Source organism: Bidens hawaiensis, unplaced genomic scaffold (assembly GCF_021521415.1).
Source record: "Bidens hawaiensis isolate Kalapana, Puna unplaced genomic scaffold, B.hawaiensis_p1.1 tig00016869_1, whole genome shotgun sequence".
Taxonomy (NCBI): Eukaryota; Viridiplantae; Streptophyta; class Magnoliopsida; order Asterales; family Asteraceae; genus Bidens; species Bidens hawaiensis.
In genome coordinates, this window is record NW_027492559.1 from 353,678 (window position 1) to 425,766 (window position 72,089).

The 72,089-nt window shown below is 34.7% G+C and overlaps 2 protein-coding genes, 1 long non-coding RNA gene and 1 pseudogene across 3 annotated transcripts; 1 reads left to right on the forward strand and 3 right to left on the reverse strand.

Moving 5' to 3' along the window:
• Positions 1 to 3,291: 3,291 nt before the first annotated feature.
• Positions 3,292 to 4,353, reverse strand: LOC143552438 (arabinogalactan O-methyltransferase 1-like). The gene is made up of 2 exons (XM_077042660.1): positions 4,329 to 4,353; positions 3,292 to 4,134 (listed from the first exon to the last, which is right to left on the reverse strand). The coding sequence occupies exons 1-2, from the start codon at positions 4,351 to 4,353 to the stop codon at positions 3,569 to 3,571; spliced, it is 591 nt and encodes a 196-aa protein (XP_076898775.1). The 3' UTR covers positions 3,292 to 3,568.
• Positions 4,354 to 7,698: 3,345 nt separating this feature from the next.
• On the reverse strand, positions 7,699 to 8,828 carry LOC143552429 (uncharacterized). Its single transcript, XR_013138651.1, has 3 exons — positions 8,648 to 8,828; positions 8,472 to 8,545; positions 7,699 to 7,729 (listed from the first exon to the last, which is right to left on the reverse strand). It is a non-coding gene; the product is annotated as an uncharacterized LOC143552429 (long non-coding RNA).
• A 5,171-nt stretch (positions 8,829 to 13,999) lies between these two features.
• On the reverse strand, positions 14,000 to 52,741 carry LOC143552439 (uncharacterized). Its single transcript, XM_077042661.1, has 7 exons — positions 52,572 to 52,741; positions 39,335 to 39,392; positions 39,005 to 39,097; positions 37,718 to 38,434; positions 15,222 to 16,142; positions 14,961 to 15,047; positions 14,000 to 14,608 (listed from the first exon to the last, which is right to left on the reverse strand). The coding sequence occupies exons 1-7, from the start codon at positions 52,739 to 52,741 to the stop codon at positions 14,072 to 14,074; spliced, it is 2,583 nt and encodes an 860-aa protein (XP_076898776.1). The 3' UTR covers positions 14,000 to 14,071.
• Positions 52,742 to 71,504: 18,763 nt separating this feature from the next.
• LOC143552441 (secreted RxLR effector protein 161 pseudogene) lies at positions 71,505 to 72,062 on the forward strand (annotated as a pseudogene).
• Positions 72,063 to 72,089: the final 27 nt, after the last annotated feature.

Consider the following 72,089-nt stretch of genomic DNA (forward strand, 5'->3'; position numbering starts at 1 on the left):
CATGTGGAGCGAGTTGTCAATGTTTCCCAAATGGGCGCTAAAGCAAAACGTTTCAATGCATGTGCTGCACGCCATAGCACAATGTTAAGCGGCAAGTATCTAACTTTCAAAATGTTCGGGGGATTACGGTCCGAATCGTTAGACCGATAAAAAGAAAAAGGAAAAAAGTATTGTTTAAAAGGAAATAAAAGAAAACTAAGGATGTGGTTTGAAACATGTAACATAAATTGTTTAAAAAGAAAATTTATTTAAGTTCAGGGATGCATGATAACTTTATTGAAATAAAAGGGTAGAACGTAAGTTGGTTAAAACTAAATTTGGTTTACAACATGTTTAAGATGTTTTACAAACACCTAAATAAGTGAATTCTAAATATTTTATCCTAACAAAAGAGCTGAAATTTGGTTTTCATTTTAGATGGCTTTAAGCTTTTGTAGATGTGATGGTTCGTGTTGTTTTTATCCAAACGTAGTAGCTAGAACTTGGATTCTAGATACATGTACACAAATGGGGCATGATGAACAATAATAATATATAATCACAATACATAATTTTATGATTTAAACTAAGGACATCAATTGATTATATGTGAATTCTCAAGCCCTGGAACCAATTCAACTCCTAAAAAGTGTTAGAATTCATAGTGCAAGTAAATAAACAAATATGTCTTCTGATTAAATACTATTGTTCATTATGTTAGTTTTGTTAACATATTTTGAGAAAAAACTTTGTATAATTTCTGCTTTGAAGTACCTTTGTGTTCTCTTGCATAGGATAGGGTGTTAACGATTCGTTTTGATCAGTTTTGACGGAAAGAAAAAACGACCAATCCAATAACTATGATTTGAGAAATGACATACCAATTCGGCTATTTAAGAAAGTGGCCACTTTAGTTCAATCAAAACAACATTGATAAATAGGTATACCTAATGGTTGGTGGGTCATACCATGACGGGTTTGGGCGGACGACAAAGACGTTTTGTAAACTTCTTCGTATTTACTTTTTTTTGTCATTTTGGTTAGCGTCGAAACGAATTTTCAATAACAAATTGTTTTAGTATCATACAAATTTTAATCATATATACATATTATACAAAGATTTATGTAACCATATATGAGCATTAACTATTAAACAATATACAACAAAGGTGTTTGTAAGTCAACACGCTACATTGACTCGTAGTAAAAGCAACTCGTTTCGACTCAACCCCATCTGACAATTACCACTACTATGAAAAACCATGTTTAACCTTTAAACTCAAAGTCTGAATCACTCACAACATGAGAGTCATATCGACCGACTCATTATTTAAAATGCAACATACTTTTATATCAATTAATAATTATAAAAGGAATGATACCTCCTTAGAAAACACGCCAATGAGATTTTGTCCATTAGATACAATAGTACATTAGTACCACATAAAAATAACGTCTTTGAAATGCTTTTTTTGTTGAAAACAATCTTATACATCCACACAATTGATTGAGCTCTTTTAAATAATAAGAGTTGGAGAAGATACTACAACACAACCAAGAGGCAACCTTATAGTTTTTTTTACCATAAATCGTTATACTAACCTATTTCCAGTGTCATATTACGTCAACTAAGCTGGCACCACACTGACCCGGAAAAATTCGGTGCAAAATCAATCACAAAATGTAAGTTGGTTTCTAATTTTGCATGGAATTTGAAGATAAAATAGTTCAAGAGGTCGTATGTTAGTATAGTCCACCAATTTTCAACCCGGTCCTTTTTTAACTAAACCTATCTAGGATAAAAGGCAACCGGAAATATTTTTGGGTCGATATTGACGCGTCAATGTTGCACTATTCTTGGCATGTGGGTCTCATATTTTCTTAATCTTTTATTTAGCATTTTACTATATGTGATAGATGCTGGATAGATATGAACAACATACTCTGAAAACTTTCACTTTCTTTCAAAACGAACATGCTAACTTTCTTGATGACCCGTTTCAACATTCACTTCCAACCACGAACATGTTAACTTTTTTTAGTAATTGATCATGTGATGATTGTATTTGCTAATTTATCTGTAGGTCGTATATAATTAAAGACCTCAATGCATGGGAATCCTAAAACTAATGGTAAATCATGTGTTAGGTATTGTTTTGGTTAAAGGCTTTTAAATACGGGAATAGGTGGCGGAGGTAAATATCAACTTTAATAATCAGTTTGAAGTCTCAATAATCAATTTGAATCTAGTGATCCATTTATCTTGTTGACAACCAATTTTCAGCTAGCACCCAAATGTTTGTTGATCTTCCACTTCTTCAATTTCAGAGTAATTTGGGCAAATTTGATTTTTTAGTCTGGTAGGGACTATCGTTATAAAATTCACAACGCAAGAGGACTATTAACACTATTAACAAGCATACTCATATTAATAAATATCAATTACACAAAAATTGACTTGCAACATGCGTCCCTAAAACGGCTTCAAAATCACTTGTAATTATTTGAAATAGAATTGCAATTAACCTTTTCAATAGTCACTTAAAACGAATAGCGGTTGTCTTATGTTGAGCATTTGATATAACTTCAAAAAAATGAATGATTAACGGATTGTATGTGACTAAGCCAGATTTAGATAATTAATTAATTCTATCCCTTACATACGTTGAAAATGTGTTGAGACATTAGTATTAAGATACAAAAATAAATAATAAAAATAAAAAAATAAAAAAATAATGAGCCACCACTAACAAAACTAAAAAACTTTGAGGATGCCAGATCGGTGTACTCATTCGTAACAAATGTATCTAAACCAAGCATCCCCAACAGATATAATATCCATCGGCAATAATAATAAGGATTTCAGAATATATTATAAATATATGACAAATATGACAACAAAATATATATACACGTACCTCAATCATGTGTAAGAATGCTATATTAACACAGGTTGATGTTGAATATAGTACTCTAATAATCAATATTACAATGTGAAAATTGTTAGTTTGGTACCTCATGTTAGCATCAAAAATAAATCAGAGCAAAAGAATCTAGTATCTATAATGTGAACAAAAGGTTTTATAACCGAAAGGGCAGCAATACATGCACAAAGAATTGAAGAAGTAACAAATTCGAGTTCGAATAAAAAACCAAAAAACCTTAGCCATTCCCAGTAAATAAATTTGAGTTCTAATACAAAAGGTTTTATAACCTTAACCTAAATAAACCAATTTGTTGGCGATTGTGTAATCTCCACACCCAAATCACCTTAAACAATTGTTTTCCATGACTCCATCAGACACACATAATCATTTGGTAAAGTTAATTGTATTTAATTTTACCAAATCAAATCTCCCACCCGGAGCTCCAAGCTGAAGCATTTGTGTTGGTATACTCGACCAAACCAATGAAACTGCAAAGCCAAGAGCGCCCCAAATACCCTAAGTTTTTTTTATCCGAATAACTATAAAACAAAATTGAAAATAATCCGAAACTGTAACTCCTGATTATCATATATAACATACAAACTCTAGCTATATAATTCAAAAAACATCAAAACTAAACCCAAAAAACACCAGTTCCTCATCTAACAAAACCTATCCGCAGTCGTACCATTCCCGGCCGGCGGTATCTCAAAATGCCACAACCTTCCAGTCCCATCCTTCAAATACTTTTTACACAAAAACTCCTCCGCATACATCTTCTCCACCCTCCGATCAACATCGTGCAAAAACACATGCGTCACACCGGATCCTTTCCTGTTTCTCGCCATGACCCCAGCCGAATATATCTCACCCATCCTACATGGTGCTTCCGCATAATAACCTTTAGGGGCATCAATCATTATCATATCCCACTCCTTAGCATACACCACATCCGGCAACCCGGTCAAAGCTAGCCTACGGCGCGTGTTCCCTCTAACATACGCCTTACTCGCCCCACACACCGGCTCAACCCGGTATGTTGTCAACAACTCGACGGCCTGTTGAAGCTGTGCACGGTACTTTACATGAACCGCTTTTAAAACCGGTGCGGTGTTTAAAACCGTTTGGATCCATTTCGGGTCTTCTTCGAGGAATAGGGTTAAGCCGTTGGGGTTAAACGTGGCCCACATTAAGGAGTGGTGGCCGAGACCGAAGAAGGAAGTTGTAACTTGAACAGGAGGGTTGATGAGGTTGAAATTGAAACGTCATGAAGGAGCACTTTTACCCATAAACTTATTACTTCATCTCCGTCTCCGTATCATCCCTTCCATCAACCATAAAAACCTTAGCTACATCCTGATCGGAATCACATATTATGTCTATATATACAGGGTGAGGGATGGGAGTCTAATGATTGCTAACATTCAATTTTGTCCTTCAATGCCATTGTCCGTTCAGTTGATGTTTTCATATGAAACATCACATTCAGTTTATGGGCATTCCAATACCATCAATGCGACTGTCCATGCAATTGATGTGTTAATGTAAACCATCACATTCAATTTCCAACATTCAATGTTAAAGTGCTTTTTTCATCCTTCAAAGGATAGAAGACTTCATTATACAAAACGTGAAGCTTCATGTACTTGTACGATACCCTTGAGGAACGAAATAAGGTAATGGCAAATTATTTTTTCTGTCATGTAATTATGAAATTACTTTGTTGCCCATCACTCTTTCTTTATATATAATATAGATATAGATATAGATATAGATATAGATAATAATAATATCAAGTGGTCATCACTCTAAATGAGCAGTGTTTTGAAACCCGGCCCGGTCCGATCGTGACCTTGTCCCTATACCGATCCGGGTGTTTGGGCTGTTTTCTAAAAACTCGGCCGGGTTTTGCGGGTGGTGGTCAGCCCGGACCCGGTGACGCGGCGGGTGAACCAGTAAAACCCATTTTTTCATTAAATCCAAAATGAAATGTGCATGTCGGACTTGGGTCATTTCTAAGATAGAAGCTTTAATAATTACCCCATGAGTCAACCAACGAAGCTTTAATGATGTTTTTATTGATCAAACATATATCATATATATTTAAAAAGCAATGTATAAAACATAAATAAACATTAAAGTTTGTTATTATATTATTTTTTATATGTATATAAATTACATATATATACATACATATATATATATATATATATATATATATATATATATACTAGCGTAAATGCATGCGCTTCGCGGCGGGGACGTACAAAAGATTCAGTCGGTTATGGTTTGGTTAGTTATGGTACCCGCATTTGCTACACCAAAATTTATGTTCGATATAGTTTACGATACAATACGAAAATAAAATAAATTAATATAACAATATTAACAAAAAAATAAATTAATCAAGCTTTAAGGTACAAACAACAACGGCTGACTAATTGAGTTTCGAAATTACCCTTCACTCCTTCAGCTTGATAACAATCATCATATGCTAAACTAAGCATTTAGGATGATTTAGTTGAATGGAGTTTCAATTCTTTAATTAAAAATGATAACGACGAAGATGATATTATATTATGTTCGGAAACCCAAGATAACATTCTTATTTTAATTTGACTTTCTATAGTCAAAACCAGGATTTTACTTTCAAAATTTAGTTCAAAATTCAAAAGTCGAAAAACCGAATTAGAATTAAAAAAAAGGAAAATTACAAGTGCCCAGTGGCACATGACATGTGCATCCTGTGAAATAACTTGAGTAGTTCCTTAACTTGGAATTTATGAACCTTAAAAGATGCTTCTGATTCGTGCATGGAAATTGCTATTTAGAAGATTTAAATCTTGACACCCACACCATTAATCATTCACATAGTAAATCAAAATTTACCACATATTTAGATAATTTCATTCTACAATGAACTGATCCGAATAAATATTGTCAAACCCAGATAGACAAATGATCCCAATATTCATTTTTGAACAAAAAGTCAAAATTGAGAAGCAACTCGACTTTTAGAATATGATTTCCATGTTCAACTCTCACCATATATAGAGAAAAATGCCCTTTTTACACTTTAAAATTTTCTTGGACTCCTTGAACTACTTCTAAATTACTAAATTGTCCCTAATAAAGTAATTAAGCATTGTAGACAACATAGGGGCTAATTAGTTAACTAAATCTTGTGTATTTTTTTGTTGTTTGAGAAGTTTCCATACGACATAGGGTTTATTTCAGATTATGTTCATATATAAATAATCAGAACAATGACATGTAATCTAACGTTTAGAACATGATGTTCTAGCATGCTCATGCTCGCACCTTCGTTGAATGCATTAAAAGTTAAAACACATCTAAAAGACAACATTATAATTGCAATTATGATTAGAACATTTAAAAGACGGTGCGTGTATAAAATCTAAATGACAAAAAGGCCCTCACCATGTTACATTTCACAAGTAAACATGCACAACAGATTGCTGTCACGTAACCAACCTGCATAGTTATACAATACGAGTCAATTTGGGTTGACCCGAACACGTATTGACCAATCAACAAACCCACCATATTTCCACCTCTAATCCTATTTGGGTCAAAATTAAATTTAACTGTTATACAAATTTACACACATACATCACGAAACTTCTTTCGACGGTGTATTGATTCCACATAAACCATTGCAACATTAGATATAGTCTGCATAAATATGTGAAAAAAAAGTGATTAGTTTGTTGCAAATTTTCTCTTTATTTTGTTTTTAAGTTTGTTTACCAATAAGAAAAGTAGAATGATAAAAAAAATACCTTCCCCTATAAAAAAGAATGCCCAAGATGCAAAAAAAGAGACCATTGGAATAGAAATATAAGCATATTTAGCAACAAAGGAAAGAAAAGAGTGTACCTTAAATTCAATTAATTTGTAGAAAATGAAACGGACAGCTATTAATTGGATGATGAATTCATTAGTGAGTTAATGTATGTGTTAAAAGGATGATATTGGGCTCTTATTAATCCATTAATTAGACCCCTTAAATTCAATTAATTAGTTGAAGATGAATTCATTGTGAGTTGATGTATTGTTAAAAGGATGATAGTGGGCTCTTAATATATTTTCCCTATTTTTGCCCTCCAAAAATTTGCATATGAGGTTATACAACATGCATATATGATATAACGTCATATAAAACTCTAACATGGCCCTCCTTCATGATTTATAATATAATAATGGCAAGTTAGCCCGCGCTTCGCGACATGTATATATTTTTAAAACACGAACACCGTTATCCTTCATCAAGATGACTTATATATGTACTCACCTCTTGCATTTGGTCATAGAGCATATCAAGCTAGCAACGTATACCGTTTTACAGATGCTTATTTTCCCAATGACCCATGACCCAATAATATACGACATCAAATCAACCATTTATGTTTTATTAAACTACCTGTTTAAAATTAAACCATAAGAAACATTACCAAGATTTGACAAAATGTAGGTTGGTCTAAATCCCTCCACTTGAATCTTCTCGTCAAACATTAATTTTTTATAAGCAAAGTTGTAAAAGGGATGATCTTGCAGAATTGCTAAATCATAAGGGCTGCCAGCAGGGGCATACTCGGTATTTTATAATGCTGATCTTGTCTTATCAAGTATCATAATCCCAATGTTATTATAAAGTAACATGCGTTCTATACTCAAACGTATATAATCCTAAAATCTAAACATCAATGCAAGTAAAAACCGCCAAAATATTTAAAGGATTTGTTGCAGTGGGTAGCACATCCAGCTACGAGTGAGATTTTTGCTTAACAGTTTCTGCAAAACTGTAAAAAAGAGAGTTACAAACAATTTCAAAATTCATCTAAAGATTTGCATGATAAGACATAAGCACATGATCAAATCATAACAAATATAAGAGTCAACATTTGACTTATAAATCTCAAAATCAATGGCAAAAAAACTTATATGAAAAACATATTACGTCTATGCCAACAACTTTAGACGTAAATCTCTAATACAAATAAGCACTTTTTGAGTATCAAATCATAAAAGTTTGACCTTTTGAGTATCAAAACCGCACACCATTTGACTGAACATTAATAACAACAAGCAATAAACACTAACCTCTAATTACTCCAAGCAACAAAAAGAAAGATTTTAAATTAACTCCAAACAATAAATATGAAACTTTCGGCCTTATTTTTTTTATTAACCAATTATTTAGGAACTTAGCCTTGAAAGTTTTGACCCAATAATATATTTTAGGCCGTAAAGCCAGTAACAATGTTGAAACAAGTACGGCGTGATACCCAGATCACACTTGATTTGATTGCCATGTTCGTTAAGTTCGATGTGGTTTGGTTTTAGAACAAGGTATAACCAAAACCGAATCGTAAAAGACAAACCAAAATTTTAGTTTTATAAATTAAATTTTAACATTTAACTGTGATGACTATCTTTTATAAGAATGTAAAATTACCGGTGAGAAAAAGTACATGTGTTATTAACTCTTCATTATGATATGTAGTAACTTTTATGCAATATTTTCAGACCCGGACGCCTTACCGAGTCAGAGGTCGGACCGGACATTGACCCGGACGGCGGCATAAAAGTTTTATGATATCCTTTGTTTTCACCCGCTGAAACGTATGCATTTAACTTAAATCAATCCAAGATGCAACAATAGTTAGGTGGCACAAATATAATAAATAACAAAATAAACTAATATATGTAAAAGTAACCTGCTTCGAACTTCACTGTGGGTGCAAAATTGTGGCCTCTTCCTTCAAGATTCCTTGCTACCAAAGCTCTCATTTTATCATCAAAACCTCTACAAAACTAATATTGAAAAAAAAAACCTTAAAACCTTTTTTACTAAATACGTCAATTTATTCATGAAGATGAAGTCAATTTTTTATATAATAAAAAGATTATAACCTTATGAAAGTTCTTTAAAAGAAACTAAATAAAGAAAACTAACTTACTTATCTCTTCAAATTTTCATTTTTCATCAATATACACACAATGAAGAGCAAGCAGATTATTGTAATCCAGTTTTGAAGTCCTTTTACACAAAATGAATCCTGCAATAAAAAGAGAACGACCAGATCACTCTTTTGTATAAATAAGTTCAAACTATAAATAAACGTCAAATGTCTAAAAGCTTGCCATTTCCAGCTTGGCTAGAACTACTTGAAACCATCTTTATAAATTCAGTCTCCTCTAAATGCATCATACAACTTAATCAAAACCAAAAAAACACAAACATTTGAACAACTATTCAAGTATTCAAAACTGGACCAAATTCAGCTATAGGTAATAACACAAATCATGAAAGCATGTAAGAATTCAATTCATCAAATTAAGACAATGGTAGCAAAAAAACGTGAATCAGTTGTATCTAAAGCCTAACCTAAACAAAATCATTACGATGAACAAAAGTAGTTGTTTCATGCGATGGTGGAGGCAGAGTGAAGAAAATTCATTAACAATCAGAAGTTAAGACCTCTAAAGGCTTTAGTTGAGAGCCTTAACAGATGAAGTCGGAACTGTAAAGCACTGTGTCAATTATCAATCAAACGAAATAGACGAAGAAGGCGATTTGGAATTGGTAAGGGTGTGTTGGTTGAATGGAGAACACGAATTGAATAGCAATTAATGATGAAAAAGAAACAGAAACTGATTCAGAGTATTCAATTAGACGGATTGATGGGGGCGGTCGAGATGCTTCGTATACATGAACTTAATATTAATTAACTAATTATAAACCTCTTATATCCTCAAAGGATAAAAGAGTAATTTCTTAAAAGGTGAAGCTTTATAAAGTTGTACCGAACGCTTTAAGAAAGAATTGAGGGATTGCCAAATTACTTTTTCTGCCCTATTATGAAATGTCCGTTTTGTCCTCGTCCTTTAATTGTGAAATTACCATCTTGTCCATAACTCCTCCTTAATAATATATATATATATATATATATATATATATATATATATATATATATATATATATATATATATGACGAGTATTGTTACAGAGGGTCAAGTTATTGGTAAGGACGAGGACAAAACGGACAAAACGGATTGAATGGAGAACACGAATTGAATAGCAATTAATGATGAAAAAGAAACAGAAACTGATTCAGAGTATATATATATATATATATATATATATATATATATATTATATTATTAAGGAGGAGTTATGGACAAGATGGTAATTTCACAATTAAAGGACGAGGACAAAACGAACATTTCATAATAGGGCAGAAAAAGTAATTTGGCAATCCCTCAATTCTTTCTTAAAGCGTTCGGTACAACTTTATAAAGCTTCACCTTTTAAGAAATTACTCTTTTATCCTTTGAGGATATAAGAGGTTTATAATTAGTTAATTAATATTAAGTTCATGTATACGAAGCACTTCGACCGCCCCCATCAATCCGTCTAATTGAATACTCTGAATCAGTTTCTGTTTCTTTTTCATCATTAATTGCTATTCAATTCCTTACCAATTAAAGGACGAGGACAAAACGGACATTTCATAATAGGGCAGAAAAAGTAATTTGGCAATCCCTCAATTCTTTCTTAAAGCGTTCGGTACAACTTTATAAAGCTTCACCTTTTAAGAAATTACTCTTTTATCCTTTGAGGATATAAGAGGTTTATAATTAGTTAATTAATATTAAGTTCATGTATACGAAGCATCTCGACCGCCCCCATCAATCCGTCTAATTGAATACTCTGAATCAGTTTCTGTTTCTTTTTCATCATTAATTGCTATTCAATTCGTGTTCTCCATTCAACCAACACACCCTTTATATATATATATATATATATATATGACGAGTATTGTTACAGAGGGTCAAGTTATTCTATAAAGACTAACAAAAATGAGAAGTGTGAGAAGCCATAAATAAATAATTGACATGTGTCAAGTGGGGGACCAAAAGAAAAAGGGTATAAAAGTGATAGTACATATTTTTCTCTCCACATGCAAGTCACATGTTAATACCTCCATCATATTAGAACGTCTATAACTTTGTCGTATGATATTTAAAAAAAAAATTTCGTCATAATAACAAGCGTTTTTTTATCTTTAATATGAGTTTGATTTTATTATATAAAATTTAAAACAAAAATTACGTCATTGTGTCTTTTCGCACGTTATTGTGTATTTTCACTTATCATTGTGTCTTTTTTCGTCATTGTGTCTTTTCGCACGTTATTGTGTATTTTCACTTATCATTGTGTCTTTTTTCGTCATTGTGTTTTTTTCGTCATTGTGTTTTTCAACTCATCATTATGTTTTGTGTAATAATAATATGTAAAAATAATGATAAAATAACAACAAATTATCTAATACATAAAACACAATGATGAATACATGTTATGCAATAACTTGCAATGTAAAACACAATGGTGAATACGTATAACACAATGACCTAAAACGTAAGACACAATGATGAATACATATAACACAATTACTTGAAACGTAAAGTACAATGGAAACGCATATTACACAATGACTTGAACGTAATATACAATAAACGTAATACTATTTTTCTCAAATTAAGTGAATGTCATATGTCAATCCGAATAAAAGACAATGAACGTATTACACAATGACTAAAACATAGTGACGAACAAAAAGATACAATGATGTAATCTTTGTTTTAATTTATGTTTTTAATATGAGTATCAATTAAACAACACAATGATCAAAATCTATAATACGGAGTACAATGCATATGAAAACTCAATTAAAGGATACAATGAACAACAAAAAAACATAATTAAAAAAACCCATTAATTTTTTTATTTTTATATATCAATATGATACTCATATTAAAGATAGAAAAACGGTTGTTATTATGGTAAAAAGAAAATTAAAAATGTCTTATAAAAAAGTTATAGACGTTTTAAAATGATGAGATAATTGACATGTGCATTGCATTTGGGGAGAGAAAATCAACAAAGGTGAGTTATTACCTTCATGTCATTCCCATCAATTTTTATTATTAAATTAATCTTAACCATTTAAATATAAGATCAATGGATTAGATTTCTTCTCACCATTCTCATTTTTGTTGTCATTTGTATTTTAACTTTATCACCTTTAAATTATTTAAGAACTTGAAGGAACCCTTGAAAAGTATGGTTTTTATATAATTTTTTTGTATGATAGTGTTACTTGAGTGTAGTTTTATAATTTTTAAATATATATTTATGATTACAATTTTGAAAATTAGTTATTATACATATCTATGTTTTTTTACACATATGTAAATTTGTTAATACATAAATTTTACAGATATGTAAACTTATGATTAATATACGTAATAAAAATTTTATATAAAAAATATGATAAAACTAGTCTTAAATAATGTTAATATATAAAAAAATTAAAAAAATGTTTGGTTGTCAAGAGTTGCTAAGAGTTCTTAACTTTTATAGAGTTCTTAAATGATACTAACCCTTATATATTTAAATTATTTATGATGTCATCCGGGTCAAACACCGGTCCGACCTTTGACCTGGTAAGGCGTCCGGGCCGGTCTGAAAACATTGTAAATGAGACCATAATCTTGTGATCTTTAACCTGTCAACAGCCTATGGAAAGGGTGGTTGTTCCAATGAGTCTAGTCTAGTATAGCTTTACATTTGAAGATCTTGTCATCCCACTAGACCTATTTTCGTGCAGCAGCGACCTCTGCATCCGTCTCTTTTAAATCCATTCGGGCCACTCTCAGTCAAAAATGTCTCTTTTGTTGTTTTCTTAACCAAATTTGACCCTTCCAAAGGCCAAAGCCTCCGTTGACCGCCTCTGCATCGCTCTGTTTCTTCCATTTTATCAAGAACCGAATTGGTTTGAATTCGCTTGACAACTTCGTAAAGAACCTCAATAATTGATGATGCCATAGAAGTTGTTTTGAATATATAGTTAGCTGATATTTCCCCATGTTTCTTGAAAATGGCTAAAAAGAATTTGTGCAATGCTTTGCTTCACTTGATAGCCTTTAACACAAATTTTGCCATCATCCACAGTAAAATAAGATTATCCTTTTCCTGATCATATATACTTATAAACATTAACCAACTCGCCCGTTTTTTCCACCTCTATCTAGAATAGATTCTAGAAGCAGATGACATTACCTGTTTTTCCAAAGGACCGTTGTCCTTTTGGGTTTTCCCTTCACCTCTGTTACATATTTTGGTGGATCATACAAGAAATGTTGGCAATGCCCTGCAATCTAGACACTCGATTTTTATATTGTGACTTTCTGGGCAATGTAGTTTAAACTGAGCAGCAAAGTTCATGAGAACTGTTTCCCCTGGTTGCCAACAATCATATGAAACAATCTGCAAGAGGAACAAACACTTGGTATATTAATATTAGTGTTTAATGGAAGATTAAAAAAAGTCCTTAACTTATTTTTGTTTTTTTAAAAACTTAACTTGACTATCTACAGGCTCGAGTTTGAGTTCCACACTTTCCTTACGAACATGCTCATAATTTCTCCATCTCGAGTACAATTGCAGCAGGATTGGAGCTTAAAAGTAAAAAAGAAAAGGGATCTCATTTGAGCTTAGAGGTTTTCAACTTTCATAACAGCAGCCCCAGTCATATTATTGTAGATGTTTTACTAACATAGCAGGTACCTTATTATAGGGGTTAACCGAACCAAAATCGAAAACAGTTACTAATCAATTGTAAACGATTGTTAGGAACCCGTTATACATTTATGAACTCCAACCTATAACTAACCAGTTAATCAGAACCAGTTATTTTAATATTTTAATAGGTTTAAGAAAAATCCAAAAGCTAAAATTGACAAGACTGAAACAAGAGTGCGCTGCAGATCTAGAACTTTGTTCTTTTTTTAAAAAAAAATAAACATAATGGCAATGACAAAAACAATATCCTGATCGATTCATGATACAGTTTAGATCAACCTGTACCCCATCCCATAAATCACAATTTTCTTTTCTTTTAGCTCACAATGGGTTCTCAAAAAAGGATTAACCCCTCTTTAAGGTTCATAACACTTGTCTCTATGAGGGTTTAAACATTCAACCTCTTGGTTAATAACCCCTCTTAAGTCTTAACCAAAATACATTATAATTCTAAGCAATCTTCTAATAATTACACACCAAACCATGGCATGACCTATACAATCAGGTCCATTACCCATGAGTCTATTTTTGCTTTAGATTCAAAGAAGTTGTCGGCTTGATTCTTCCCAACAAGACGTAGTGCCTCCACACGCCTTTTAGCATCTCTAGACCGTTCTTCTGCAGCCTCCAACTCTGCACGTCTCTTTCTCAGATTGACTTCGGCAGCATTTATATCCGAAAGGTGGTTTGCTTTCATTTTCATAAGGAAATTGTACATTTCACTGGCCTCCTTCCTTTTCTGAATGTGAGCTTCAAGCCATGACACGTCAATGTTGACCGCCTTTGCATCCGACACCCGAATCTCTAAATCTTCCATTCTCTCAGTAATATCATTGGCTTGAATTTGCATGGCAACCTCACAAACAGCCTCAAGGATTGATGATCTCATCGAATCTGTTTTCAATACACATTCTGCTGCAATGTCACCGTGTGTCTCCAAAATTGCTTTAAGAACGTTTGCAACACTCTGCTTAACTTTGTAGCCCTCAACACAAACTATGCCACTTTGGCCGGATGAGAAATTTTCCACCTACACAAAATTAGAGGGTCAGATGGATTGTGTGACACTTTAAGTTTGCAACTTTATAATAACTAACATATGTAATTGCAATCATAGAACTTACCTAATTACAATGATGATATTATGGGTTTAAACTTAAATGTACTCAAATTTATAACCATGTTTTACAACCAGACCCAACCAGTTTTGACCCGAAACTTAATAAGTACTTCCTTTATTCTGTCATGTTTGGAATGTTTCATTGAAAAGACTAACAAAACAGCTAAATCACACCAGTTTTTGTGCATTTCGGGCTGTATTTCATTTTCCAATATCAATCATAGAAATGTATAACATAATTGAGCAGTAGGGAGATACATACAGAATCCAACATATTAGACACGTTTTCAGCCAACTCAGATTGTTCTTGCTTGGGTTCTAACATAACCACACCATCATCATCTTGTAACTAAAAAAATAAAGCAATACGTGTCAGTCTACATACAAAGTATAATTCGGGATTTCATTGTTTGATGTAGTTTACTTTTAAGTTGTTGAAACTTTATTGGTGTTTAAGTAGTTACAAGGTAGAAAATGAAAAAAAAAAAGTCGATTATAGCATTAAATAATGTGCATGACTTACATTCTTGTCTCTAGACTGTTCAAGCCGGTCACAACGGGCTAGATTAGTTGATAATCCAGACAGTGATTGAGCACACGGTGGGCCGATGGGTAACATTAGGTTCAAAACAGAATCAAGATTGGACGGTTGAAACTGATCTTCATCTTCCTTGTCTTGCGGTACGTTTACATTTTGGTCAATACCGATTTGACTTTCATCGGTTTGAAGTTGAACTTCATCTTCTTCATCTTGATGTACACTTAAATTTTGGTTAATACCGGTTTGACTTTCATCGGTTTGAAGTTGAACTTCATCTTCCTCATCTTGTTGTACGTTTACATTTTGGTCAACAACAGTTTGACCATCATGAGTTTGAAGATTAACTTCATCATCTTCATCTTGATGTATATTTACATTTTGATCAATCCTGGTTTGACTTTCATCAGTTTGAAGTTGAAATTCATCTTGTTGTATGTTTACATTTTGGTCAATACCGGTTTGACTTTCATCAGTTTGAAGTTGAACTTCATCTTGCTGTACGTTTACATTTTGGTCAACAACAGTTTGACCTTCACCAGTTTGTCCTTGAGCAGATTCAATATGAGTTTCAAATTTCACTTGAACCTCAAAATTTTGGTCAACAGCAGTCTGACTTTCATCAATTTGAAGTTGAATTTCATCTTCCTCATCTTGTTGTACGTTAACATTTTGACCAACAGCAGTTTGACCTTGAGCAGATTCAATATGAGTTTCGAACTTCACTTGAACTTCAAGATTTTGAGTTATATGATTGTCCTCTTGAATGTTATCATTGGAACACGATCCGTCAACATGCATGGAACCCTCAAAATCAACCAAAAAACCAGTGGTAATATATTGTATAGCAGGGGCTATTGCCTTTCCAGGACTACGTCTCAGTTGTTGCTCGTGTGCGTATAGTACCTGCTGTGTTGTAAACATCATATTACTTTATTTATGTTGAGAAGCCATTTATATAAACAAACGTACCGCAAGAAAAGTCAAGGGGCCGTTGTAGGGCTCTTTACCACTCCATTCCTCTTTAGTTCTCTTCAAGCAAGTTACGATATAACTGCACCAGTCCATGTTAGATATGTCGGCTTCATTCTTGATTGATGAAAGAAAGTTTCGATTTACGGTTGCACTCTTACTTGTCTCACCCAAGATAGAGTTGAAGACAACAAGAAAGTTAAGCTTGAAAAGTGTTCCACCTCCCTTATATGATTTAAGCTTCTTAATTACATCTTTGACAGTTATATTACGATAATCGAGGAACATTTGATGGAATTTGTGTTTCTTAATCAGGTAGAGGTGGATATTATTAAGTGGTCGCCCTGGTGGTGGAGAAGAAGACCGGTCTTGTAAGTCGTTATTTGTTTGTTTTGATTACACATCTTTATACTCCATAATTAGGTTTTTCTTCACCCAGATCCTTTGATTAAACACTTCAATTGTGTTATTGCTCATATAACATCGTCAACTCGTCTATTAACGGCCTAAGAAGCATACGCAACTTTGATAAAAACTCTGAAACTATCAAGTGTATGTGGGTTCTACAACATAACGGTTCAACATTCCACCTCATTAAAGGCTTATATATCAACTTGATATCAGAAAAGATTTTTTGATGTTACTTAAGTAACAAAACTTCACTTTTTTCCAATCTCATTATGTTAAGTTGATATTAAAAATCATATTCAATTATATTCATGATCCTCGTGAAGCACATACGAATGCCTACAAAACATTTTGTTTTCCTAACAATTAGTGCACACTTGATCATGGCCTCTATATTTGCATATAATAAGCTAACTGCATAGTCTCTTACACTAATGCTCACTTAAGAGGGTAGACATGTTAAACTACTTCATGATAAGTGTGAGACAAATTTATCTCATGGTCATCCGAACACCAACATGTTGTTTCACATTTGATTGTTGAATTTAAGTATGTTGACATTAAGCATTTGAGAACCTCTAAATAAGTTATGATTAAGATTAAGCTCGTTGAGCTCGTTTGCCAAGTTTATAAAAACTTTTATTTATTTTTTCTAATTTGATGGTGCAAAAGTTTCTCTGATATGTGTTGACATAGGTTAGTGCCTCTTAAGATTTGTGAAAAGGAGACAGACACAAGCTTTCTCTAAGGCAACCATGCTTTGATTTGGACAACTCTCAACAACCAAAGTAGCTGCTGCGCAATCTAATTGACTTGTTTCTTAAGTTTTAAATAGTGCTAAAAAACTCATGGCTCGTTTGTAAATGAGATGAACCGACTCTCTTTGTAAACACTCCAAGGGTTTGTAACGACTTAGTTGGGCCGTTTAGCTGGCAACTTAATTGACTTGTTTAAACTAAACCTCTAGCTTAAATATCTATAATTTATCTAAATATTAATATATATTAATTATTTTAAAATTTGCAGTTTATTAATAATGTGTGAAAATATTATTTTATATGTATTTGTAATAAGGTAAATATTTTTTATACAAAAATAACAAGTTTGCTTGAATTCACTAGCTAAACATTTCAGCTCGCTAAGACAAACGACCCAAACTATTCAGTTTGGTTTACAACTATAGTATTGGTTCTGAACATTTATTTATGAAAATGCAGTTGCGTGATCGATTACCAAGCCCGACGAGAAAATCTGCAGTTGATTGCAGCAGTCTTTGCTCCATGTCCAGTATCGCCTTTACCTCAATTCATCTTATATTTATATTTTTCTATAACGCATTGACTTTATTTTTTGGGTCAATGCCCGGCTCACCTAAGGTATCTCTATCCTCGAGGCTATCTGATGTGTTCCCATGAAACTATTCGCATTGCACGATGTATACATTTGTTCATTGCGGTGACAAAACTAGATATAACTTAACTTTATTTACCATAAGGTGTAGTTATCATTAACAAGATATCATTGATTATGTGTTTAGATGGTCGCTCTAATTTCTCATGGATCAAAAAAAGGTATTACACGTGTGTTGGGAAGAGTTTTAACGCTTACTAGAGCCTAACAAAGGATCTCACAGCTATTCTCAAAAACCGATTATCATGTTCAATATATGAAGACCTAGAAGAATGATAATCAAATGAGGTTTGCACATCATGTAATGATTTGTACTTTTTTTATTCTTTTTTTTACTTCTGTTTTTTTTTATTTTTTTATTTTTAACTCAATTGTTTTATTATTTGATGAAATAGTTATGAAACATGCTAGGGTTAAAGCATGGTTTACCCAAAAAAATGAACAGCCAAAACTTTTTACCCACCGATCCGGCACAGTTAGTAAATGAGCCAAGCCGGAGCCAAGGTAAGATTGACTCGCTAGCTCGCTCATTAGGCTTGTTTAGCTGGTTTGTTGCCTTGTTCAAATTAAAGCCCAATGAAGATCTTGGATGTTTGGGCAATTTGGTCATATTAAATTGAATTGTAAGGAACTGGTAAATGTTCCTGTAATAGGGGTGTGCAACAGGTCCGGCCTGGACCGGAACTGGTTTCGAACCAGAACCGATTTGTCTGATTTCTCCAGCCCAGAAAGGTGCTATTACAAATGGGTATTAACCGGTTCTGCAGGACAAGTTTAACGGGTTTCTAAACAAAATTAAGAAAGTATGGTAAACTTTTTGTTTGATTGATTTCTTTCCAATAAGTCAAATATTTGCAACATATACTCTTAACTAACTTTGCATCTACCACAAAAAGTACATAACCTGCTGCATTAATACTGATGTTAGTATGTTATGCTATTTTTGTAGAGATGTTTTTCTAATTGGCCGATTGTTTTGGAGAATGCGGCTCAAGAGCAAAGGAAAATAACGATGAAAAAGGTATATAGTAACTGATGTATTATTTGTACGTTGTATTTCAATAACTAAGTTCTTTTAGTCTGGTTAAACGAGTAAAAGTTGACCAGGTCAAAATGTTATATTAGAACTGTAGCAATTTAGTTTCTGTAATCATATTCGTCACAACAATTAACCATACATTATTTAGCACATAATTGTTGTGAGGAGGTTTCACTATTCCTTTTTTGAGTGTTTTGATTGGTTGATGAACTTTGTAGACCGATGGCTGGCATAATCAGCAGCTTAGTTGACGTAAGATCATGCAAATTCTCTAGGCCTTACAAATTAACTTTAATATTTGAATTAATTAGAAAATAAATTTGAATGTGCTCATGTATCCCTCTTAGAATGAGTGATCGGCTTTCTAAATGTATGCTTCGGATTATAAATTTCGGGAATCACTTTTTGTGGTCTTTTGTATTTAAATTTTTTTTACAGGATGTGAGAAAAGAGCTTATAGAGATTTAATGGCTAAAGATGCAGCACAATGATGTCTTTGGAGGAACCAGTTGTACATATGCAAATTGATGTCTTTGGATTTTAAGAGAAAGTTATTGTTTCCAAACATGAGAAACAGGATTAAAGTTCCAGCTCCTTAAACTTTAGTTACCCCCTTAGAAAAATATACTTTTAGTTATTTTTTAAAACCAATTATAGATGTTGCTAAGCATTTACTTATTTTTATGACATCATTAAGCATTCTTTAAATAAATATGATGATTCTAATTGGAAAGATAAGTGTACTTCCATTTTTATGATTCAGATGATGTGTGGGCTTTCACTTGTTTTGTTATGGACAACATGCTGAGACAGGGCTATACAATGTTTACTCGTTTTTGTGTGTTCGATTAATGTTAAACAAACATACACAAACATGTTCCGTTAACCGAAACTTTGAGTGATGTTAATTATATGAAGTTTTACATAACTATTGCTTTTATTTTTCTTTTTAACTATGCATATCATTTATGTTAGTTCATGTTCATAAACCATTCATATATATAAGTTTAGGTATGCTTTTATTGCCTCACTTTATAAAATGACTTGTTTTTTTATTAACGCCTATTAAAATTATATTTTCCGCCATTAAGATCGAGACTTTAGATTTCTTTTCATATGCGTAATTCACGTACATGTATAATGAATGAATTCGTCAACCTCATAACGACATTGATATAGGGAACTAATAATAGATGGAATTAACGTACTAGAGAACGTTTAAAACCAGGAATGCGTAATACAATACCAATTAAATTCTCGGTGTCTTCCCGCTGCAACGCGCGGGCTCTCCTACTAGTTCACTTTTATAGATGAAAATAGTGTTTGGGTAATTTAACTTATTAAACATTTTAAAGAAGAAAAAAGGAGTTTTCATAAGTTAGGATTTTGTAACTTATGGAAAACTCCTTAAATAAGGAATAAGGAGGTGTAAATAAGGAATCCCAAACATGCCCTCAGTAAAGTGAAAAGGTAATACTGGTTTCAATCACTTTTGACTTTTTTATTTATAAAAAGAGATAAATTTTGTTTTAAAACCAAAAATAAGTAAACACTAAGAATGTCTTTTTCGGTGTGGTGTAATGGTCGGAAGCATGATTTTTTAATGGAGATCTAAGTTCAATCCTCACTTACGATTTTTGGAAGGACATCGATAGCTCAATGAATGAAGACTCCATTTTGAGTTTAATTCTGAGGGCGTTCGGGTTTTTTAAGGGCTCCATACGGCTAGGTTAAGCCAGCTGGCAGTGACCCTTTGTTATTTAGTCACCCCGTAGAGAGTAATCAAACATTCTATGTTTGTTGTTCGTTTAAAGTGAACACCACCATAAAGTTTTTGTTATTAGTTTGTTTTTAACGACCAACAAAATGTGTTTATTGGATGAAAATGTTGGTCCCGATAAACAAGTAGTTAGCCGAACCACCCTACCCGCCAATGATGTTGAGACTGATCCGACCGGAATTCTCCCATAATAATCTAGCCGATTAAACGATAAAACAACATCAATTCTCCCATAATAATCTAGTCGATCTCAACATTTTTTTTATCCACAAGAAGCCTAGCACTTTAAGACCTTCCACCAACTTAGACAAGTTAACTGAACACAACTTTGTACACCAAATCGTTTCTTGCCTTTCAAACACACCAAGCCACGATAAAACAAATAGCATGGAATGCTTTGGCCTTCCTTTGAGACCTTGGAAAACTTAATATAATTTATATGTGTCATACATGACCCATTTATTAGGTTATGTGTTATCTAAATGAGTCAATTTAGTAAACTATAAATAGGTAGTTGAACTGAAACAGTCACGGGTATTATTTTATAAATCGGTTAATTACAAAATCATCATTATAATAATCTAGCTATAGTTAGCATATTTAACACGTTAATTGCTTATAAAATTCAGGAAAAAAAATACAAGATTATTTTCTTAGAAATGACTAACAAACTAAGATTATAATCCTGTCTGCTCGAACATGACCCTGAGCTTTATTACAAACAAAACTTATAAATAAAATCCCATTATAAAAAGTTCCATGTGACATAGTCTCTTATAAAAAAACTTTAATACATAACTCCCTCATAAACGGAAGTGCCGAAAGTCCAAAACAATGGCAAAGTCAGTAACTTTTTAAAAATTAGAAAGCTAAAGTTCAAATTTTAGCCCAAAACTATCATTGGTTAAGCAACCCGAATGAATGCGAACAATTGGTTAAGGGAATTCGAATCAACCAAAATTGAATGGTTCTCAAAATTCTGTAGTCGGAAATTTTGGTTTTCATTGGTTAGGGTCTAAAACCGACAAAAACCAAAGTTGTACGCACCCTGCTAATGGACCCATTTTAAAGCCATAAATATAATCAGTGTTTTGAAAACATGATCCGCTAAACAAACCTACCACAATGGTTAAACAAGTTGAATCTGATTAGGCTATGCGTAGTAGAGGGGCTACAAATGGGGAGCGAATTGTGACACGTGGCGCCCAGTTAGCAAGGAGTGAGAATTTGTTTTTGGGATGTAATGGTGTAGGGGCTACAAATTGGGCTCACAGTATCTTTTTTTATTATTTTCTTTATATAACTAAACTAAACAAGTAACAACCAATTTATTTATATAATTAAATAAAAATGCATTAAAATTAAAAGAAAATACAAAAAAAAATACATAACTAAAAAAAATACATAACTAAAAATTAAAAAAATACATAACTAAAAAAAATACTAATATCCATAATATTCGCGCATTTTTTCAATTCGTTGTCGTTGCAATAATACGGCCTCTTCGTGTAACCCGGCCGCTTTGAGAGATTCGTATTCTTTTCCCGCAATTTCAACATAGCGGCAATCTTTTCGTGTTGTTTGTTGGTTTCTTTCATGGCATCGTTGAATTCCTCGATACACTTTTCGTGTTTTTTGATGATTTCTCTCATGGTAGTGATGAGTTTCACGGAATTCGGTTGGTTCAGGTTGTTTCTAGGATTCATTTTGCTAGATTTTTTGAAGAAGGTGTATGTTTATATAGATGTGAAATGGAGAAGAAGGTTTATGTTTATATAGCTATATAAATATATTGTTTTAATTAATTTTATTTTTATTCAAATTATTTAAATTTTATTATTTTCTCACAACTTGGGCGACAATAACAATCCGCCCCCGCCCCTTTACGCCCAAAAATCGGGCGGGGGGTCGGTGTTTTAGCCCCTTCGCGCTCAAAAGTCGCCCAAACTCACGCCCACTACATATGACCTTTTAAAATCATATCAAATTCTGACTAGTTTAAAATTAGAATATTTACAGTAAACCGGCACAAAATATTTAATCTTTGAAATGGAATATTTTATGTTTCCTTCTTCGCATAAAATGCAATTTCTAGACCTTCCTAAATCGTTTCATTAAATTCAAATTGAGGTATTTCCATGTGTTTGTTATTCCAAATCTCAACTGAATAATTCAAAAGTCCAATGCGTGTTTCTTATTAGCTAACAACAAAAATAAACCAAGACTAATGAATTTTTAAATGTAGCAAAACAAACAAATCTTTTGGTTCTAGCGAGCCTTCCAGTCTATTACTTTTCTTTATTTAAAACGCCGAAATAGGTGATTGAAGATATTGAGAGGTTAATGTGAAAGTTTTTTTGGTTTGGTAACAAAGATGGTAAAGGGATATATTGGGTCTCCCGGGATGTTGTGATACGTTTATTATTAGTTTTTGCATTTGTTTTTTAATTGTTGCATGGGCCAGGGACCATTATGGTTTTTTTGTTATTCTTGTGGGTTGTTTTGTGAACTTTGCATATTGGTTATGATTTAATATGGTTGCTCGATTCCTGGGAGATTATCCAGAGAATCAGTATTTTCCCATATCTTAGCTTCTTCTAACCCTAACCCTATCAAGGGTATCAGAGTCGTTCCGATCTCTCATCGAAACTCCTCGCCGCCATGACCAACACCCGCAACCAGGACATCGACAACACCCTCAAGTCTCACGACAAGGCTATCAACGACATCCAAGCCGCCTTATCAGCTCTCATGAAGCAGCAGGAGCAGTCGTCCAAGCAACAAGATGAGATCTTGAAGGCGGTTCGTGATAAAACAATTCAGTCCTCAGGTAGCTCCTTCGGTTCTTTCTCCGGAGGTGATGCAGAGACACGAGGTACCAAACCCTTTCGGATCGGTAAGATTGAGTTTCCTAAATTCTGGGGCGTCGACGTGGAGGGGTGGGTATATCGTTGCGAGCACTTTTTCGCAATGGATGAGACCCCAGATGAGACCAAACTTCGGTGTGCGGCGGTTCACTTGGAGGGCGATGCACTCCAATGACACCGAGCCTTCATGAAAACACGGAACGCTACTGTTGCAGAAATCCCGTGGAATGATTATGTCAGATCTATTTCAGCGCGTTTTTCTGATGCGTTGTTTGAGGACCCGCTGGAGGAAATGGCGTCCCTAACCCAAACCAGTTCGCTACAGGAGCTAAACACTGCCTTCGACTCCTTACTGAACAAGGTATCATTAAGTGAAACCCAAGCAGTGAGTCTTTACATTAAGGCCCTCAAACCGGACATTAGAGGACCAGTTAAGATGTTTAAGCCACGTACGTTGCACGAGGCGTATGGGTTAGCCAAGACCCAAGCCCTAAATAATGAGACCTGGGAAGAGAAGTTTGCTGGAGGGAAGTGGAACGGGGGAGCTCCAAGGAGCGACAACACAAAAATTATGCCACCCACAAATGCCACAAAACTACCTCTCTTTCCCACCCCAATCGAGCCACCAACCTCACGACCAAACCGGCAAACAGCCACCGTCGTCTCACTAGTAAAGAGTTGGAACAAAAGAGGGCAAAGGGCGAGTGCTTTTGGTGCACCGAAAAATTTGTACCCGGGCATACATGCGCAAAACCTCGTAAGCAACTTTATATCATCGAAGCCGATGATGATGAAGAAGTATTTGGAAGAGGTGGAATCTGACAAAGAGGATGAAACTGAACATCATATCTCTATCCATGCTTTAACGGGTATCCCGTCTTACTCGTAAGCCTCGTAAGCAAAAATTCCTAGTAAGCAACTTTATATCATCGAAGCCGATGATGATGAGGAAGTATTAGTGGAAGAGGTGGAATCTGACAAAGAGGATGAAACTGAACATCATATCTCTATCCATGCTTTAACGGGTATCCTGTCTTACTTGACTATGCGGGTGAGCGGATCGATGGGGACCCGTCAACTGCACATCCTTATCGACTCGGGATCGACGCATAACTTCCTTAAGGACAGGTTGGCAAGGAAGTTACAACGTGAAGCACTAACTCTATCACCGGTGACCGTAGGGGTGGCGGATGGTAAGAAACTCACTAGTACCCAAGTGTGCCGAAACTTCCAATGGAACATGCAAGGCAATTGGTTCACAACTGAAGTACTATTGTTGCCCCTCGAAAGCTATGATATGATTTTAGGGGTGCAATGGCTCCTATCGTTGAATGATATTTTGTGGAACTTCCAAAAAATGACGATGAAGTTTGAATTAGCAGGTAAGAGTTATGAGCTAAAAGGATTGCAAAATAATTTGTTTGCTGTATGCTCCCTTGAGAAGGTGGACAAACACGCTAGGGCAGGAGACTTACAGTTATTTAGCTTACATCTAACCAACGGGGAACACGGTGACAACTACCATTCCCTAGTGGTGAATGTCCCGAGTGAACAGGAAGAAGCCAACCGGTGGAAAGAGTTTGTGGCACAATTCCCGCAGGTTTTTCAGGTACCCACGGGCCTACCGCCTCAGCGCCAGTTCGACCACAAGATCGTGTTGAAGGAAGGTACTACGCCCATTAGTATACATCCTTATCGGTACCCAGCGGTTCAAAAGGATGTGATTGAGAAAACCACCCGTGAGCTGTTAGATTCGGGGGTCATTCGTAACAGCCAAAGTTCCTCGCAGCACCGGTAGTTCTCGTAAAGAAAAAAGATGGTCAATGGCGAATGTGTATGGGTTATAGGCGACTCAACGAAGCTACGGTAAAAGATAAATTTCTGATTCCACTTATCGATGAATTATTAGATGGGTTGGCAGGAGCGACTTCTTTTTCAAAGCTGTATCTGCGATCCGGGTATCACCAAGTGAGGATGGCAACCGAAGATGTACCCAAAACGGCGTTTCGCACTCACGAGGGGCATTATGAATTTCTCGTTATGCCCTTTGGCCTTACCAACGCCCCCGCCACATTTCAAGCCCTTATGAATCATATATTTAAGCCCATGCTTAGGAAGGGTGTATTGTTTTTTTTTATGATATTCTCGTATATAGCCGGAGCGAAGAAGCCCACCTTCAGCATCTGAAACAGGTCCTTATGATGATGCAAACTAACAAGTTGTTTGCTAAGGAATCAAAGTGTGTTTTTTGGGGGACGAGCAATTGAATACCTTGGCCACGTTATAGCGAAGGAGGGAGTGAGCACAGACCCGAAAAAAATTGAAGCGGTGCAACAATGGCCGATACCGAAAACAGTCAAACAACTCCGAGGTTTTTTGGGTTTAGCCGGGTATTACCGGCGGTTTATACGCTCCTTTGTAATAATCGCCCGACCACTCACGGATTTATTGAAAAAAGACGCGTTTAAATGGGGAACAGAAGCACAAAATGCCTTCGATAGTCTCAAGAGTGCACTCACTTCAGCACCGGTTCTAACGCTACCCGATCCAACCAAGCAATTTGTGATTGAAACCGATGCATCGGCAGGGGGAATAGGTGCGGTTTTGATGCAAGACCGACACCCGGTTTCTTTTTTATCCCGAGCTCAGTCGCCGAGAGAGAATGTGTTATCCGTATATGAGAAGGAGCTATTAGCTATTATGTTGGCAGTGAAACAGTGGCATCACGGGTCCGTTTGTTATTCGCATTGATCAAAAGTGTCTAAAACACTTGCTTACTCAAAAGGTGACCACCCCCTTACAACACAAATGGCTAGCGAAACTCATGGGTTACGACTATTGCATTGAGTACAAATAGGGGCGAGAAAACATGGTAGCGGATGCGCTGTCACGAGTGCAAGGGTCGGATTTATTTGCTACAGCGGTGTCACAATTAGAGCCACTTCTGTTGGACAGAGTAATAGAGAGCCAAAAGAATGACGTCAATTTGCAACAGTTGATAAGTAAGGTCACTGCTGGGCAAGGCCACTCCAAATACAACTGGAATGGAAAATGGTTAACGCGGGAAAACCGGATGGTGGTGGGTAACGATACATGCCTACGTGAAGAAATGGTAAAAATGTGCCATGACTCACCAGTAGGGGGGCATTCAGGAGTGAAAGACACGGTGCAACGGGTGAAAGGACTATTTTTTTGGAAAGGTATAAACAAGGTAGTGCGACGAGTAGTGCGAAAATGTGATATATGCATGCGGGCAAAAAGCGAGAATGTGGCCTCGCCGGGGTTGATGCAACCGTTACCGATACCGGAGATGATCTTTACTGATATATCGATGGACTTTATTGGCGGTTTGCCAAGAGTCAAGAATAAAGACACCATCTTCGTGGTGGTGGATCGGCTCACGAAGTACGGGCATTTTATGTTGTTAGGTCACCCTTTTTCAGCCAAGGATGTCGCCCAAGTTTTCTTAGATAACGTGTACAAGTTGCACGGCTGCCCAAGTTCCATCGTTTCAGACCGTGACCCGATTTTTTTTGAGTTCGTTTTGGACAGAGTTTTTACGCCTTCAGGGGATCGATGCTAAGTTGACAACGGCGTACCACCCACAAACTGACGGCCAAACCGAGGTGGTAAACCGGTGTTTAGAGGGGTATTTAAGGTGCATGGTTATGGAACGCCCACACACATGGGTCAAATGGGTAGCGACGGCCGAATGGTGGTATAATACCACGTTCCATTCTTCATTGGGACGAACTCCGTTTGAGGCTCTATACGGATATCGTCCTCCACTACACATACCCTATATTCCGAAAGATGCGGTTGATAACGAGGTGGATGAAGTTATGCGAGACAGAGAGGCGGCTATTCGGGTGCTAAGACAGTTAATTCTGAAAGCGCAAAACCGTATGAAGCAGCAAGCGGATAAACGTCGTTCGGAGAGAGAGTTTGAACCGGGTCAGTGGGTGTATCTCAAACTCCAGCCTTACATGCAGAATTCGTTACGGGTACACAAACATTCGAAACTCACTCCCAAGTATTTCGGGCCATTTTTTATCGTAGAAAAAGTGGGAGCAGTGGCATATAAACTCTATTTACCGGAAGAGGCTCAAATTCACCCGGCCTTTCATGTGTCCTTGCTCAAGGGGCCGTGCGGGCCTCCAGAAAAGATTGTTCCTTTACCGGGGGAAGCTTGGTTTAACCTCCAACCATTGGCAGTGCTAGATAGAAGATTGGTAAAAAGAGGGAAGCGGGTGGTTATGAAGGTGCTCGTACATTGGAAGGATCAAACCACTCAAGATGCTACATGGGATTTTTTAGATGAAATGAAGCTACGTTTTCCGGACTTCACCGAGTTCACTCTTGAGGACAAAAGTGGCTAAGGAGGGGGTCTTGATACGTTTATTATTAGTTTTTGCATTTGTTTTTTAATTGTTGCATGGGCCAGGGACCATTATGGTTTTTTGTTATTCTTGTGGGTTGTTTTGTGAACTTTGCATATTGGTTATGATTTAATATGGTTGCTCGATTCCTGGGAGATTATCCAGAGAATCAGTATTTTCCCATCTCTTAGCTTCTTCTAACCCTAACCCTATCATGTTGTTTCTAGACCGAAGAGATACGGGGGTTGGGGATAACAAAATTGTCCGAAGTTAATTTGGCGCTACTTGTCAAATGGGCTTGGAGGTTCAAAACTAATCGTGAAGGGCTTTGGAGAAGGGTGGTGTGTAGTATTCATGGAGGTCGTGGTAGATGGTCGTTTCTCCCGGTCAAAAAAGCGCTTCCAGGGACATGGAAGGTTATTGTAAATCTGTTGGAAAAGAGCCGAATTAATGGGTTCAGTATAGATAAGATGTTTTTGTGCAACCTAGGGAATGGAAACAACATCAGTTTCTGGAAAGATAAATGGTATGGAGACACTCCTTTGCTCTTTAGATGGCCATCCCTTTTTTCAGTGGAGAAGGATAAAGAGTGCGTCGTCAGTAACCGGGTTTGTTTTGATGGGTCCCGAAACATCTTGACTGCAAACTGGTCTGCGGGTGCTTACACTGTGGCGGGTATCTCGGAGACGCAAGACGTTATGTTTATGTTATCGCAGATTAGCTTTAAAGACAGCAGAGATCGATGGCCTGGGATTTTAACCAACCGGTAGAGTTCTCTGTTGCTGCTGTTAAAGAATCAATGCAGCACAGTTTATATAGCAGTAATGATAGCAGCTTTCCTTGGGTTAATTGGGTGCCGATTAAGGTCAATATGTTGGTTTGGAGATTGTGAAAGGCAGGATCCCCACGCGAGTAGAGCTGTGCAAAAGAAAGATCGTGCTGCCTTGCTACTATTGTCCGATGTGCAGATTGGAAGACGAGACGGTTAGTCATATTCTTTTTGACTGCAGGTTTGCGTCTGAGGTGTGGATCAAAGTTTGGTTATGGAGTAGACTGAATCTTTCTGATTTTGGCTCTCTCGAAGATGTGTTACATTGGCCGAACTCGAGAAATATCACTGATGCGAAGAAGAAGCGTATTCGTGGTATTTTCATGGTGACTATTTGGGCTCTATGGAAAGAAAGGAACAAGGTGGTGTTTCAAGACTCCGATCCGAAGGTGGTAGAGGTTGTTTCCACAGTTAAGTCCTTGGCGTTCGTATGGTTAAAATATAGAAAGAAATGTAATAGGATTGATTGGAAAGACTGGGTGAAATACCCGTTGTACATGTTGTAAGTGGTGGTCGTGGGTTGGTCTGTTTTGAGGCCTTCTCCGTTTTTGAATGAAATTTTTGTTTCAAAAAAAAAACGATGTTTCTTAGGTGGTTCAACATGTTATTCTAGTATGTGTTCAAAATGAATCATTTTTCGGTTCGCGAATGCCTTGGTGAAACTGAAAAGAAACCGAACCCCACTTCCACCCTAAATCCAGGTACCGGTTTTAAATTATAACCAGGAAACAAGGTTGGGTTGGTCCAAATCTACCAACTAGTGCCCGTTCGGTTTCCGGTCTGGTTCGGTTTTCAAAACCACGCGAAAAAGTCTACTCAACTAAACATGTTTTACCCATTACACAACCCATCTATTTTACCGCATCTAGCAAGAAAGGGTCATAATTCATACTTTGATAAATATAAAACTACACATAATTCACTCAAGACAACATATTCATAACCATATAACCCCAGTTGACAGCAACATAGATCAGCAGTTAATATAGATACTGAATTTGGTTGCTCAACTTAAAGCAACAAAGGGACTGTTAATTTAGATTAATAACTTACAATGATAATAATAATAATATCAAGCGGTCATCACTCTAAATGAGACCATAATCGGGTAATCTTCAACCTATATCTATAAAACTTAACCCCTGTCTCAAATAGCCTATGGGAAGGCTTGTTGTGCCACTGAGTCTAATCTAGCTTTGCATTGCAATATCTTCTCATCCCAATTCTTTTCAGCAATACGGAGCCGATTCACAACCATTTCAGCCCGACTGACCTGTTCTCCTGCAGCCTCAACCTCTGCATCCATCTCTTTCAAATCCTTTTGGGCTGCTATTTCAGTCAACAGGATCCCTTTTGCTGTTTTCCTGACCAGATTTAACCTTTCCAAACCCTCCGTATTTTTGCGAATGCCTTCTAAGTGAACCCGAAGCCATGCCACACTAATGTTGACAGCCTCTACATCCGACAACTGGCGTTCTATTTCTTCCATTCTCTTGACAGCCTCATTGGTTTGAATTAGCTTGGTAATTTCGCAAACAACCTCAACGATTGGTGATCTCATAGAAGACGTTCTGAATATACAGTTCGCTGCAATGTCCCCGTGTATCTTGAAAACTGCCTCAAGAATATGTCAACGCTTTGCTTCACTTCATATCCTTGGACACAAACTTTGCCACCCTCAGAAGGTGTAACCTGAAAATGGTTTTATTTTAAAAAATAAGGTTATCATTTTTTTTCTCATACTTAAAACATTAACCAACTCGCCCGGTTTAGAATAGCTTTTACAAGCAAATAGCATTACCTGTTTTCTCAAAGAACTGTTGTCCCTTTTGCGTTTTCCCTTCGCTTCTCTTACAGATTTTGGTGGATTAGTAAAGAAAAGTTGGCAGAACGTTGGCTTGGTCTCTACACACTCGGGTTTAATAATGTGAGTTCCTGGGCAGTGTGGTTCAAACCGAGCAGCAAAGTTCATGAGAACCTTTTCCTTTTCCCCTGGTTGCGAACTATCATATGAAGCAATCTGCAAGAGGAACAAATACTTGGTATATAAAGAAATTAAATGATAGCAATACTAATGATCAATGGAACATAGGCATCACCTGATTTGTGTTTCTTAAAAATGTAACTAGACTGTCTACAAGTTCAAGTTTGAGTGCTACACTTTCCTTTATGATCGCGGTCATAATTTTTTCCATCTCGAGTTTAATTGCAGCGGGATTGGAGCTTCAAAGTAAACAAACAAAAAAACAGATCTCATTTGAGTTTAGAAGTTTTCAACATCAATAACAGATATAAAGCATGGAATGTACACGAAGCGAACAACTTTAAATGTTGGATATTGTTAAATAATCTATGGTATTTAGATTTTAATTTTAGATAAACTGTTTGTTTTTTAATTTATTTTTACTTTTAACTTGTGACCATTTGTGTTTGTTTATGTCCGTTTAGAATATTAGTAAATGAACATAAACGAGCACGAACAAGGAAAACATGTCCAACAAGTGTTTGTGTCCGCTTGCTCGTTTACAGGCCAATCTGAAGTGCAAACAGAACAAGTTTAACTGCTAAAAAAGATCAGATTCCTTACACATAAACCATTAAGAACAGTTTGAATAACCGAAGTCTCAATCCGGCTCCATCCAACTGCAGGTCCAACATCAGTAAAGACAAAAGATCCCTGTTAAATATCTCAAGAACTCTGCCCATTTCCGTATAGCTTCTACCCGATGCAGAAGACACCTTCTCAAATGTGAGTACAACCATTTCAAAGAAAGCCTGCACACCAACAATAAATGAATTAACTACGAAACATGTATTCTAAAGATTTAACACATTTATACCTTCAACTGTTGCTGATTGTAAGGAGGAGATAAAGGTGCACAAATCCTCAAGATCTCACAAAAGCAACATGAAAGTGAGATGTTGACATCGAGATCAGGATGTGTGACGAGTTCCTTAGCATCCAACACCTTGATTACTGGGCGCATTCTTCATCGATTCAGATGGAGGTTGTTCCACCTTATGCAGATTGTTCCTCAGTTTCTATAACAATAACACAAAATTGAGTTGAAAACATCACTAATGCTACACAATGATCATACATTACTGATTTCAACCTTCAAAAAAAGGTAATCAAGCTCATCTAGGCTAGTTCAAGTACTATTTCCAAAGCTTGAGCCTGGCTCATAAGTAGTCTATTTCAAGCTTGAGCTGGACTCGTACTTGACTCGTTTAGTATTGATTAATTATTTTATTTACATATACACTTGACTTTTGTAAATATTTACGTATTAGTATTATCATATATTAATAACTATCATATTAAATAAAAGTTATATAAATAAGATGCTCGTTTAGCCTCAAGCTTGAGCTCGGGTCGATTGAAGCTTTTAAGGAGTTAGGACAAGATGAGTTAAAAGGCAGCTAAGCAAAACACCGTTTAAGATCATCTATGCATTTGCAATCTATAAAAAAACCATCAACTTGAACTAGCATATATTATTATCCGTACGTGAAGCTTGTAATAGCTTCTTGCCGGCGTCCATGAGGTCCATTTCCAGCTCATTATTATTATTATTATTATTATTAAGTAGTGATGATGATAAACCACCAGACCACATTTTAGAAATTAGTTAGGTTACTCGATGAAAGAGATACAGCAGGAATAAATATCTGAGTATACTATACGGACGATCCATTTTAATATTATTATTATTATTATTATTATTATTATTATTATGTATGCCAACTTTAAAATGTATACATGTCAGAATTATATTTCTGTTTCATGTATATGTGTGTTGCTTTTTCAGACGCTACTTTCAATTTTTTCTTTCCTTATTTAGTAATCTACGTATTATTCAAACTTCAAAATAATACAGTATTAGATTCCCAAATATTCCTGTATTTTAGTATTATGTATGATAAAATACTTTTTGTCGTTTTCTTATATTATTACTTTTTGTAACGCATTTTACACTTTTACTTTCTAAAATCATAATAATAATAATAATAATAATAATAATAATAATAATAATAATAAACATTTATATGGGTTAATTAGGATGTCAGATGTTTATGCTTGCTCAACATTATTTATTTTCGATACACCAATGAATTCTGGGTTAGTAGTAACTTTGACGATTGTAAAAATATATAATCTAAAAATGATGCTTCCCTAAAAAACAAAGTCTTTGGTCTAGTTTAAGTACACATGCTCATAACATAATACACATACTCGTTCTTTATTCTTTTTAAATGACCCAATTAAGATTTCAAGAGTACCCAGTGAGCACCTCAGTCAAGGCAAGCCGGTTAAGAGAGCGGCACTCGAGAAAACGACAAGTGCATTGGCTCAACTTGAAGGAAAGTTGTCTCGGCGTAGTGAAACTGCTTATGCTCATTTAGTGTACAACTCGGTCGCTACTAAAATGAAACATTTTTCCTATGAAGGAGTGGTTATTTTTCCAATGAAATCGAGGGAACAAGTTTTAAATGGGTAGGAACTCTATGGTATCATCCTCATTTTCATTTTACTAGAGAATGTGGGTCTATACCAATTAAGCAGGTATTACAAAGCCTTATCCAGATCCTATAATTTGTCAAAAATTCAATTTTATAGCTTTTAATATATACGAATAAATATTGGTTGTGAATCATTTAAATTGTGATTCCTTGATTAAGATGTTTATTTATACATGTATCATATATGACACATGTGACATGTGATACATTTTCGTTCAATTCCATTTTTATAAAGAGTAGCTACTGTGAGATAGATAAGTACTTCAGAACCATTAAGGCAAAATGTAGAAAAATGATACAATAAAGAATTAGGGAATCAAATTGGGGATAGAGGCACTTGAACCCTCGTGATATTTGAAATCGGCTGATTTTTCTATTACTATAAATTTTGATTTGACTTTTCTGCTTCTGCTATTGAAGCTTCAATAGCAGTTAGGGGTGAGCAGAAAACCGAATTAACCGAAACTGAATTAACCGAAAAATCGAATCGAAGCATTAACTGAAGGTTAATTTTTTGTTTTTGGACAAACCGCATTTTCGGTTTCGGTTCGGTTTTCCATTTTATAAAAACCGAAAAAACCGAACCGAACCGATTAATGGTGATGAAGATTATGAAGACTAAGATTAAACTTTGAAGATGAACAAGATGATGAATTAAGATTAGAACTAAACCTTTTAGTGTTTTTTGGTTAAGAACTTAGTTGAATTTTAAAATCTATTACTCTAGCAACTTTGTATACGTATGGTTCCACGTAACATGCGTCTAATTTTGTTTTTTGTGTTCAATATATTTGTAGTACTCTAATACATTCTTACAAGCTTAAAATTATCATCTTCATTTCTAACTTTTTTTGCAATGTCTACACATAATTGAAATAAACCGACTATAAGTGAACCGAAACCGAAAATAACCGAAAAAAACCAAAACCGAACGGTTTATATATTCCAAAACCGATGATTTTGGTTTCGGTTTCGCCTAACAACCGAACCGAACCGTGCACAGCCCTAATATCAGTTAAGTCTAGAGCTAGGGAAATTATGAGCATTACGTTCATGCATAACTTTCATAAGAACGTGAGCACTGTTAATGATATTTAAGGGGAAATTATTACGAATAGTGTCCTCTAATAATGAATATGTATGGGCACATTCACTCATAGAAAATGACATTCACTTACCCATTGCGTTAATTGATACTAACGTAGGCTACCATGAGACAAAAGATCTTCTTTATAAAGAGATTCGATATATGTTTAAGGTTCAATATTGAAAAAAAAAGGTACTACCATCAAAATATTTTACAATTTAGTAGCGAACACAAGGGAAATGTTCATGAGCATTCCAAAGCTAGTGAACTACAAATTTTAAAAAAAATTGTTAACAAATGTTTATTTTTTTCAATTACTAATGTGGGTAAATATTCATGAGCATTCCAAGCTACGAATTTTTAAATTTTTTTTTAAACTGTTTTTTTAACCTTTCTTAATGTGATTAATATAAAGATTTGAATGGCGGAGTATTCAAATCATTAAACAAAAGTCAATTAATTTAAAACTTAAAAGTTATAAAAGATTACTTAACACTATCCTAGTATACTAATTATTTTATTCAATTGATCAATTCAACATTCTAGTGAGTAGATAAGACCATACTAGAGTACCACCTTTACTATGTTATTATGCATTAGAGAAGTAATTTGAGGAAACACATTACATGTTAATTAATTATTAGTATAGTTAAAAGAACATATTTATTAAGAAAATCCTAATGCACTGATGATGTGATGAATAGTTGAATATCGATCCGAGTGAGACACGAAACAAACATGTATGACCTCTCATATGATTTGGTCTAAGACGGCGTGGTGTTTAGGGTCGTTGGGATTCAACCGTTCTTGAGATCCCATTGTCTCGAAATTAAGTTAGCATGAAATAAAACAAGACTAGAAACATTTTGGGCTGGCGAGTATCATAACATGAACGATATCCTTGATGATCACTCCGAAGGCCTAAATTAGAATCGTCAATGGTTAGGCATCTCATACTTCTATATTCACTACGGTTAGAATATCCACTGAATCTCATGTCGGAGGCTGATTGCAGGAGACTCCCTCCTACAACGAGACTAATGGTGTTTCCTTAGCATGTTGTTCATTCATGAGTTTTTGTAAATAGACTAGTCGTCTAGGAAGCCAATATTTTGTTATAATAAATTATATCTCCACGCAGGTGTAATAAGGAGGTGGTTTTTATAACTGTGTATAGATAATAGATTATTTATAAAGTACTAATTCCCTCCATGAGGTTTGACCATTTTAATAAGTTTGAGACTTGACCATTTCTAACATGATACTTAATCCTTACTATGCACAAATTGCAAGACTGTGCAACTCAAGAGTTAATTAACCGTGTGCCATAACTCGTATACACATAATATTCCTAATAAGGTTGGTTCACAACCCATAGTTGGTCTATGAACCCCCAAATATTTGTCTCCGTAAGGTTTTAAAATTGCACCCTCTAGGTTAATAATCCATTTAGATCAAATTACAAAGTTAGCCTAGGCAATCTTCTAATAATTAAGTAATAATTGCACACCACACCACACCACACCATAGCATGATCTATCCAACCTATATAACTGGGTCATTTACCCGAGAATCTATTTTGGCTTTAGACTCAAGAAGTTGCCAGTCAGATTCTTTGCAACAAGCTGCAGCAACACCACACGCCTTTTAGCCTCTTTGGACCGTTCTTCAGCAGCCGCAAGCTCTACACGTCTATTTCTGAGATTGATTTGGGCAACGTTTTCGTCCAAAAGGTGGTCTGCTTTCTTTTTCATAAGCAAGGTATACATTTCAATGTCTTCTTTCCTTTTCTGAATGGTTTCCAGGTGAGCTTCAATCCATGACACATCAATGTTGACTGCCTTTGCATCTGACAACCGTTTCTCTATTTCCTCCAGTTTCTCAAAAGCATCATTACCTTGAATCTGCTTGACAACTTCACAAACAATTTCAAGGATTGATGATCTCATGGAATCTGTTTTCAATACACAATCGGCTGCAATATCACCATGTTTCTTCAAAATGACTTGAACTCTGTTTAACTGTGTAGCCTTGAACGCAAACCATGCCACTTTCACTAGTTGAGAACTTTTCCACCTATGAAATAAACTAGCGGGTCAGTCAAGAAACGCAATCTTAGAATTTATTACATAACATAAGTAATCTCTAGAATCAAAATAATCAACCTAACTACAACCAGACCTGGCCAAACAACTTTGGCCCGTAAACTATTAAGCACTTTCTTTATTCTAGCCTGTTTGGAAATGTTTTTTCACCAATAAAAAAGCCAAAAATGACCTGGTTTTTGTCCATTTGGGGCTTAATTGCCTTTTCCAATATCAATCACAGAAATGCATAACATAATTGAGAGGTAAGGAAACATACATACAGAACGTTTCTGCTTGGGGTCTAAGATTACGTCATCATCATCATCAATAACAATAACGTGCGCCTACAAAGATAAAGAAAAACGTGTTAGCCATCATAAAAAAGTATATAATTATTTGATGTAATTTACTTTCAAGTTGTTGAAACTGTATTGGTGTTTAAGCATTTACAAGGTAGATTAAAACATTAGATAGTGTGCAATGCATGACTTACCTTCTTGTCTCTAGGCGGCTCAAGTTGGTTGCAATGGACTAGATTAGCTGATAATCCAGACAGTGAATGAGCATTTGGCAGGCCGATGGGTAACTTTAGGTTCAATGCAGAATCAGTTGACTGAATTTGATATCCATCTTCATTGTCTTGCGGTACATAAACACTTACATTTTGGTCAATAGCAGTTTGACCTTCATCAGTTTGAGTTTGCTCTTCAGACAGTGATCGAGCACCTGGTGGGCTGATGGGTAACCGTAACTGATAATCGAATTGAAATGTATCTTCAACATATTGAGTTAAATGATTGTCCTCTTGAATGTTATCATTCGAACACAGTCCGTCAACATGCATGGAACCCTCAAGATCAACCAAAAAAGTAGTGGTAACATATTGTATTGCAGGAGTGATTGCCTTTTCAGGACTACGCCTCAGTTGTTGGTCGTGTGCGTATAATACCTGTCGTGTTATGAAAATCATATTACTTTATTCATGTTAAGCAACTTATATAAACTAGATCCTTCCTCTATTTTAGGAAATGAATCATATTCCAATACAAACACAATCTATTCTATACATATGATATTCGGCTATTATAAACAAACGTACCGCAAGAAAAGTCAGCGGGCCATTATAGGGCTCTTTACCATTCCACCCTTCTTTGGTTCTCTTCAAGCAAGTTATGATATAACTGCACCAGTCCATATTAGATATGTCGGCTTCATTCTTGATTGATGAAAGAAACTTTTGATTCACGTTGTAACTCTTAGCTGTCTCACCCATGATAGAGTTGAAGATAACAAGAAAGTTAAGCTTGAAAAGTGTTCCACCTCCCGTATATGATTTAAGTTTTTCAACGACATGTTTAACAAATATTATAGCAGGATAACGAAAGGACTGTTTCCTCCATTCTTTTCTAATAATATCGATCTTTTTCCCCCGTTTATTTTCATATACGGGAATTTCCCCCATAGGCACTCCCAAAACATCACGAACCTTTGAAGGTGTTATTTCAATTACATGGGTGCCAACGTTTAACTGGTTCCGTTGATGATCACAATTGACTAACAACCAATGCCCCAATCCCGGCGGTATGTTGTCTATGTTAAATGAGAGAATAGATTGAAATCCCATATCCCTCATATCCAACTTTTGAACATCAGTCAACCCTTGTAACGCACAACACAAGTCGTTTGGTGTGGCTGTCGTTTCAATTTTCATGTTAGCACCACCACCACCACCATCGTCGTCGGCGTTGTCATCATCATCAACATAATCATAATCATCGTCATCATTGTCGTCGTTGTCGTCATCATCATCAAGTGACTACAAAGATAAAGCAATACATGTTAAGTCTACATACAAAGTATAACTGGAATGAATAGCTGTTGCTAGAAATTGAAGTAAAAAGCTGCATCAAATCGCATAAAAAACTATAAAATAACACCAGAAGTCGCAATAACTAAATTCAGAAAATCGCAACGTATTTATGCAGTGAAATAAACAAAAAAAAGGTCAGAAACTGAGTTAAATGACGGGCAAATATGAAAATTTTAAATTTTAAGTTTTCAGAAAATTAAGGGTAAATGGTGTTTTATCGAAATATATTAAAATGTGTAAGTCTGGTATTTTTACCATTAAAGAAGGATGCATATAATATTTAAGATGTTTCGAAAAGTGTATATAAAATTCAACCAGACCCGAGCCGACCCGTCCCGTCCCGTATTGACCCATAAACCATTAAGCACGTTCTAAGTTCTAACGTATGTTTGGAACTGTTATTTCAACAAACAGACTTAACAAAAGCCAAAAATTCACCAAGTTTTGTCTATTCAGGCCTAAATTGCCTGTTATAACATCAATACAGGAATAACTGAGAGGCAGAAAGATATATACCGAATCTGACACATGTTCAACCAGCTCACATTGATCATCTTTGGGGTCTACGGGTTGTAAATAACCATCATCATAATCATCATCAACAGGTAACTACACATATAAAGCAATACATGCTAGTTAGTCTACACGCAGTGTATAACTGAAATGAAGAGCTGGAAATCGCAGTAAAACTAAAACAAGTTAAAAACTGCAATAACAGAAAACTAAAGAAAAATTTTCAATAAAGAAAAGATATATGAGCTAATTATGTGGAAATTAGTTTTCCCCCAACCTTTTTCGCCTGTTTTAGTTTCTTGTTCGGTCCGTCTGCGTATTTTAGTTTGTTACATGGTTCCTCTGTGCATCCCCAAGCGCGTTCCTTTGTCTTGCCCATATTTTAACCAATCTGCAATCGAATAACAACGCAACAATTACTAGCAAATATACATATATATAGATATAGATACATGAACCCACCCATATATCTATCTCTAAATAAGCAGAGAATTAAGTTGTTGGTACAATACAATACAATAAACAGGAGGACAACAATGTGTTTTCTAGAAAAGCATAATAGGTATCATCTGTGAGCTGCAAAGCATGTTATAAAATCAAATAATATGTTGGTTGATCAAAATCTAGCATCCCCAAAGCTAGCAGTGTGCAATCCAATCACAACATTAATTAATTAATTACCTCAACGGAACACTTGAAATCTGGCCGATTTGAGCTTAGCTTTAAACCTAGGGTTTGAAAGAAAAACTTATTCAAACAACAAATTGAAGAATATAATGTCTGTCAGAGTACAGTACGTTCATGAAGAAAATTTGTGTATATGGATTCCTTTTATTGTTTTTCTAAAACAAGACCATAGAGTATGACTTTATCCATATTAACTTAAAAAGGAAAATTTTTATTTGTTAATAACAAAGCTTATTAAGTATCAACAATGTTAAATTTAGAAAATTCTTAGCATGGTGAATCAAATTAGTTAGACAATCATCCGATCGAGTCGCATAATAATAAAAAGCATTACAAAAAGGAAGACGCTGAAACGCATAGTGATATGGATGTCGAGGCTAGTATGCAACACATTACGAGATGAGGAAGATAAGAAAAATAAGTAAGTGAATATAAGGGCCCTAGGAATGGATCGAAATGAGTCGGGACATGATGTAAAAGTGGGTTTGCTACCGATCAGGAACACTACCCCACCCTCATTGGTACCGAACCAAATTTGGTACGTGTGGTGAAGTGGTGTTAGCAATCCCCAAGAAGAATATGACCAATGGATTAGATAGGGCATGCACAATGGGGCAATTAATAGGGGCGAGGGGGGGGGGGGCGAGTTTTATTTGTCGCATGCGAGGTTTGAGTAATATTATTATATAAATATATATCCAAGCCCATTAGCCCAAAGATCAAGCCCGTAACCCATCCTACGTTGTCAACATGCATTTCACTTTAAAACACTTTTGTTGTAATTACCGCGAAGACCACCACCGTAGATTATATCATCTTTATGCGATAAAACATGTTTTTGATCTCATCTGGCTATCAAACGATTGTGGATTTAAGTCAAGAGGACAATAGAGGCTCATAATCGTGTGATTTTCAAGTAGCTTATCAGAAGGAATGACCATATATGTCAAAAAAGCTAATACGAAAACTTAACCATAGTGTTCCAAGTGTAATTCTTTTTTTAGAAGTTATGAGGCCATAAGTCTTTTGCATCTTTAGATTCCAAAATGTTGTCATTTAGCTTCTTTATAACAAGATGAAGCACATTATTAGTCACACTGAATTTACAACAATCCAGTTTAAAAGTGTTCGAATTTACAATTATTATATAAAAAAAATATTTTTCGACGACAGCAAATAAAACAATTCAATGTGTAACAAATTCAAAATGAAACTAGCTAGTCAAACAAGTTGGAGGTTGTCAAGAGGGTACTTCGTAATACATAAAGCCCTACGGAGTTAGAACAAAAACCGGTTTGGGTATTAACCAGTTTTCAAGGTAAAAAGCCCTACTCGATTGAACCGGTTCGGGTATAGACCGGATCGATTAACAAGTAAAAAACCAGAACAATCCGGTATCTACCTATTCTAGTAAAGAAATATAATTGTGACACATGTCATATTGTGGTTAAACCTCACAACTTTTTTCCCTTCAAAACTAGGATCTTGATTGACCTTAATATATATCTATATTCACTTTACTTTTATATTTTATTTATATTATATTTATATATTTTTATAAAAATAAATATTAACGTATTATTTTACTACATATTTCAAAATACTTTGTGAAATTCAAAAATTAACAATCATGTTTGTTAAAGATTGAAAAGAGTATATAATTTCAAATGTTATCTTTATCATATATTACTATGTATATTATTGAAGATTATAACTTGGTTTTTAAAGTCAAAAATTGGTAAATAGATTGTTTGGTACAAGTTAACTATATTGAGTCAAAATTTGTTGTGGGTCAAAACGAGAAATCTGAGTATTTTTAAAAGTTTGAGAATGCAAATAAATTTATCGTCAAATTTGTTACGAGTTCAAATTGTTGATTTGAAAATGTCAAACAGATAAAAGTTAGAATTTTAAACATGATTTGGGTTTCAAATTTATTTTCAATGACACTTTTGGAAAAAATTAAAAGGTTCGAGATTTGGTAAATTGATTATTTTTCCCTCGACTATTAAAATTTAGGAATAGATAGTGAATACTTACGACATGCCACCCTAAGCCTATCAATGCTTCTAACTTCAATCAAATTTGAAACATTTATGTAAGATTTAACTTTTTCTTTAAAGGTGATCAGAATTCAAAACGCTGTATAGGAACCATGTCATGTAAAACTATGCTCATATGAAGTAAAATATTCACAAAATTAATTAACATGTTATTTTTTATGTTGTCAGACTCATCAAAATCTTTTTCATGGTTTAGCTCAGAAAAACATAGTTATTGAAGAACATCCGTCGATATAATTTAATGTTCTTCTTTCCTTCTATGGGTTGTAAATTGATAAATATATCAATAAATGTAACACTCATTCAGTATTTGGGTTGAGTGGACAGAACTATTATTATATGAGAAGTCTTCTTCCTGAATTATTTCAATTATACATATATGATACTGACAATGAAAGTTTCAATAAAAGAAGCTTTCTCAGGTACGTTTTTGCACGTGTATTTTTTTTAAGTTCATTTAAAAAAAATCATTTTGTGATATAAATAAAATTAATCTATATACACATAGTATATACAAGTATAGATTTAATTATTTTTGTTACTTGTAATTTTATAATTTGGATAATACCGTGTGTTACACGGGTTCTAAAACTAGTTTAATTAATAAGCAAACTAGAAAACGATCGGTTACCAACTGGTCCTTGGCTCATATTTTAAAACCGGTTACGAACCATCGGGTATGATCGGGTTGAAACCGGTTCCGGTTCAAAGAAACTTTTATTTTCACCACTAGTTAAAAGTATGTGAAAATTATTTAGTTTTTACCCACGAGCATGATAAGGCCCAACAGGCCTACGTGAATCAAAGCTGAAATTCTGTATTTGTGTATCAAGCTAGCAAGCTTGGCCTCCTCTATTATTGTGAAACATCACTTTTCTTATACTTGTCTTCATGCATTATTTCAAAAGATATTCATCATGTAATTAAATTTTAAATTTGAGGGTTTTCGGTGATGTCAAACATTCATTTACTCGAATGGTTGCCTTAGGTGAAGTCATGTTTCAGTCTTCGATTGGCAAACATTATTTTTTGTGGTGATTTATTTATTTATTTTAGGTGATATACTGCACAAGTCTAAGCTGGAGTGTGGATGGAAGCACACTTTTCAGTGAATACACATACGGATTACGGAGTCATTAGAGTTTGGGGCATTGGTTTGGTTGCTACTAGAGATGTCACTATAGGTAGTATCGTACCGTTACCACATATAAATGCTCTCTTCGGGATTCAGCTTTATCTTTTCGTTATTTATGGTTATGAGAATTTGAAGTTTTGGAGACATTTTGTTTAGTTGCTACTTTTTTGTTATTTCCTTAATTTGTTACCAATTAAGGAAGAGGTTAGACTAAACGTACCCCCCTCAATTGCTATCCATACACCCTCCTGAACTTTCATTTTCTCTTAACATTTGTAATTGACATTTTAGTCCCTTTTATTTTATTTTATATTTCTCTCAAAATATCAAACAAAAAACTATTAAGTTTTATTGTACAGTTTTTTATATACTTTTGTTATTGATTTTATTATTTTATTTCTTTAAGATCTTACTAAAAGTTTCTTTATTTTTTTACATGTACTAAAAAGTTTTGTATGTTTTCTCTAGCTAGTTTATTACTTTATTTATTTTATTTTTTTATAAAATGCATTCAAAATAATTTTGTTAGGTTTGGATACATGAGATTAATGTTACATTAGAAAATAGACAATTTTTTTTATCAAGTTGTATGTTATTTAACCTTTTTATATATAAAAAATAATACTATTTTATATAAAAGAATGTAAACTATCTCTTAATTTTTTTTAAAAAAATGGTTCTCCAAAAAGATTAAAACAAGTATAGAAAAAAAAACATTTTTTTAAAACAAAAAAATAACGTTTTTTAGATAAGAAAAAAAAACATTTTTCTAAGTAAGAAGAAATATATTTTTATTAAAGGCTTTTAAAAATACATAAAAAGATAAATTGAAAAAAAAAATTGTAAATAAAAATAGAAAAAAAATGCTTTTATAAAATAATAATGATAATAAAAGATAACAAAATGACAAAAGAAACAAACAAAAGGTCTAAATTGTGTTAATGTAAAACTTGAGGAAGGGGGTATGTTTATTAAAAATAGATGAGAGAGGGAGCACCCGGAAGAAAGTTATGAGATTTTTCTTTGTTATCTTTCTTTCATTTGGAATGTTTGATGTGCAACTGTTATGAATGCAATTTGTGAACTTCAATTAGTTTGTTCACCTGTTCGAGTTTAGTCGTGCAAGGTAACTAGTGAAAATGAGTTTGATCAAACTATAATAATGAAAATGAAAAAAGGTGAATGTGATTACTAATTAAATGAAAACATCAAAAAAATAGGGTTAGGCTAAATGTACCCCCCTGGTTGCTTGTCATACCCCCCATTGGAAAAACCAACTTTCATATTAACCCTTGAAATAATATAATTACTAAATTAGCACAAAAGTAAGGATTTAATATTATTTTTTTACAAGTTTGCGTTTTCTTTTTATGATTTCGAGTTTAGGGTTTTGGGTTTTGGGTTTCGGATTTAGGGTTTAGGGTTCGGTTTCGAGTTTCGGGTTTAGGGTTTCGGTTTTAGGATTTAGGGTTCAGGTTTCGGGTTCGGTTTCAGGTTTATGGTTTCGGTTTTAGGGTTTAGGGTTCAGTTTCAGGTTTAGGGTTTAGGGTTCGGGTTTAGGGTTTAGGGTTTAGGGTTCGGTTTCGAGTTTAGGGTTTAGGTTTTAGGGTTTAGGGTTTCGGGTTTCGGGTTTTGGGTTTAGGGTTTTGGGTTTAGGGTTTTGGGTTTTGGGTTTATTTTGTAAAAGATAAACTGGTAAAATAAGGATATTATAAATATATATACTATTAAAATTAAAAAAAGATATTATAAATATTTATAATATTAATATTAAAAATATTAATATTAAAAAAATAAAATAATTGTAATACTTGATAGTTTTTAATTTGATATATGTAATGAAGGTTATCAAATGAAAGTAATGTTGTAGGGACTAATATGTATATAAATAATGTTAAAAGCTAATTGTAATTTATGTAATAAGTTCAAGGGGGGTATATTTAGTAAGAGTAGAGTAAGGTGGGGGTACATTTAGCAGCACCCAAAAAATATAATAAAAAAAGGACACTGATCCATCGAGTTTTTTTACCATAATGAGGTTTGAGGAAATTTTATTTATTAAAATAGGTGACTCTCAAAGTATTTACTAAATTAGGTTTTTTTCCTCTTTCTTTTATTTAGTGATTAAATATATATTCATGCATCTGCTTTCTTCTCCAAATCATTGTTCAAATCATTGTTTTAAATCATTATTTAAATATATAGCCGGTTTCAATTAATATGAATTATATAATTGTTCAATATGATTTTAAAATTATTTAGTGATTAAATATATATCCATGCATCTGCTTTCTTCTCCAAATCATTGTTCAAATCATTGTTTTAAATCATTATTTAAAGTATATATAGCTGGTTTCATTAAATATGAATTATATAATTGTTCAATATGATTTTAAAACTAACGATAATTATAGCATAATTCAAATCATTTTGTTTTAAGAAAGAGAAGAAAGTAAATCATTGTTCAAATCATTTAGTTATTTAAGTTCAATCGTTGGTTTCAAAATCGTATGTTGGACTTAGTAACAAGTTCCGATTATGTAAAAAAAATATTATGATTCATAAACATAACACATTGAAACGCATCTGTGTGAAAGAAATAATTATTTCTTAATATTTGTAGTGTTAGTTTTTATTTGATTCAGTGTGGTTTATAACTTTATATTGAATGGTTTTTAATGAGTTTCAAAGAAGTAAAAAATTGTATTTTTATTTTTGGAGTTTATTTAGATGGTTTTATTTAGTTCTTTTTAATATGGTTTGATTATAAGTGGCGTAATCGGTGAGATTAAAGCTGATATAATGCTAAATATTTATATTTCCCGTGTATATTTTAATTAATATTTTATTAGTTTTTGTTCGTTTTTAGTCGAGATTTGTATGCTATCAACGTTTTTATGTTTCGTAGGTTCCGGGATTTGATCGTGATTAAAAAGGGCGAAAAACGAGCTAAAACGAGCCGAAACGGAGATCCGGAACGCGCCAGGAAGAACCAGAGCAGAGAACCGGTCAGACAGACCTGCCCCCATAGAAGAGCACGCCGCGCCGCGCCAAGGGGAAAGGCCAAATGCCCTAGGCGCGACGCCTAGGCACAACTGGACTAAAATTATTTCGTTTTTACTTATTGTCGAGCCTTGTTTTCGCTATTTAAACACCTTTAACTTAAACCTGACACAACCTTAAGCCACCAGCCGATTTTGAGAGAATTATTAAGGGTTTGAAGGTGATTTGAAGCTAGGAACCAAGGAGGATCAAGAGTTCTTTCATCTGGGTGTTCAAGGATCAATCGCAAAGGGTTTTATCGCTCTAACTTTCGTTCCTTGTTCATTATTTGTCATGTCTTTCCTCTTTGTTTTTAATACTTGTTTAGGATTGTTTTTAATAATGATTCTAGGCTAGACTTCATGTCTACCTAGGTTTGATGAACATGTTCGAGACTTGATTCTTGCTTTGGACTATTGTTTGATTATGGATTTCGTTATTTAATAGTAAAGACTTGGTTTTGTTTTCATGATGCGTATAAGTATTTATTATCTTGATTGATTATTAACTATTGCTTCACATAGATCTTTTATCTTTTAATTGTGTTCTTTAGATTTAGGGTTTATGTTTAATCATTACTTGGTGTTTTGATTATTATGGTTGAATAGGCCTATTAGATCATAGAAGCTTGTTAATTGTTGGTTAGGGTTTTAAATGCTTTGCTAAATTCCAATAGCTGTAAGGTGAGGAGTTGTTCATGTGTCTTGGTCAATTGCATGCTAGGATAGTTAGTGACAATATTCTTGCTTATTGTGTTGATCCATGTTCATGATGTCATGTTAGCTTATCAAGTTATCTAGGATTTAGTGTTTCGTAAGATTGCTTGCTTTAGATACTATTAATTAACTCTAATTGATGACTTTGCGGAAATCAATAATACTGATTGCTTAATAATCTAATAATTGTTTTTTGGGATTTCATTTGATTCAGTCAAAGGTCCTTAGAGTTTGTTAGATGAATACGTTTAGAAATCAGTTTCCATAATCATGTTATTTGTCCATTGCTTGATGATTGTTGATGCATGGGATTCTTACCCAGGTAGATTCCTTCTCTTATTGGTTCCAATCTTGTGTTTGATTTCTTGTTTCTCGTTTACTTGTTTATTTGTTTTCTTAGTTTAATATTAGTTTTAAAATCCCCCTTAAAACATTAATAATAAATAGTCGTGTCGTAAGTCGAGTCTAATTAGTTAATTAACGTAATTTATAAAGTCCTGTGGGTTCGATATTCCGGACTTACTTAGCTTTAATACAATTGACCGGTTCACTTGTCGGTGTTTTGTTTAGTTGAGTCTTAGGTCTAGTTTTTATTACTTGTTTAATTTAGTTAATATTTATTGACTATTTTTAGCACATCAAAAGCAATGAGCTTTTTATGGGTTAAAAATCAGGCAAAATGGATAAGGCTAACGTGTAAGGCCCCGTTACCGGTAGCCATACTATGGTGTTGGATTTACTCATAAACGGAGTTCTAAATATCAGAGTTAATTAAAACTTTCGCGGAGTATTAATAATAGTCATCCATTCATTACAAACATTCTTAACTTGTCTTTAAAACATAATATAAATGATAATATCAAAACATCATGACAAATCTTCAGATGCCAGCCTCTTCAAACCTGCCATGTGTCCATCTCAAACCAGCTGTCTCAATCTGTTAACCTGCGTGCATACTAAAAGTTAGCTACGCTGAGTGAGTTCTAGTTAATCTCACATTATACCGTACATACACTTACCTTCGATTATGCATCCGAAAACACATAATCGTTACTTTACTAATTTACTTTCATTACATAGGTTCATACATACGTTCATACTTTATTACTTTCATACTAAATAAATTATTGTCGTTTTCTATCTCAGATATTATTAGGGTCCGATCCCTTCCTTTTCTATCTCAGATATTATTAGGGTCTGATCTCTCTTTCCTTTGCCTATCTCAGATATTATTAGGGTCTGATCCCTTTCTTGTCTATCTCAGATATTATTAGGGTCTGATCCCTTTTTACTTATCTATCTCAGATATTATTAGGGTCTGATCCCTTTCTTCTCTATCTCAGATATTATTAGGGTCTGATCCCTCTTTCTTCATCTTCGTACATACTGTCTATACATTCCCATAACATACATACTTTCTTTAATCATTTATACATATTCATATGTTGTACATATATCTATCATACACATCCATCTATCATAAACATACCTCCCTTGTTAGCACGTGCAATATCCGAAGATCGTTTACGTACCGACAAGCTTTCATTCACATTTAAGATACACATACATAACATATAAATCGTACATGGCATACACTTACCATTTAAGGTAAGTGTATTAACTATCACATCGAGTATGCACACAGCCCCGAAAACATAATAAGGAAATGGGGCTAGAAACTCACCTGAATGCGGTTACGTTCACCGTTTATGGTAATCCCCTTCTTGAGCTGTGCACGACTAACTGTATAACAATTACACGTATCAATTATCTATCACTACCCATATCGCGTCTCTAGTCTAATTATAACCTTCAACGGACGGGGGTCCGGGGGCACCGCCCCTGGCAGCGGGGTTTAGGGGCGGCAACCCCTAGCAGGGTCCAAGGGGCAGAGCCCCTGGCTGGGGTCGAGCTGTCTTATCACATTTTCCATTAACCGTCTTATCACATTTTCCACTACGATTTTAAATTATTATTTAATTCGCCAACTTGTTTGCTATAACGAATTAAGCCTAATTCGTTATCACAACACTGTCTAATTCGTTATATAATCTTCCTTGGTTCGTTATCCAGATTCGTCCCTTATTACCATCAGATTCGTCATTCCAGATTCGTTATCTTATTTAGCGAATGAGCCTGTAACGAATCATCAGATTCGTTATCTTATTAAACGAATGAGCCTGTAACGAATCATCAGATTCGTTATCTTATTTTACGAATGGGTGGTTAACGAATTAAGGGATGATTCGTTATCAAGTTACACGAAAGAGTCCCGTTCGTTATAACCGCATAACGAATCACCCATCCCTAACGAATCATCAGTAGTTCTTATCCAGACTTTGACTAAAGGGTCAAAGTCAAAATTGTCAAAATTTAGCAATAAAAATATAGCAATAAAAATATATTATTGAGGATGGGGTTAAAATTGACTGATTAAAAATTTTAAAACCGGGCTTAATGTGATGGTCATAACAATTTATACAATTATACTTTTAACAAACAAACTAGAAAAACAAAGAAAATTATGAAAACAAAATCACCTGATATAGGTAACTCATGTGCACTTGTGTCGGCCTAGACGAACCTGTCTCCTCAACTCACTCAACAGTATCTGCAAACTCTCACACGTGTAGAAGCATGCTTCTCACAATATTAGAATATGCTTTTTAAACTGTTTGCAAAAGTGTTGATTTTAATTACCGATCTGAGTTAAATAAATTTCATAATTAAATTTGTTAAAAGAGTAAATACGTTAAAATACCTAACTCACTTTCGTAGGAATCACGATTGCATTTAGCATATGCAACAAGCCCTTTAAACCCCCCGGTAGCCCAAGTGGACGAGTAAGGTCTTGTGAGGGTTTATAGTGAACTACACCCACAAAGTTCAAATACAACAAAAATATACACGTACCTGAATCAACCGTAGCAAAGTATGAACGAACCTTGGGTAGCTGCAACTCATGTCAAGATGATTCTTTACCGAAACATTGCAAACTCTGACTTTTCCATGTGTGGCATCCCCACACTTGACTTTTGCTACAGTGGTACGCTTGAAATAAAACGGTTAAACAAAATACAAAAAAAATAAAAAAAATAAAATACAAATTGAAAATAAAATCCGGTCTGCCTCTCGATCAGCGCTAAGTTTTTGTTAAGGTCTTCAATCGGACCGTTACCTGATTGGGCGGTTATGGTGGTCTAATGGAACATTTACCTACTGAAATTCTCAAATAAGCTTGGTAATTAACGCACCTCGGCTCTGTCACACCCCAACCTACGGCGGAAATGCCGGGGCGCGAACTGATTGTCACATCTCAAGGTTACTATCATGCAACATTATTTAAATGACAATATCTATTAATTAAATTAAGTTTTCAAATAAATCAAATACAAACAAATACATAATCCATATTCATACAACTTATATCACAAATGATCTTGATTAATTATTTTCTAACTTAAATTCTTCACTAAGTCTTCACCAACATGCATTAAATTTCTACGATAACCTGCATATGCGTATAAAATAGAATTTTGTCAACAACACATATTGAGTGAGCGACACACCAGTTTAATTGTACATATAGTATATATAAGAATAAGTAATTGCAACAAGTCATATGAGAATAACAAATTAACCAAATGAGCAAGTATAACTGAGATGTCGAGAAGCACAAAGGCTAACGACTGGCGTATGATCATACTAGATTGAGATTATGTTGGACCTCTCCGAATGCGGAAGCATATAAAGCAAATAAGCACATAAATAAGTAAGGTATAAGTTGTTAACACATAAGACAATAGTTGCAGTTTTGAGTATAAGTATATATGAGAAATATATTTTACGCATATGTCCCCAAAACGTGGAAAAAGAAGTAAAACAGGGGAATGTGGTACTCACCTCAATAGACGAGCAAAGGTGAAAAGTGGATATTAAGAATGATGATGGCGGATCACGCGTTGACGATAAAGCCTAATAAGGATAATAGAGTACGAAGATACTAAGTTAATAGGTCGGGTAGGAGAGTTCGATAGTTATGATCTTTATTAAACTATATTATATTATTAGTTTATAAATCCGTTTAAAAGTATATTATAACATTTGAGAAAAGATCCAATACACTAATGCTTATCGTACAAATACGTACGCGAATTCCATTTTTCACGAATCGATCCATGAAATCATATCCAAACATCTCGGAATCGTCAATACATATCCAATCAATCATTGCTTCACTGAAAAAACAGTTTTGGATGGTTAATCGATCAATTTTTTACTTTTTTTCACAAAGAAGGTTTTTGAGCGTTTAACGAGCGTTTAATGAGCGTTTAAGGTTTTGTGAGCGTTTTAGGTTTTTGTCTTTTGCCTTTGAGGGTCTCGCGTACCTACCTTACGTTAAGCATTAGCGTACAGTAACTGCACCCTATAACATTTAATATAATATTTTAATTATATAAAATATTATATAAAATACATATTTAAATATTATTAGTTCATTTAAGTATATAAGTATATTTATATATAAAGTTCACCTTTTGTATATATATATATATATATATATATATATATAAACCATTTATATTAGTTTACGTGATATAATATATACGTATATATACATATATGTTTACATATACGTACATACACAGACGAAAGATGCGAGAAAACACTAATATTGTAGTCGGTTTTGATAAATAATATTGTAAATTACTGATTTATTATTTTAATTATTCATAAAATAGCTTTAAAAAAATAACTTCTAAAAATAATCAAAAACGGGGTGGCAGGGTCTCCAACCCGCGACCTACCACTCCGCAACCTTAACAGCAACCAACTGAGCTACATAGAAAAATGGTTAAAACCTTCAAACGATAAATTATAAACAGACGCGACTGCGGATCAAACTAACTCAAACCCTAACAACAATCAATTAGATTAATCTGATGATTGTTAACTAGTTTTATGTTAGGGCTTTCGTTAAGGATACAATGGCGATTGTAATGCTATAATCAATTACCTCAGAGGATGCTTGATGATGGGTTAATTGAACGAGATCGTGGACAACATAGATGGGTCAAGAACGGCTAACAAGGGACACCGATAATAAAATTGATTATAGGGGTTTTGATCGCGAGGTTCAAAGAGTTGTTTCTACACGTTTAATTGATTTATCAAGTTCGTATTCTTGTGTAACAATAAACGAGTTATATACAGTAGTATAAATACGATCAATTCGTATAAATAATGATTTTGTTTTCCTAATAAACTACGTCGGTTGGCCGATTAAGGTAAGAGAATCACAATACACAAATCAATTTCCAAGTTAGATGCGATAATTGAGGTTCAAGACATCCCTAAAGTAGACGGGTATAATAATACGGATACTGTTCGTCGGGTCTGGATCTTGGGTAATAAGGTTGGTGTGTTTTAATATAATAATAATACCATAAATTGTAATATGGTCCTTGCAGTTTGAAGGTGAAACAAATTGGGGTTAAAGTTTAAGTTTGGGCTAATTTTGGCAAAAGCATGAAAGTTATAATTACAAATAATTAAATAATATAACAATAATTTAATTAACTCGATAAAAGTGATAAAATTTCTCTAGCATAGAAATGGATCGGGTTTTAATATAAATAGTAAATCTTGGAAAGTCTGAGTTGTTACAGGCTCTGTTTCCCCTGTCATGTTCAGCATGTCCAATGAATCTATCCGAACCTGTGTGAATTCAAATTTCCCTTCAGAATTCCAAAATATGCTTGGCGGTTTACACGTCGAGCCCACACACTCTTTCTTATCTTTGAAATATCAAATATTTATCGGGTTCGAACCGAGAATTTTTCCATCGAGTTTCCCGTGTATGCTCGGTAGTTGAGGTGTTGTGTCCATAATTTTTTCTTGTGGTGCACACATCAGAAGAACTAAACCCAATATGGGCCAATTTCTTAATACTTTGCCGACTATCCTTCACCTCCATCTTCCTCTTCTTGAAAGGTACTTTTTCTTCAACTCGATCCACACATTCAACTGTGTACTCCAAAAGGTCTAGACCCTCTCCCTCAACATCCTCATCAGCAACCACAACTGATGCATTCATTGGCTTTTCAGTAACTAAAGGAATTGGTGTGGTATTATTCTCCACAACCACCTCCTCAAATTCATTCTCTGAAAGATCAATAGCTTCATTTATTATTTCATCATTCACTACGACACAACTAGCCAACTGCTTCCGATCTCGTTTAATTTGGGCCACATCTTCAAATAGTTGACTCATCAGTTCATCTTGGGCAGCATTAGACGTTTCTTGAAGGGCCAACCTCTGATTCAAAGCCTTATTTTGAGCCTATTGGTTTCTATTCTGAGTCTCTTGTTCTATCTTCATTTGCTTTCAGAATTCCATCACATCCTTAATCGACTCCTCTTTGTTACCCGAGGAATCATTTTGATCTTGCTGATAATTACCTTGACATATACCACCATGATTATAATATTGAGGGAATTCCTCGTATAACAGTTGGGATTGTTCATGGTAGTAATAGTTTTCCTCCTTTTTATAACTCTCAAACGTTGGAGTCTCGGGCCCATCACTTTCATACTCACATGACTCATAATATCCCTGGTAGTTTGGTGTAGGCAGTGGATATTTCGGGTATTGCCTATTACGGCCATGTTGGTTGATGTATCTTTGATTATAACTATCTGGCTCGTAATAACTTTAGGGGTTGTATGAAGGCGGTTCATGATATGGAAATGAATGGTACATATCAGCATCTTCCACGAACTCATATCCTTCATGTGGGTCATAGACCCAACTCCCAGTCATTGTGAGTTACCTACACACATGAAACACAAGAATACCCCGCATAAAATCAAACAAAAAACATAAAAGAAAAACAAAAACAAAAACTAAACTAAAGCAAAAAGAATAAAAACTAAAACTAGCACTTTGCGCGTTGATTCCCCGGAAACGGCGCCATTTTGATCGATGTCGAAAGGTCAATAGAAAACATTTATAAAATACATTTACTAGAAAGGGCAAGTAAGATGTTGAATCCACATGGAATCAGTGGAAAGTGTTAATCAAGTTCAATACTTAATAACTAATTATGCTAGGCGGACAGACGATGTCAAGCAGATTAAATGTAGATTTGGTTGTAAAAGAATTAGAAAAAAGTTACCAACTCCGGGTTTCAAGTTGTGAAGCAAACTAGACCAATTGATTATACCTATTTGGAAAACTCGTTTGATTACACCTATAATCAAAAGACTAGATATTTGACCTTGTTGATCGTCAGAACTTAATCCGAACAATTGGCTTAGTTGAATAATAACCTAATTGATTACCAGTTTTAGGGTTTGATAAATATAAGTGATTTAATGGCTAAAGATAAACAGATAAATGACTCAAAGAACTTAATCCTAAAAGTTGATTACCACAAATCAATAAACTGATAAAATCACAAAACATTCAATTGCGAAAAACTGTTGAATGTATAAACAAACATAAAGGTTAATCAATCGAGGGGGAGATAAAACTTTCATTTGAGATTATTTGGCTTGTATCTTCCTACATTTGCAAGGTTTCTTGAAAAATTACTGCAATTCGGGTGGTAATTCGTGTTTGAAAAGCTGCGTTTAACTGAGTTCAAGACTGCAGTTGTTCTTCGATTGGTGATTGATTTGTTCAAAGATTGAAACCTGACTATGTGGGATACGAGTGTCTGTTCGTTTACTTCTTTCTGAGGGACTTGATCCTGACTATGTTGGCTACGAGTAAATGGCGGATTACTTCTGTTGAGGGGGACGATTCTCGAACGAGTTGATCTTATTGAAGAATATACGAGTCTTGTCATTGAAGTGAAGAATTTGATCATTTGAGGTTTATTAATGAAGGTTGGAACTTTGAATCTTATGCTTAAACATTTGCGAACAAGATGTGGAAGAGCTTCAAAGAGTATATTTGGATACACGTTATCAAGAAAGGGAAAACCGAAGTGAAAGATGTTGAATGATCGAGTTGTTCATGAAGATGTGTGACGAGGTTAAACGTAAAGATATGTTTTTCTTTACCGGTGCTGACAGATAGCTGATGACTTGATGCTGATTGTTGAAAGATTTAACAATATCAAACGCCAGTGGATGATCGGAATGATCTCCAAAAGTTGCTCACTTTGAGGGGGAGATCTGATATGAGAAGCTACATGTTATTAGTTTGCTGAAAAAGATTTAAAGATTGTTTGTCTGCACAAGCCCGAAAATCATCAGTCAAGGGGGAGTCTGTTAGTGCACGGTTTGTGACTGGTGATTTTCAGTTAAAGTATTCAAGGATAAAGTATTCGATAGCTACGGAAAATGGGGAGTCTGTTAGTGCACGGTTTTGGTGTCCGTAGCGATCGAATAAGTTATAAACGGTTTAGTCTTTGTATTTAACGTATATTGTAAATAGCCTATAAATAAGGAGCTCATGCTCATAATTTATTAGAGAACTTGTACATAGTTTAAGTTATTCTCTCCATAACTTATCTCCACCATAATGTATTTACTCCATAATTATCAATAAAATATTATATTTAAAGTATCGATTTCGTGTTGATGTATCGTATTAGCGGCTAGATCTTGGTCTCTATGACGTTCTCTCACGAATGATTGATCAACTCTAGTTCCAATGTAAAGATTCAAATACCAAAAATTCTTGCTTACAAACACAACCCTACTATCGGAGATGGTCACGAATGGTTTAGCCTTGCATCTTAATTTTGAATAGCTTCATTGATTGTTGCAAGGATGATAGCATGGATGATTATGATGATTGGAAGGTGTTATGATGGTGTATGATGGCTCCAAATCACCCAAGGATGTTAGGATACGAAGCATAATCGATTTAGGGTTTATCCCGGCTTAAATATGGAAGAAAACAAGCCCAAAAAGCAATTCCCGTCAGACCTGGCCGTAGCCTACTGCTAGGCCACCGTAGTCTACGCCAGGGCCGTAGGCTACGGCCCTTAGTTGTTGTCTTACGGCTCCCATTATGCCATTTTCATATTCTTCTCGTCGAGAAACCTAAAATTCTTATATTTTGGGTTTCGTGACTCATTTTTTAGCCCGGATATGCCCGTTTTACTTTAGATGCACACGAATCACTTACGAACATCATTTTCTTTATAAAATCTTCATTCCAACTCTGTTTTCCTCCCTGTTTGCGGCCACGTATTCGTATTTTAATTCTTTATCATATAATATATCATTAATTTCATTTCCACCGCATCATAAATGCTACAAATTAGTTCCGTTAAGCTCCGCACACCTGTAAACATTAAACCACTCAGAGTATTTGTGTTGGATATATAAAAACACTTAACATACACAAAATTAAACACTTAAAATACATCCTTTTACCAATACATCAGAATATCAACTGGTCGTAAAGTAGATCTCCCTTTAAGAGGATCCGTGAGAAAGTTAACATGGGCCTCCTTTTTAGCAGAAATCCTTTCCCGTTTAAGAACATCACACAGAACATCCCTAAAAAATCATGTTTGTATTTAAAGCCAGACAATTCTTTGCAATGCACCGCATGGTATCCAAAAGAATCCAAACAGACCTTGTGACAACAGTTTTTTATTTAATAATTACCAGGTTAGGAGCTCGTGTGCAACATGGGTTAGAATAAATGAATTTATTCCACAATGACACAATATAAAACACAAATAATGTGTTAAATTGTTTATATAAATATATAGTTAACATTAGTTTTTTAGATAAGCTTATTTAGTTTTCTAACTTAAAATTTTATGTTCTTCTTATCATTCTTATGAAATTTTTTAATTTTATTTTAACCTTTTATATATATAGTTTTATATAGAAATTTCTAAATCTCTAAATATTCTTTGTATACAAAATTTATAGTTTTTATATGTCACTTTACCGTATATATCTCTACATATATTTCATGTCATCATTTTTATTTTTGTGTTCTCAGCAAAGGATATACGATATCAAACTATACAAAATACATGCAAATATCCACTTTCTATCTTTTAATTTCTTTTTCTTACATTATAATGGTTATGAGCTTTGATTTTAAGCTCTTCACATTCCGAGCATATTATAACAATATCAAATTAAGCAACAAAAATCAAGGAAAAAGTAGCACGTATAATGTAACCAAAATCAACATATATGATGCATTCTACTTTTTCGACCGGCTTACATTACCGATTGATTCGAGTTAAGCTAAATGTATCTTTAATGAGTAAAATAAATAAAAATATGAAATAAAATAATAAAACGTGTCAGACAAATAGTACTTCATAATTAATATTATTAATAAATATATTATTATTGAATATATATATTTTAAGCACATTTTTCATATTTCTTTTATGGAGATATTAAAAACTCGAGAGAACAATCTGACCAAGTTTAACCCGTTTCGCATCATACTAAATAAAGTCATTGATGCATTTACAGATGCTACAAGAGATTTGGATCTTAAAAGAGATATGCAAAAGTTACAAAATTAGATTATAATATCCACTAAATTAAGGCAAAGCCTAGGGTCGTTCATGGTCTTGTTTTTTAGGTTAAATCATGAGCCAAGCCGTTAATAATGGTTTTGTATTATTTATAACTAAAAACTGAACCGTTAAAATTTTTAAATGAAACCGAACATCGAACCGTTACTAACGGTTTGGCTCTTGTTTAGTTTTATGGTTTTGCCTCATTAGGAGTTAACACAAATTATCCTAAATTAACCTTAAGTTAGATTGTGACGGTAGCAAAAATTAGAATGAGTCAAGTAAAAAGTTAAATATTATATATCAAGTGTGCGGTCGGATAATAATTCTAAAATCATTTAGTTGTTTAGTTGCAAAACTAATATTCTTATTGAAAGGAATATAACATCCACATATAAAATATATTCATTATAAAGTTGCATAGAATCAATAAATATATTAAAATACATTCAAACTTAAATAAAAAATAACAAAATACAAATGCACATTACATTAGCTTGAAGTTTAGAGCTAATTAAAAAAAACATAAAGATATGCGATACATATACTCGGTTGACAACTTCAAATAATTCATTCTTTATTGTGCTAATTTTAACCCGTTTAAGTTTGAATGGAATGCATCGAGTTACATTTAATCAAATTATTAGAGAAAAGTTATTTTTTGTATTAGACACTTATGCCCTTTTAAATGAAGGTTTAGATAAATCTTCTATGAAAATTACATTAAAAATTAAAATTTGTAGAACCCGACGTCAAAGTGTGTTAAAAAAAAGTCACAATCTTCAAAGAGGTTTATTCAACTTTAGTATACTATATCTAGATTAAAGCACACGTTTTTTAATATGTTTCGAAATTGATGGATCAAGTTGACTTGCAATCGTTTTTTCTAATTATTTCATTTATAAATAAATAGTGCATCAAACTTTTTTAAATAAACAAAATTCAACATATTGACATATTTAAGATAAAAGCGGTATTTTTGAAACTAAACCAAGCCTTACAGGACCAACCGGGGAAAAATCGAAAAATAAAAAAGTGACTGGTTATTCGCAAACCCGAAAGACCTACTTCATAGCGGAAAAACCCAATCTGGATAAAATTAAATATTTTTAAAACTAAGCAACCACACATAATAATTCATGCACCGGCTTATGACAAGTTTGATGACAAATACATTTTATAATAGTAAGCTTCCTTATAGCTTTCTTCCTTGAGTAATGTGGGATGAGAATAATGTAGTTTTTTTTTAATCTTAAGGTGTAGGTGGGACAAGATGGTCTATATAGATGTCAAGTGGCACAACCATATTTTTATTTATTATAATAGTAGATTATATATGTTGGGACGTTTAATAAACCATTTAATGCATGACCAGGCTATGATATATCTATGTATTCGGGGTAAAGTTAAAATACAAAGAGAGAAAAAAATGAAAAGTGTGAGAAAGATTTTTTACCACACAAAAAAACCCCTTAAAAATAAATTCAAAAAAAATAATAAAAAATATCATAACTCAAAATATAAATAAAAAACGAAAAAAATGAATCAAATATATCCTTATTATGAATATTCATACATATATTCGTTACTTGTGACAATGAATCAAATATATGTTTGCTTTCTCTCGTTAAGTAAACTCAGGAACACAACGTAAGAAAAGAAAAGTAATAAAAGAGAATTAAGATGATCGGCCGGAAATATGCATGTGATCTTTGATTGAGAGTGAATCAAGGAAAGTGAAGTATGCACAAAATTATGCATTCTTAATAAAAATTTCAAATGCACTGCTTGCCTCTACCATGGTTTAAACTTGCAACATATTGGTTGATAACCCCGCCTTTTTGAACACAGTTAGCCTACAATTTAGAGATTTTCTCTATTATGCATCTTCGTTAGGATCTCCATCTCTAAAATTTAAGTAATTTATTTAAATATAGAGATTCACTATTCATCATTCTCTATACATGCATATTGTGAATGTATAAGGCAAAAAAAGTAATAAAACACATGTTTGCGACTGTGATGGAGATAGAGAATGAGACTTGATAGGCTAAGCTAGAAAAATATGATATTTATTTTAAAGATCTATAAAGATGGAGACATAGATTTGTGAATGCTCTACTCTTCTAATATTCAAAACACCCATAAATATAAAAATTATATAACTATTCTCCTGTCCGAATTTAGACTTGAAACCAGAGTTTGTAATCAACTAATCAAGGAACACTTTTGAGATTTTACAAGACAAATAAAGCAAGGAAAGTTTTAATTTAGACTGTCTACAAGTTCAAGTTTGAGTGCTACGCTTTCCTTTATGATCGTGGTCATAGTTTTCTCCATCTCGAGTTTAATTGCTGCAGGATTGGAGCTTCAAAGTATAAAAAAAAGATCTCATTTGAGTTTTAGAAGTTTTCAACATTAATAACAGAAAAAAAGCATGGAGCGTACACGAAACGAGCGTTCAGCGAACCTATATTGGTTACTTTAAATGTCAGATATTGTTAAATAATCTATATGGTATTTAGATTTTGATTTTAGATAAACTGTTTGTTTTTATTTTACTTTTAACTTGTGTCCGTTTGTGTTTATTTATGTCCGTTTAGAATATTAACATATGAACATAAACGAGCACGAGCACAAACAATAAAACATGTCCATCAACTGTTAGTGTTCGCTTGCTCGTTTACAGGCCAATCCGAAGTGCAAACAGAACAATTGTAACTGCTAAAAAAGATCAGATTCGTTACCCATAAACCATTAAGAACTGTTTGAATAACCGAAGTTTTAATCCGGGACCATCCAACTGCAGGCCCAACATCAGTGAAGACAAATCGAACCTATTGAATATCTCAAGAACTCTGCCCATTTCCATATAGCTACTACCCGATGCAGACGACAACTTCTCAAGTGTGACTACAACCATTTCAAAGCAAGCCTTCACACCAACAACAAATGGACTAAGGAACATCATATTCTAAAGATTTAGCATATGATGTTGGAAATATGGACCGGTTCGCTTAAGTCAACGTGACCAACTGGGTTGTGACCCGAGAGAGTTACACCTTGGACAACGAACTAAAAATCCGCTTACATTGTTTAACCGGTAGATGACGAATGTAACTATGACGGAATTATCATTTATAATTGTTATAAATGTTATAGTTTATTTACTAAGTAAATAAACTTGTTCGGGCTTTAAACGAGTTAGACTTTAGAGGCCCGGTTAGATTTTTAATAATTATTATACTTATATATAATAATGATATTAACCTAAATATGGTCAAAGAAAAAGGGTGCAAGTTGTTCTGCCGTCACCTAAACTCAAAAGCCTCCAAAAAACGTGGAGCTTCACACTATATACCAACCGTAGGTTTTGGTGATTCAAGAAAAGAAATCCAACTGCCGAACAACATCAACGCAGCACAGTTACCGTCGCCGTTTCCCGCGCCGCCACTTGTTGTTCTCGTTTCTTGCTGCCGCTGATCGGAACACGCCGCCGCTACCATCAAAGATTGTCACCGCCGCTGTCCGGTTACTTGTTCGTCAACTAGCGTCGTTCGTTGAACCTCGGTGTCTCAACCGGTTATTCATTAACCGAGGTAAAATTAAATAATGTTGTGAATGTTATTATTTACTTTGGTTGTTTAGACTCGTACTCGTATTGTTTGTAACCGGATGCTGTACGGTTCCGGAAGCGTGGTGATTACTCGATTTAATATTTCGCTGCGTTTTCTTGTTTATTATTAATTTGATTAATAATTATGAAACCAATTAAAACCGAGTTTAATTGTTAAACCGTTGATTGATCCCAACTGGAACCCAACAGTGGTATCAGAGCCTTGGTTACAACATACGAGTCGAATCCGGTCTTTTCACCGGATCTGCATCATAAACTTCAAGCTAGTTGAAGTTTTTGATTTAGATATGTTTTTTTTAGCAATCTTGGTTTGGTCAATTTTTATTTATTTTATTTGACCAAAATATTGCTCAACTTTTATTTTTTATTGAATATGTAAATCTGGCCCGACCTTGTGTGATTGGTTGTTTGATTTTGGCCATATGGATGATTCAAAGTTGTATTTTATTTTCGGTTTTATTTTATGGTTTTTGGCCACTTTGATGGTTCAAAATTGTAATAGATAGGGTTTGGTTTTTCATTATATGTATTTTAATATTGTAATAAAGAAGACCCGAAGGAAAACCGAGGACGAGCTCATGGAGTTCTTGAAGTCAGTGGGAGTAAGCAAAGATGACCGGATGCACCAAAAGTCCATCATTGTGGTTATTTGTGTTGTGACCCCTTGACCCGATAGGTCTTGCTAATAGGCTCTAGCAAGACCAATCACCTTTTGGCCATTTAAGATTTACATATTCTTGTTTGCTATTGTGGTTGCTTACTTTATTATAATAGGTTATAATACCACCAACCTAATACCAAATATATTAAAATAAATTTTAATCAACCAATTGAGTTTTTGCAAAATTAAACTAAATTTGATTTTCCAAAACCTTATAACTTGATAGTTTAACTATTAACTTAAAATTGGTTAGTCATATCGCGACAAACTTAGTTTTAATAGGTTATTTAAAACTAAGTGTCCTGAGAGATGAAAGAGTTCATCAAGTTGTCCCGATTAATACAGTAAAACTGGACTTTTACTCTATTCGGTAAATTCTAAAATTAATCCCAATTTTAAAATCAATAGTTTATGCCATCCTACTATAAGCCACACTTGAGGCATACTGCGAAATTTCAAGTGTTTGGAGCTACAACACCGCACTTGTTTTCTAGCCTATCCTTTCAAGGTGAAAGGGTTTCGTTGACACATCCAGCCCTTTCACATGTGACTGTACTAGGGAGACTATTACTTTACTCTTTTGTTACGTGTTACAGCTGTCTGAAGACTAAAGTGGGCATAGATGAGGCTAAACGTATATACCTAGACAATTGTTGTCTTAATAGGCCTCATAACTGAGAGTTGTGCTTTATTCACAATTGGCAATCGTTGTCAGTCTGCCTAACCACTTACTAATGTTGTGTGCTACAGCTGCCATTACTAACTGGAAGCTAGATTCTCAAATCCTTATTTTATTAATGTTAATTGGGTCATTAATAGAGGATTATATCTAATTAAAATTACTTTTGCTTATTTAAACAGATGTCAACTGATAATAATTCCTCATTCACCCTCAAGACTATTCTTGAGAAAGAAAAGCTGAATGGCACTAATTTTCTTGAATGGCACCGCAACTTGAGACTTGTTCTCAAGATGGCAAAGAAGCTCTATGTTCTTGATGGACCGGTTCCATTAGAGCCTGAAAAAAAATACAGCTGCTGCCAGAAAGGTTCTTGAGAAGCATAATGACGACTCCTCTGAAGTCGCTTGCATTATGCTGGCCACCATGTCATCTGAGCTTGCTAAGGCTTAGAAGATCTTGGTGCCTATGAGATGCTTGAGCAACTCAAGGGCATGTTTCAGAAACAAGCCCGTCAAGAACGTTTTGACACCATGAAACAGCTTATCAGCTGCAAGATGGAACAGGGATCCCCTGTTAGTGCGCATGTCGTCAAGATGAAAGGGTACATCGACCAACTAAAGAAACTTGATTATCCCATGTCAGATGAAATGGCAACGGGCTTCATCTTGAACTCTCTTCCCAGCTCTTACGACCAGTTCGTAATGAATTTTAACATGAATGGCTGGGTGACGACAGTGCCGGAGCTTCATGGTATGCTCAAGACGGCTGAGATGAACATTCCTACTAAAACTAATCAAGTTCTGTTGGTTCGATCTGCTGGTGTCAAGAAGCCTAAACCCAAGAACCGGGGTTATAACGGTAAAGGCAAGAAGAAGGTTACTGTTGTTGCCAAGCATGCCAGCAACACTAACAGGAATGTTGTAAAGGCACCGCCGCCACCTCATGAGGAGCGCCAGTGCTACAAGTGCAACCAGATGGGGCACTGGATGCGTAACTGCCCTGAGCATCTAGCAGAGCTAGCAAAGAGGAAGGCCAATGGTGAAGGCTCCTCTAAAGGTATTTCCATATACGTTAATGAACTTTTCACTATTTCTAGCAACACATGGGTATTTGATACCGGATGTGGTTACCATATCGTTAATGTCTTGCAGGAGCCTGAAAACTGGAAGAAACTGAAACAAGGCAGCATGGAACTCATCGTTGGTGATGGGAAGAGAGTCTCAGTTCTTGCAACTAGCACATATCGTTTTGCTTGTCCGTCTGGACTTGTAGTTACTTTGAATAACTGTTTGTTTGCACCTGGTTTGACCAGAAACATTATTTCGGTTTCTTTACTTTTTGAACAAGGTTTTAAGTACGATTTTAATGGTATTGCTATTTCTGCCTACTTGAATGATATCTTTTATTTTGAGGCTAAACCTCGAAATGGTATTTATGAGATTGATGTTCAAATTAGCAATAATGTATTTAATCTTTCTAAATGTATCAGACTGGCATCAATGATACGTTTCTATGGCATTGTCGACTTGGCCACATAAGCAATGCACGAGTTAAAAGACTCCAATCCGAAGGGATTCTTGAATCCACATGACCAGACTCTTTTGACGATTGTGAATCTTGCTTAGCTGGCAAACTCGCCAAGGACTCCTTCACTCATAAGAATGAATGAGCAAAGGATCTGTTGGGACTCATACATACTGATATGTGTGGACCTTTCAGAACTATGTCTAGAAACCATGAAAGACACTTCATTTCTTTTATCGGCGATTATAGTCGATATGCTTATGTGTATCTTATGAAACACAAGCATGAAACTTTTGAAAAGTTCAAAGAGTTTCAGAACGAAGTGGGAAACCAACTTGGTAAAACCATTAAGAAGCTTCGATCATATCGAGGTGGAGAATATCTCAACTCAAAGTTCATCGCTCATCTAAAAGAGCGTGAAATTGTGTTAAAGCTCACTCCACCTGGCACACCCCAACATAATGGCGTGAGAGAGAGGAGGAATCGAACTTTTCTAAACATGGTTCGATCGATGATGTGTAGAACCAACTTGCCTCACTCCTTTTGGGGTTATGCCCTTATGACCGCTACCCGCATTGTCAATCTGGCTCCAACTAAGAAGGTAGAAAAAACCCCATATGAGATATGGCATGGACGAAAGCCCAACTTGTATTTCCTTAGAGTATGGGGATGCGATGCTTATATCACAAATGAATATGATAATAAGCTCGATCCACGCGACGTTAAAGTTGTTTTCGTCGGATACTATAACCAAAGCGGTTATTATTTCTTTCATCCTGATACAAATTCGACTTCTATCAAGAGGAAAGGCCACTTCCTCGAGAAAGAATTTCTCGATCGAGGAACTAGAGATAACATTGTCGATCTTGAAGAAATTCAAGAAACACAAACAACCGCTGAGGAAGTTGGAGCGTCTGATCAACAAGTTGTTGTTGCTGATACATCAGACGTGAACACGAGCGTTCGCAGAAGTAGTAGGACTCACGTACCAAATTCTAGATACCTATGGCATTTAGATGGTCCCGAAGTCTTATTAGTAGCTGAGTCTAATGACGAACCTGCTAACTACAAATCTGCAATCTTGGATCCGGAATCTGAGAAATGGTGAGATGCCATGAACGCCGAGATGCAATCTATGCATGATAACCAAGTTTAGAACTTAGTTGAGCTACCCCCCGATGGTCGGGCAGTAGGAAGCAAGTGGATTTTCAAAAGAAAAACCGACATGCATGGAAATGTGCAAACCTATAAAGCACGGCTAGTCGCAAAAGGTTTTACTCAAACTCAAGGGGTTGACTCTGATGAAACTTTTTCGCCTGTTGCTATGACTAATTCAATAAGGATATTACTTGCCATAGCCGCGTACTATGACTACGAGATATGGCAAATGGATGTCAAAACCGCTTTTCTTAACGAACATCTTTCTGAAGATGTTTATATGGTTCAGCCTGAAGGTTTTGTCGATCCTAAATATCCTGATAGGGTTTGCAAATTGAACAAGTCCATTTATGGACTTAAAGCAAGCATCTCGAAGCTAGAATCTTCACTTTGATGAGAAAATCAAAGAGTTTGGTTTTGTTAAAAATGAAGATGAGCCTTGTGTTTACAGAAAGGCTAGTGGGAGCACTATATCATTCCTCGTCTTGTATGTGGATGATATACTGATCATTGGAAACAACATTCATATGCTTAAGGAAGTTAAGCACTGGTCGTAATCTTGTTTGCAATGAAAGATCTCGGTGAAGCTGCTTATATTCTGGGAATCAAGATTTACCAAGATAGGTCTAAGCGGCTTCTAGGGCTAAGTCAAAGTACATATATTGACAAGGTCATGGCACGCTTCTCAATGGACAACTCCAAGAAAGGATCAGTTCCCATTGCTAAAGGAACCGTGTTAAGCAAATCGCAATCTCCGGCAACGGACATTGAAACAAACAAATGCAAGAAATTCCATATGCTTTAGCGATTGACTCTATCATGTAAGCTATGTTATACACTAGACCTGACGTCTCGTATGCTTTAAGCATGACTAGCCGTTTTCAGCAGAGCCCTGGCGTTGCCCGTTGGACTGCAGTAAAGAACATCTTGAGGTACCTAAAAAGGACCAAAGACATGTTCTTGGTGTTTGGAGGAGTGGAAGAAGAGCTCACGGTAAAGTGTTACACTGATGCTAGCTTCCAGACTGACCGAGATGATTCTCGCTCACAATCAGGATTCGTATTCACTCTCAATGGAGGAGCGATTTACTGGAAAAGCTCCAAGCAGAGTGTGGTGGCAGATTCCACCACTGAGTCTGAATACATAGCTGGCTAGCTGCATCAGATGCTGCTAAGGAAGCTGCTTGGATGAAGAAGTTCATCACCGATCTCGATGTGGTTCCGAGTATTTGCAAACCAATAGAGGTGTTCTGTGATAACACATGTGCTATTGCTCAGGCTAAAGAGCCCAGATCTCATCACAGAGCCAAGCACATTCTAAGGAAGTTCCACCTCATACGGGAGATACTAGAACGAGGTGACATCATAATAAGCAAAGTAGACACAGATCAAAACCTAGCAGATCCGTTCACTAAGCCGATGACTCAGGACAAGCATGACCAACACAGGGATGCTATCGGTCTTAGATCAGCTAGTAATTTGTTTTGATTTAGTATTTGGATGTATGAACATTTAAACAGTTATACTTTTGAGTTCACTTTTGATTTAATGGTTAATTGTAAAACGTTGAATATTATAACTGTGTTCATTTTAATACGTTTAATCCATGAATATTGTATTCTAAATTAATGCGTAGTCGGTCAGACTCGTGGGAGCAATTATGAATTAAGACTATTCTGACTTTGGACTCAAAGGGTTGACTTCCAAACTCACAAACCTTATTATGAATGACGTTGGATGTAACTCGCATCAAATCATCTTCATGGATCTTAGTCATAAGATGCATTTGATATTGGTATGCTCATTTAGTATCCTTAGACCTGAGATACATATTAGAAATTTCGTTTACTAAAGGTATTCTTTGATCAGTGTCAACCGTTGTCGCGTAACTGCCAGTCATAAAGGCATTGGTTGGGAGTATTCTGAAGTTTAGTGGGAGTTGTATGTAATCAAGATGGGATTCTGTACTCTTACATGATATGTAACAGTTAGACATCTTGGCGCCTTCGTTGATTCAAACTAGTAAAATGTGAGGCCTCACCCAAACTAACTGTATGTTTGATTGGACCACTTTGACTCGAGAACTAAAACGATAATGACTGAACGTCATATGAGATTGATCTGATTCATGTCTCATTGTTCAATTGGTGTCTTATACGGAAAGGATAGATGACAACGTTTACTATAAGTTCATTATCTTGCAATAGTGTATTCCAAGATCTTTTGGTTAATGAATTTTAAAATGCCATAACCTTTTGGGGACAACCATGTGTAGCTAGAGCACCGCTGGCTGTCAGCGTTGAGAAACTTAACCTGAATCTGTCAAAGTGGGAGACTGCTGGAAATATGGACCGGTTCGCTTAAGTCAACGTGACCAACCGGGTTGTGACCCGTGAGAGTTACCCCTTGGACAACGAACTAAAAATCCGCTTACATTGTTTAACCGGTAGATTACGAATGTAACAATGACGGAATTATCATTTATAATTGTTATAAATGTTATAGTTTATTTACTAAGTAAATAAACTTGTTCGGGCTTTAAACGAGTTAGACTTTGGAGGCCCGGTTAGGTTTTTAATAATTATTATACTTATATATAATAATGATATTAACCTAAATATGATCAAGAAAAAGGGTGCAAGTTGTTCTGATGTCACCTAGACTCAAAAGCCTCCAAAAAACGTGGAGCTTCACACTATATACCAACCGTTGGTTTTGGTGATTCACGAAAAGAAATTCAACTGCCGAACAACATCACCGCAGCACAGTTATCGTCGCCGTTTCCCGCGCCGCCACTTGTTGTTCTCGTTTCTTGCTGCAGCTGATCGGAACACGCCGCCTCTACCATGCATCAAAGGTTGTCGCCGCCGCTTTCCGGTTACTTGTTCGTCAACTAGCGTCGTTCGTTGAACCTCGGTGTCTCAACCGATTATTCATTAACCGAGGTAAAATTAAATAATGTCGTGAATGTTATTATTTACTTTGGTTGTTTAGACTCGTACTCGTATTGTTTGTAACCGGATCCTGTACGGTTCCGGAAGCGTGGTGATTACTCGATTTAATATTCCACTGCGTTTTATTGTTTATTATTAATTTGATTAATAATTATGAAACCAATTAAAACCGGGTTTAATTGTTAAACCGTTGACTGATCCCCACTGGAACCCAACATATGATTTATATATACCTTCAACTGTTGATCATCATAAGGAGAATGAGGTGCACAAATCCTTAAGATCTCACAAAAGCAACATGAAAGTGAGATATTCACATCCAGATTAGGATGAGTCACCAGTTCCTGAGCAACCAATGCCTTGATTACTAGATTCAGAGCATTTCTCATCGATCTGGATGGCTCTTGTTCCACCCCAGACAGGTTTTTCTTCAATTTCTATTACAATTATTAGATTATATTATATAAGCTAGATTAATTATCTTTATTATGTATTCGTTTAGTTTATTTGTTTATTATCGTGACATTATAATACTTAGGTTATACCAATCAGAATCTTGTTGATTGGATAATCTTATCTTCACCAAAGGGTTATATATAACCCTTCCTGGTTGTATTTGACGGTTACCAAATAATGACACAATAATTCTCAATTATCTCTATTGCAGTGAACAACGAGTACAACGGGTAAAACTTCAAACACTAAGATGTGAATTTGATGTTTGTCGTATGAATGAAACTGAATCTATTGAAGATTATTTCAAATCGAATAACTTTAATAGTAAATCAATTAAGAATGAATGAAGATAAGATTAATGAACAAAGGATCATAGAGAAAATCTTAAGAACCCTGACTCAGAATTATGAATCTGTTGTTGCAATTGAAGAATCAAAGGATGTAACAACACTAACCACCGAAGAATTGATGGAAATTCTGCAATCCCATGAATTAAGGATAAAGCAATATGATACTCAACAAATTGATCAGGCCTTTCAAGTACAAAACCAAAACTCAAACTTTTATAACAACACACCAAGGAATCAAAGAAGTTTTGTACCCAATAGGGGAAGAGGAGGAGTCCGGGGGGGTAGGTTCTCACCCCAAAACCGAAATCAAATAAGATGTTATAGTTTTCAAAGAATAAGCCATATAAGTAGAAATTACCCAAATAGAAACACTGAAGAAACAAGGGATAATATACTAATGCACGAGAACGAAGACAACCAAGATGATGAAGACACCATGTTCATGATATTTAACATGGAAGAGAACCCAAACGAAATTTGTTGGTATTTGGACAGTGGATGTAGTAATCACATGACTAGAAATAAGAATGCGTTTATATCATTACATGATTCTGAAAGACGAGAAGTGAGAACAGGAGATGATAAGAAACTTGCAGTGTTAGGATGTGGAGAAGTAAGTATAAATCTACAAGGAAAGAAAAAGATAATACCCAATGTATTCTATGTTCAAGGATTAAAGCATAATCTTTTGAGTGTGGGACAGTTGATTCAAAAAGGGTACGGAGTATATTTCATGAAAGATTGTTGCAAAATCAGTGACCAACGGGGATGCAACATAGCTAATGTTAAGATGACCGAAAACAAGATGTTTCCATTAAGTCTAGATCGTGACATTAATCTTGCATTAAATGTCACCACAAAGGATGACTCAAGCTTATGGCACCGTCGATATGGACACTTGAATTATGACACGTTAGTAGAAATGAGCAACAAAGGAACAGTTACAGGCCTTCTAACAGTCTACAGAAACGATCAAGTGTGTGAAGGTTGTGTTATGGGTAAACATGCAAGAAAAGCAATTCCAAAGAAAGCATCATGGCGTGCACCTAAAGCTCTTGATTTAATTCACTTTGATATATGTGGTCCAATTAGAACTCAGACTACTATAAGTGGATGTAAGTACTTCATAACCTTCATAGATGATTACTCTAGAAAATTATGGATCTACTTCCTAAAAGAAAAATCACAAGCACTATATTACTTCAAAGTATTCAAAAAACGGGTTGAAAATCAAAGTGAACGAAAAATAAAAAGTCTTAGAACAGATAGGGGAGGGGAATGCTGTGGTCATGAGTTTCAAACTTTCTTGAGTAATCATGGAATACATCATCAGCTAACTACAAGTTATACGCCACAACAAAATGTTATTGCAGAGCGGAAAAATAGAACAATAATGGAAATGAGTAGAAGCATGTTGAAATCAAAGAACTTATCCAACTGTTATTGGGGAGAGGCAGTAGCATGCGCAGTGTATATATTAAACAGAATCACATCCAAAAGCATGCCAGATATCACTCCTCAAGAAGCATGGTCAGGAATAAAACAAATATAAAACATCTTATAGTATTTAGAAGTTTAGCCTATGTCCACATCCCACAACAAAAAAGAGGAAAATTAGATGACAAAACAGAAAAAATGATACTTGTTGGGTATAGTGAAAATAGCAAAGGATATAGATTATACAATCCAACAACAAAAAGGATTGTTGTAAGTCAAGATGTTATTTTTGATGAAAATAGAACTTGGGAAGAAAATAGTAACAAAAGGGTATATGAAATACCATTTTGGTTATTAGAAAATGAGAAAGAAAATATACAAAATAGATCTTCGCAACTCGCATCCAATGGACAAGATCAAGATATAGAAGGGGATAATGGTGGTGAAACAAACGTAACTAATGGTTTAGATGATAGTGAGTTGATGACTACAGAAAATTCATTTCAACCACTAACTACCGGAATTGAAAGCACTTTAGATGCCACGGCTGACGTAGATGATCCTCTAATAAAAGAAAGAACACTGAATGACATATATCAAAGGACGAAGTCACTCACCTCTAGACAAGTAGTCAGATTGTATAGCCAACCAAGTGAGACATCACAAAATACTAGAAGCAAATCACACTTTGCCCTATATATTGATGATGATCCACAAAATTTTGAGGAAGCATTTAAGAGTGAAAAATGGAGATTAGCAATGGATAGCGAAATGGATTCCATTAACAAAAATAATACTTGGGACTTAGTAGAGTTGCCACAAGGACACAAACCTATAGGAGTTAAATGGATCTACAAAACTAAGTACAATGAAAAGGGTGAAGTTGATAAATACAAAGCCAGATTATTAGTTAAGGGGTACAAACAAAAGTACGGAATTGACTATCAAGAAGTGTTTGCTCCGGTTATTCGTTTTGAAACCGTAAGATTAATTATTGCATTGGCTGCTTAACATGGATGGTGCATGCACCAAATGGATATAAAATCAGCATTTCTGAATGGAAATCTAAATGAAAAAGTATATATTGATCAAACTGGTGGGTATATTGAACAAGGCCAGGAACATAGGGTATGCCTATTGAAGAAAGCCCTTTACGGATTAAAACAAGCACCAAGAGCTTGGTATAGTAGAATCGATGCATACTTTAAAAAACACGGCTTCAACAAGTGCACATTTGAACACACATTATTCTAGAAATTCAACAATAATACTAGACTACTAGTGTGTCTTTATGTAGATGAGTTAATTATAGCAAGTAATTCCTTGAAAGAAATTTGCCTTTTCAAAGATGACATGAAGGCCGAATTTGAAATGACTGATATGGGTGTCTTATATTACTTCTTGGGAATGGAAGTCTCTCATAATGAGAATACAATTAGCATTTCACAACAAAAGTATGCCCTAAATCTATTAGAAAAATTCAACATGGTTGATTGCAAATCTGCTATTACACCAATGGAGTACAGGTTAAAATTATTCAAGGATGATCCGGAAGATTTGATTGATCCTAATCTTTATAGAAGCTTAGTGGTAAGTCTTATGTATCTTACCAACACAAGACCTGATATAATGTATGCCGTAAGTAAAGTGAGTCGTTTTATGGAAGAACCTACAAAAACACATTGGGAAGCTAGGAAAAGAGTATTACGTTGCATAAAAGGCATTTTGAATCATGGGATCTCCTACACAAAAGGGAATGGACAACTAATTGGGTTTAGTGACAGCGATTATATGGGAAATCTTGATGACAGTAAAAGTACATCTGGATATGCATTTCACTTGGGTTCAGGAATAATATCATGGCAATCAAAGAAACAAAAGGAGGTAGCACTCTCATCAAATGAAGCGGAATATATAGCATTTTCCCTAGCAGACTGTCAAGCTTTATGGATCAAAGGAATATTAAGAGAACTTGAACTTGATGATGACCAACCTACAAAAATGTTCTGTGATAACAAATCCACAACCTGCCTTGCCAAATAACCTATGTATCATGGGAAAAGCAAACAT

Bases quoted from the DNA above. Each gene is read 5' to 3' on its own strand.
- LOC143552438 (XM_077042660.1), bottom strand. From the start codon at position 4,353: ATGGCATTGAAGGACAAAATTGAAT. The intron at 4,135-4,328 runs GTTAGCAATCAT...CTCCTGTTCAAG, and splicing joins ATTGAAGGACAAAATTGAAT to TTACAACTTCCTTCTTCGGT.
- LOC143552439 (XM_077042661.1), bottom strand. From the start codon at position 52,741: ATGAATGCATCAGTTGTGGTTGCTGATGAGGATGTTGAGGGAGAGGGT. The intron at 39,393-52,571 runs GTTTAGTTCTTC...ATTCGATTGCAG, and splicing joins AAGAAATTGGCCCATATTGG to ATTGGTTAAAATATGGGCAA. The intron at 14,609-14,960 runs GTATGTATCTCC...AATTTTGTGTAG, and splicing joins TGTCTAATATGTTGGATTCT to GTGGAAAATTTCTCATCCGG.